The sequence below is a fragment of the Lampetra fluviatilis genome, chromosome 50 (genome assembly GCF_964198595.1).
Source record: "Lampetra fluviatilis chromosome 50, kcLamFluv1.1, whole genome shotgun sequence".
Taxonomy (NCBI): Eukaryota; Metazoa; Chordata; class Hyperoartia; order Petromyzontiformes; family Petromyzontidae; genus Lampetra; species Lampetra fluviatilis.
In genome coordinates this window covers 6,146,898-6,218,986 of record NC_136324.1, presented here as the reverse complement: position 1 = coordinate 6,218,986, position 72,089 = coordinate 6,146,898, and the positions used below count along the sequence as shown (strand labels likewise).

The following is a 72,089-nucleotide window of genomic DNA, read 5'->3' as shown; positions in this document are numbered from 1 at the left end:
CTATACGGGGGACCTTTGTCTGGGTGTCTGCATTGAGGTGCGTCTGTGTGTGTTCGTGCGCTGTGACTTCACTAGCTCGGGGCTGATGCAGGCGTGGGTGTCTCTGTGGGTGTGCGTGTGTGTCGAGGAGTGTGTTTGAGATTGTGTGCGGTGTGTGTGTGTGAGTGGGGAGCGGTAGATGTAGGGGTGAGCGCTATGCTGCGCTACGAACCCGGCGACTCGGGTTCGATTCCCGCTCGTAGCCAACACCGGTGACGATTATCTGAACCGGTCCCGGGCGTCCAATAGGTCGACTCAGCCTCAAATGATTGCCTGGTGCGGTGTGTAAACATTGACACTAGGGAGACAAAGGCGGTCAGGCGTGGTGCTGGCCACTCACCCCCTCGTGTACCGTTCCGGCCTTCATAGGTGCTCGCTAACAGCACTTGCTACCACAGTCTGTTAAGGCTATACGGGGGGTTTTTGTCTTTGTGGTGTGTGTGTGTGTGTTTGGTTCAGTCTTTGTGTGAGGACTTTTGGAGCAGTGGTTAGCAGTGATTAGGAGTGGCTCGCAGTGGCTCGCAGTGGCTAGCAGTGGTTAGCGCGTTGCGCTGCGAACCCGTTGACCCGAGTTTATTTCCCCGCTCACGGTGACGAACACCAGTGATGATTATCTGAATCGCTGCTGGGCCTCCCCTATGTCGACTCAGCCTCAAATGAGCACCTGGTGCTATGTGTAAATATCGCTACTGGGGAGATAAAGGCGGCCGGGCGTAGTGTTGGCAACCCAAGCCCCTCGTGTGCCGTTTCGGCCTTCACAGCACTTGCCCCAAAAGTCTGCTGAAGGCTATAGGGAGGATCTTTGTCTTTGCCTTGCATGGGTGTGTTGTTGTTGTGCGTTTGTGTTTGATTCCTGGCTTGCTCCAGGCAAAGTACGCGCGTGTGCATCTGTGAATGTGTGTGTGTTGGAGTTTGTCTGTTTGAAAGTGTTTGAGGGGTTAGCACGCTGAGCAACGAAACCGACGACCCGTGTCCGATTCCCGCTCACGACGATTATTTGAACCGGTCCCGGGCTTCCCCTAGGTCGACTCAGCCTCAAACGAGTACCTGGTGCGGTGTGTAAACATCGTCACTAGGGAGACAAAGGCGGTCGGGCGTGGTGCTGGCCACCCATCCCCTCGTGTACCGTTCTGGCCTTCATAGGTGCTCGCTAACAGCACTTGCCCCTACAGTCTGTTTAGGCTATATGAGGGTTCTTTGTCTTTGGAGCGGTAGTGCAGCGGTGAGCGCGCTGCGCTACGAACCCGGCGACCCGCGTCCGATTCCCGCTCACGGCCAACACCAGAGAAGATTATCTGAACCGGTCCTGGGCCTCCCCTAGGTCGACTCAGCCTCAAATGAGTACCTGGTGCGGTGCGCAAACATCGCCACTAGGGGAGACAAAGGCGGCCGGGCGCGGTGCTCGCCATGTCAAACCCTCAAGCGCCACGTCGGTCTGGCTAGGTGCTCGCTAACAGCACTTTCCCCAACATTCTATGGAGGCTATACGGGGCGATCTTTGCCTGTGTGTCTTCGTGTCGGTGCGTTGCTCCAGGCTAAGGTAGAGATGCGTGGTGCGCTACGCGATGTGTGTTGTGTCTACGAGTTGCGTAACAATAAAATGCCCTTCAAGCCCCTTTCTGCTGGGTGAATGCCTCCGTCGCAATCCCTTGTCCGTCGTGGGGTTTGTTTGAGCAGACTTCACCGCGCTGGTCAGTTCGCAAGTTCGCGACCTGAGAATTGGTCCAAGATATCGTGATTCTTGGACCAATGGAACTGTCGGGCGGCGAGCTGAAAGCGCTCACCGCTGCGCCTCCACTCCACGCCACGCGTCTCTTTGTGCGTTTGCAAATATTCAATCGTAATGGGTTTTGACTGCGGTAAATCACGACGCGTGTGTGTTTGCATTGAGGTGTGTACGTGTGTGTACGTGTATGTCGACTCAGCCTCAAACGAGCACCTGGTGCGGTGTGTAGTCATCGCTGCTAGGGAGACAAAGGCGGCCGGGGAACAGTGCTGGCCACCCACCCCCTCGTGTGTCGCTAACAGCACAAAAGTGCCGCTAACAGCACAAAGGCACCAGGAAAGTCTGCTAAGGCCACACGGGGGATGTTTGTATCTCTGTGTGTGAATGGGACGGAGCCCTTTACGAACCCAGTGTCACGAGTTCGATTCCCGGCCGCGGCTAACGCGTTAGCGAGATGTTAACTACCTCGCTTGGTGTGCAGGAGCCCGTGGGTTAGATCCCGACCCTGACGCCTGCTGCTGTATATTTGGGGTTTGCGCATTCTCCCTGTGGTCGCGTGGATTTGTATCCGGGTCCGCCGGGTTTTGCCTCCATATATATAAACACGCGTTTAGAGTATTTTGTCTGCTCTATATTTCCACATGATGATTATAATCCACTTTTTCGAGCTATAATGTGTGACCAGGTCGCATCTGAAAATGAGCTATGCAGCTCAGTGAGACGTAAATGGTCAAATAAAATAGTAATAATAGTCACAACATAGAGAACCAAACAGTCGCCTAGACACTCATACTTACATATGAAACAACAATCTTACACAGAGAACAATATACTGACACAGAGGTTCATAGACTCCATGAAGTCACATAGAGACCCATAGATTCACATGGCGCTCAGCGGGCCTTATCTGGTCACACAAAATAAACAAAGAAAGCTTCGATTTAAAGCTTTCGTGACTGCAGGGATTCATCTTCTTGGTTCTTTCGGTAAAGTCACGTAGAAGGAAAATAATAAAATAATACAAATAAAACATAATAAAATAATTCTCACGACGTTTCGGCCACAACGCAAGCAGCAAGTTCGGTCGCAAGTAATATATGAAGCGTTCCTGTTCAGCCTCGAATGAGAGTCTGGTACGGGGTGAATTAATCAGCACTGGGGAAACAAATGCGGTCGGGCGTGTTCCTGACCAACCACTCCACTTTCCCCAAAACGATATGTGAAAGGCTATACGGGGGATCTTTGTCTTTGTTGGTGAGGGGGGTGGGGGCAGAGGAGGTGGGAGTGGAGGGGGGTGGTCAGATGTTCAGCTGTTGCTGTAGCCTTGGTACGGAATCGAACTCGTCCTGGGGCGAGGGGTGCAGCAGAGCACGGGACGTTCATCGCAGCGCTGCGGCGCGCGCCGATCTGAGTGTGAATGTTTGTGGAGCGCGAACAGAGGGCATCTTGCCACGTTTCAAGTCGGACCCCAAGGCTTCTTGCTGAAGGGTGGCTTTTTTTGTTGGGTGGTGGTGGGGTTAGATCGGTGTAAATACAAACGAGTCGTGAACCCGCGACGGCCAACCCGACACAGCCAATTTGCGAGCTTCGTAGCGTAAACAAACAAACACAAAAAAACGTGCCAATTCGTAACTGATCTTTTTGTTTTTTTCGGTAAAGTCACGTAGAATGGAAATAATTAAATAATAAAAATAAAACAATAAAATAATTCTCAAGACGTTTCGGCCGCAACGCAAGCAGCGTTGTGGCCGAAACGACTCTGTCTTCTCGACAGACATGTTCTCCACCTGAGGACGGCTGCTTGCGTTGTGGCCGAAACGTCGTGAGAATAATTTTATTATGTTTAATTTTTATTATTTTATTATTTCCATTCTACGTGACTTTACCGAAAGAACCAAGAAGATGAATCCCTGCAGTCACGAAAGCTTTAAATCGAAATTAGTAACTCGTTCAGCGCATCGCTTGTGAGTTGGAGAGCAAACCCGCGGCGTGCGCAATCATCGCTGGTGATTGCAACCAACTTCGTCAGGCGATTGACGGGGAGAGGTTGCACACTGCGTTGGTGTACGGTGTTTTTTTTCTGCAATATTTTGTTGTCTTTTCTTGGATTTTCTGTTTGCACTCAGTCACATATTCACTTTAAGATGTTTTCTTGTTCGTGTTTTTGTTTGTTGTTTGTTGCAGTTGCACCCGATTCAAGAGCCGAATGGCTCACAGGGCTATACCTAATAAATGAACTTGAACTAGAAGTGCAGCGGTTAGCTCGCTGCGGTAACCCTAACCCGGCGAACCGAGGTTCGATTCCCGCACATGGCCACCAACGCCAGTGGCGATTATTTGAACCGGTCCCGGCGCTCCTCTAGATCGACTCAGCCTCAAATGAGTACATGTGTAAATGGAGACAAAGGCGGCCGGGTGTGGTGCTGCCATAGGTGCTCGCTAACAGCCCTCGGCTCCAACCGTCTTTAATAGATATATATTAATTTTGGAGCTTTCGTGACTGCAGGAATTATTCTTTGGTTCTTTCGGTAAAGTCACGTATGAAGATAAAATAATATTATTTAATTTATTATTTTATCTTTATACGTGACTTTACCGAAAGAACCAAAGAATAGATATATATTTTTTGTGCCACTGTGTGTGTACGTGTGTGGTTCATATTGGCTGCGATATACACAGAGGTGTGTACGTAGTAGGTGTGTAATGTGTATGTGTGTGCGTATGCATAACTCACACCTGTGTATTAGTCCATTATAAAGTGTTCACGTGTGTCGGAAATGCGTGTGTATGTGTGTGCACATGTGTATGTGTGTGCACATGTGTATGTGTGTGTCTCTTAATATATTCATGAGGACGCCACGACCTTAAACCGTGTGAAAAATGCCACACACACACAGACATACACAACAACAAAGATCCCCCGTATAGTCTTAACAGACTGTTGGGGCAAGTGCTGATAGCGGGCACCTATTAAAGCCAAGCCCGGCCGCCTTTGCCTCTAGTGGCGACGTTTACACACCAAACTAGCTACTCATTTGAGGCCGAGTTGACGTAGAGGAGGTCCGCAACCGGTTCAGATATTATCCGTGAGTGGGGATCGCGGGAATCGAGCTCGGGTAGCCGTGATCGTAGCGCAGCGTGCTACCCACTGCTATCCATACAAAGACAAAGACCAAGATCCCCCGTGTAGCCTTAACAGGCTGTTGGGGCAAGTGCTGTTAGCGAGCATCTATGAAGGCCGGCACGGCACGCGAGGGGGTGGGTGGGTGGCCAACACCACACCCGACCGCCTTTGTCTCCCCAGTGGCGATGTTTTTACACACCGAAACCAGGTGCTCATTTGAGGCTGAGTCGACCTAGGGGAGGCCCAGGACCGAACTCGCGTCGCCTGGTTCGTGGCGCAGCGTACTAACCGCAGCGCAACGCTGCTCCCCGCACACACACGCAACATCGCAATAGCCCTAATCAACCTGGCAACAGACAAGGGGAGTCCCAGAACGGGTTCAGATGTTCGCCATCGATGTTGTCCGTCAGCCCTTGATGGAACTCGGTTCAGGGCGCACGTGTTACTGGGCATGGTCAGTGGTGCAGGCGGTGGGGAAGGGGGGGAGGGCATAGGCAGCCTTGAGGCGCACAGAAGTACAATACAACTAATTGATGCTGCAGTACTGCCGGCATCTGATTCCCTCGAGATCACTGTGGTGAATTCCGTTCATCGACAGCAGCAGTCGTCGCAACAGGAGGCACGTAGAGAGTGAAAGGAATTTCAATCTATATACCAACGCCCCTGATACGTCCGCGCATACATGCATGCATGCATCAAATCGTGCGTCTTAAAATAGATCAATGCCGATGCAAATGACATGCTAATAAAACCATGAGGCTAATAGAAAGACACGTGAGGGACAGTCCGTCCATACGAGGCAGACCGTACAGGCGGGACAGAACATACGAGACGGACAATGCGGACAAGACGGATGGTACAAACGAGAAAATTTGGACCACCCTCCCACCTCCGTATCCCGCCATTCAGAATCAGAATCTTGAGTATTTCTCCTGGAGACGGAATCTGATGGAGCTCTGAAGAAGCTCTCCTTCACAGACGTAGAGGGCGGAGATGTCAACAAGTTGCATCAACAAACAATATTATAATAATTATTTTTTTCATAAAAAAGCATGGAAGTACGTAAATCCCTGCAGTTTGGTCAACACACAAAGTTCAAGCTCGGGGCAAGGCAGCAACACAACAACAACAACAGGCCCAGACCACAGCAAGACAGCATAGGATCGATCAGCACGTTTGGCTACGTACGGTGCGAAAGAAGTTCAACACACACACACCTACAGATCGGTTACCCACGAATGCACACACGCATGGCTGGCACACCTGCTGTCTAGATTTGAAGCTTTCGTGACTGCAAGGATTCATACTCTTAGTTCTTTCGGTAAAGTCACGTAGGTAAAAAATGAAATTAAAATTAATAAAAAATATTAAAATTAAAATTAATAAAAAAATAAAAACAATAAAATGACGACGTTTCAGAGGCAACACACGCTTCCGTCTTCAGGTGAAACTGTCACAGCAAAAAATCTGTATCAAGTGATACAGATTGATACTGATTTTTTGCTGTGACAGTTTCACCTGAAGACGGAAGCTTGTGTTGCCTCCGAAACGTCGTCATTTTATTGTTTTTATTTTTTTATTAATTTTAATTTCATTTTTTACCTACGTGACTTTACCGAAAGAACTAAGAGTACGAGTACAACTGCGGTCGTCACCGGCCGAGTGATGCTGATGATTCTGATGTCCGTGATTCGATTCCCCTGCCGCGATGTGAACTTTCGACCTTGATCTCGCGAGTCACGTGCCCTTCGTGAAACCCCCCACAGCCCCCCCCCCCCACAGCCCCCCCCCCACCCCCCCCCCCAGCAGAGCATTTAGCTCACCACCTTCCAGTTTTGTGCTCACGCTCAGCACCAAGCTAAGCAGCAAGACCGCTGACTCGTGGCTTCCTACAGAGGCACCCCCCCCCTGTACCCCCCCCCTCGTCCCCCCCCCTCGTCCCCCAATCGCCTCTATCGGAGCCGGCCCGGGCGAGCGCTGTTCGCGAGCGAGCACCACCTGAACGAAGGACAACACGGCCACGGGCACACGCCCCGGCCACCTTTGTCTCCCCAATTGGCGATATTCTACGCATCACACCTGGTACTCATTTAGAGATCGAGTCGACCTAGAGGAGGCCCATACGGGCTCGGATAATCTGTAGCCGTGGGCGGGAATCGTAGTGCGCTATCTGCTACGCTGCGGCTCCCCAAACGCACACACACGCACAACCGCACATCCGCACACACAATTCACACGCGCACACACACGCACTCATACGCGCCCATGCACATAGGTACACACTAACAGTCTGAAACGCTCACGCACAAGCACACACGGACACGCACGGACACACATAGCACACTCCGACACAGGAACGCGCACACACACAACCACCCACACGCGGATACAGAATACCAATATCGATTCATCCTGGAAGAATCCGATGAGCTTTGAAGCTCATTTTCACAGATGTCCAGCAGACACACATAGCGCACTCTGCACAGGGACGTACACACGCAACAACAACAACAACCGCCATTCGCCACTAAGTTACAGTGACGTCACCACGAAGCTTGTACCAGGCTAGGTGCACGTTGAGGCCACGTGACGTGTCGAACGCCCGCTGGCAGGAGGTCACGGGGCAGACCCAGGTGCCACGGGTCGACTGGCTGAGATGACTGGCTGATGCACCACCTGTGCCCCCTACTGTGCCAACTGGCTGTGCTTTAGCCACCCGGCGCTCCGCTCGTTGTTGTGAGCGTCGCTCCTCCCCCCTCCGTTGTTGCTGGAGGGCGACTGCCTCCAACTGCCCAGTAGCGTCCTTCACGAGCCTCCTCAACAGAGGCCGATCTTGACACCGCTGGTACCAGTCATCGGCAAGTCCACTCAGCTCCACGTCCTCGTGTACCACATCACTCCATCTCTTCTCTAGCCCGTGCCGCACCCGTTTAGACCCCTCAATCCCGCCGAACAAAAGCTGTTTAGGCATGCTGTGGCTGGGCATGCGGGCTACATGACCCAGCCAACGCAGCCTTGCCTGCCGGAGGAGCGCACCGATGGGACTTTGTCCAGATCTTTCAAGGATATATGAGCTCCTCACACAATCCAGCCTACTTAAACCCAAGATGGATCGTAGGCAGGCCAGCCTAAATCTTTCTTACCGGCGAAGATGTTCCATTAGGGGGGTCCACGTTTCGCAAGCGTAGAGAAGGAAGGGAATGACTGTGGCCGAGGAGATCTGAAGCTTCGTTCGAAGCGACAGACCAGGCAGCTTCCGCACAGCGTTACGCAACCGATGCAAAGATAATGCCGCTCGACTGATTCGGAGAGAGACCTCTGCTGTCAAACCGGAGCTGGTCATGAGCACACAAGTATGGGAAACTCTCCATTCTCTCCACAACTGCCCTATCACCAATTGGGAGTTCTGGGGGTGGAATGTCCGATGTTACAAAATACCCAGGCAGTTGCTTAGTTTTGGTGGGGCTGATGGCTAGTTCCTACTTCTTAGTGGCAAGCTCTAGGTTCAGCAGCAGCGCCTCCAACTCCTCCTCTGAGTAAGCAGCAATTACCAGATCATCGGCATACATAACATGGTTGAGCAATAGGGAGCCTTCCCTTGACTGCACCCGGGCATCAATCAGCCTCCCATTGTATCTGTACCAGATAGAAACTCCTCCGGAACAGCTATTGAACGCTTCACGAACTACGTGGTCGAAATAGATGTTAAATAATGTGGGGGCCAGAGGACATCCCTTACGCACCCCAAAGTGAACAGGGAATGGCTCCGACTCCTGGTCACGTAGTTTTACCCGGGCCCGCTCACCATCGTGAAGGTCCTTAATGATCATGAGCAGTGGGTCAGGGACTCCGAAAGCACGACGAACAACCCAGAGCCCAGGCCTACTGATGGTATCATAGGCCTTCACCAGGTCAATAAAGCTGTGATGCAGGTCTTGTTGGAATTCCCTATACCTCTGCTGTAGCAGACGGACAGAAAATATGGCATCTGTGCAGGACCGCCCTTTCCTGAAACCACATTAGGGCTCCGCAAGCCTCTCCTCAGCGTGCCTGGCAAGGCGATGTTGAATAATCCTTTCCAGGACCTTTCCTGGCACACTGAGGAGTGAGATGTCCCTGTAGTTGTTACAGTCTGTGCGGTCCCCCTTCTTAGGGAGGGGAACCACCAGGGCTCCTTCAAATCCTGTGGAACCCGTCCAGTGGTCCAGACTGTTGTTATGATGTCATGTAGGGCAGTCTGTGCACAAATGCCACCCTCCCTCAGCATTTCACTTGAGAGATCATCTCTGCCCGGTGCCTTTCCTGGTCTCAGGCTCTGGATCGCCCTCAGTACTTCCTCAACAGATGGCACCTCAGCCAGCCACTCACAGGGGGTGACTTGTTCTTCCAATATTTGAGGCACCGCAGCCTCAGCAGGGTCATCCCCACTTTGTCCCACGATGTTTTCCAGGCTAAAGGAATTTCCCCTCCCCCAGGACCCCTCAAAAATGCTCAGCAAATCTGCAAACCTGTTCCTGGGGGTCGGAGATTGGATCACCGTTCTTTCCACTAATGAAGGCAATATGTGTAGCGCTACAGGTTACTTTTTGATGGAATTAAAGAGCGATTTGTGATCGCGGGCCAGCAACCCACGACCACCAACCATCCGTGCAGCACCTCACAGCTCTCCGAACCTCCGAGCGAAGGCTGTGGTAATCCTCCTCATTCTCTGACGTGGGATGCTGTAGACGATGATAGTGGGCCTGTCGCTTTTTCTCAGCCAGCCTGAACACCTCTGGCAGCCAGGATCTCTGGGGAGGTCTGGACCGTGTACCAAAAGCAGCCATTGCAGCTGCATGAGCCACAGTCCTAAACCTCGCACATTTCCCCTCGACATCAGGAGGAGTGGGGGACGATGCCAACCCCAGCCGCAAGCGATGATTAAATTCTTGCTTGCAACTTTCATCAGCTAGCTGAGGCCATGCCACTATTGGTTTGAATGGGGTCCTGGGTGTACACCCACCACATGAGTGGAAGAATGGCAGGCGCATCTTACAGATCATCTCCACGGTAGGTCCTGGTGTCAAGCACATGGGCCCGCATCCACTGTTCCATCACTATGGAGTCCAGCAGATGTTATTGCTTGGACCCGGTATGCATCCATGATGTTTTGTGAATGCGCCGATGCCGGAACAGCGTGTTTGTAATTACAAGCCCATGAGCTGCACAAAAATCTAGCAGCCTCCGACCGTTGTTATTAAGCTAATCTGGCCCATGTCTTCCAATCACTCCAGACCAGGTGCTAGCATCATGACCAACTCGGTCATTGAAGTCACCCAACAAGATGACTCGATCCCGTGGGGCCACTTTAGCCAGCACCTGTGACAGGAGGTCATAGAAAGCATCTGACTCATCGGCCTTGCCTGCATCCCTCCACGGTGGGGGCATAAGTAACCACGACCACCACTCCTCGCCTCTGGATGATGCGAAGGCAAGCCCAAAGTAGCCAGGTGCTTACAGCTTCCCACACCTCACCGCCATGCTCCCATGTCCCCTTCATTATTTTGTTCAGAAGAAGAGCCACTCCTTGTTGTTTGGCAGTCTCCTGCCCCGAGTAGAGGACTGTCCATCCCTCATGGTGGCAGGAGCTAGAGCCGGTCCACCGGACCTCCTGAATACCACAGAGATCCAGGCAGTACTGGTCCAGCTCCCAACAGAGGAGTGGAAGCTTCTCCTCCGCAGTGAGCGTTCGAACATTCCACTTGGCCATCCAAAGTGACTTTTTTTGTTATTTCTAGAAGAGCTCCGAGGGTGAGTATTCAGACTCCTGGCTCTGCCAAATGGGGTTTGGCCAGGAGACGTCATAGACGCCTGTCCCCCCGGGGCCTCCAGCACACGCTTAACACGTTTTTTCCATCGTAATTTAGTGGTAGTTAGTTGAAGGTGGAGGGGTTACCAGCCCCTCGCACCCATCTAGAGCCCCCATTTGGCCGCTGTGGTGGTTTTAAACGCCATGAAAGGAAAGGCCAATCTAAATTGGCCCTCCCCCCACGGCACTGCCCACCACAGCATTGCCGTCCGGCACCACAAGGAGGTAGAGGTTGTTTTGCCGGACACGCACACGCACAACCAAAGACAAAGACACCCACACACAATGACCTTGCCATGGAGTGGTGAAACATTCCCTCTGCCCCCTATGGTTTCACACCCGCCATGAAAATGTGGAATTTCCACCCCTGGCTCATGGGTTACCACGGAAGACGATTACTGGTGCAAATTTCTGTTGAATCAGATCGACGATTTGGAAACACACGTCGTGGACGCGAGTTAGCGATGGAAATTCCACATTCCCATGACGAGGACCCGTCTAGTAGTACCCCAACGTGGTAATTATTGCATTGATTTTTGGAAGAATCATCATGATGATGACGATAGGCAGAGGAATCTAATCATCTAAAGAGCCGGGCGTGGTGACACACGCCTGCAATCAGCGCTTTGGAGGCGAGAATTGTAGGATGACGAAGAGATTTGTAAAACTGCCAAAGCTGCTAGGAGTCTTTAACCACCACCTCACCAGCCGCCTATTTTTGACGTTTACCCTGCAGGCTTCAATTTATGTCCTACTTTCCATGCACGGCACGCATTTGGATCAATGAATGAAATCCGCCTGATAAATGTCAAAAATAATTATTATTAGTTTCAACTATTTTTTTAGAGGTAAAGTCCACTGAGCTTAAAAGCTGAAAAATTTTCAGAAGCGACCTGGCCATAAATGATCGCCCAACGAAGTGTCTCATCATCATCGCGTGGAAATGCATCGCAGCCAAAAACTACTCAACGGGTGATGTTGATTCTAACGTGGAGCAGGGTGGAAAAAAAACGGAAGACCCGGGGAAAAATCCACGCGACCACGGTGAAAGAGACAGGGGGACACGCAAACTCCAAATATACATCAGGCATCGCCAGGGGCTGGTATCGAACCCACGACCTCCTGTATACCAGGCGAGGTAGTCAACATCTTGGAGGACCCGGAGAAAAATCCACGCGACCACGGTGAGAGGGACAGGGGGACACGCAAACTCCAAATATACATCAGGCATCGCCAGGGGCTGGTATCGAATCCACGACCCATCCTGTATACCAGGCGAGGTAATTAACATCTCGCCACCGATGACAGCAGGAACAAGTCGGCTGGGGAACCCGTTCTGTGCGAAACCGCGAGAGTTATTGCCCCCTCGGATTCGTGACGGGTGTTCTCCGGTGGTCCCTAGCTCCCTCCTCCACATTGCAATGCCAACCCCACATTCGCGGATAGACTGAGCGTCCATTCTGGTTGGGGCAGGGCCCTGCTGGAAAACGCCCACCAACGACTTGAACTATCGACTAACTTTGGATATAAATTGCAAGAGTGTATGAATGTTGTGTTGTGATTATATACTGCTTTCCTCTTCGCGCCCTGGTGGGTGAATAAATCAATATCGTAATCCGCTCTCTCCAGGGGAATTACAACCATTTGTTGATATTTACTTCATTCACCCCCCCCCTTCACCTCCCCCCACACCCCCTCCCCCCCTTCACCCCCCCCCCCCCACACCTCCTCCCCCCTCCTCGTAGCCTCGTGCGGCCATGAAACGAAGAGGTTTCCATTCGGGACGTATCACGGCTGGCTAGCGGCGTTCCACCTCGCGTTGGATGAGAGATCGGCGCCGGAAGATGATGTCGCAGAACTACTGCCGAAAACACGCGACTCGACGTGTCCTGCAAAGAGCGTTCATTGCTCAGAGAGTTTACAGAAATGTTATAATATTTCTGTAATTATCTCTCAGACGTGTAATTTAGACATATTAATTCAAAGCATGTAATTGTAATGTTTTTCTTGTTGTTGTTGTTGTGCAGTCACAACAATCATCAAACTCGCTACGCTTACAGAATCCGCTTTTATTCACGTTTGGACGGCTAACACGTGGATTCGAACTGAGGGAGAGAAGGCGCTAGTTCTGCATCTCTTATATGGCCATTATGGACCCAATTAGCCACCGACATTTCTGCTGTGACACTCCACCAACACAACCGCAACTTTGGATGTTTCGTATTCATTGTTAGGCGGAAAGTGACCGTGACCCGTGCCGAGTTATTTCCACTGGCATATCCGAGCCGTGCCAGGGCCGTGCCGAGCATCAAACCGTCGCGGGTCAGAATGCGTGGGTTTTTTTTTTATTGCAGAAGCAGAACCGTGCCGTTAACGTTGCACGCAATGAGCGTCACGGTGGCGAGATGTTAACTACCTCGCCTGGTATACAGGAAGTCGTTGGTTCGATGCCAACCCTGACGATGCCTGCTGCTGTATATTTTGAGTTTGCGTGTCTCTTTCTCTCCCCGTGATCGGGTGGATTTTTCTCCGCGTCCTCTGGTTTTTCCCTCCACAGTCAGAATCACGATAAGCCGCTTCGTTGAACTATCATTTGTGGCCAGGTCGCTCCGGGAAAAGAGCTACGTAGCTCAGTGGGGGCCTTACCTGATGAAATAAAAACAATTGATGAGTTTTCAAAGTTTGTATGTGCGACGTCGAAACGCATGTAGTGGACGCGGGCACGATGCGCTGTTGTTATTCATCCTCCTCACGGAGTACTGACTGACGTCACCATCAACGGAGGCGTCATTGTCCCCGCGCCTTGCCCTGTTTGACCCTCGGGCTAGATTCAGATGTCTCATGGGACCGGCGTAGCATGGTTCGGCAGTAAAAAAAACTGTACCGTGTTAGCCCCGTGCTGGCTCGGCTCGGATGTGCCAGTGGGAAAAAATAGGCGTACTGTACAACACGAGATATCGAGTTTCCCATTGGGACGAGCCAACTCGAGCGGGAAGAGGTCAGGAGAGGGCGCCGCTGAGACGGCGCCTTGAGTTCGAACCTGGGTGATGTGGGTGATGTGGGTGATGTAGGTGATGTGGGTGATGTGAGTGATGTGGCTGATGTGGCTGATGTGGCTCAAAGGCACGCCAGGAGGGGTTTGGGTGATGAAGATTCGGCTTGTGGTGTCGCTATGCTCAGAGCGCGCCACTCACATCATCATCGCTACCACCACATCATCATCATCATCATCGCTACCACCACATCATCATCATCGCCACCAACACCATCTTCTTCTTCAATCATCATCGATCGACAATCAATCATCATCGATCAATTATCATCACTCATCATGAATCGATCATGATTATAATTAATCACCAATATTATCAATAATCATCTTCACCATCCTCATTAATCGTCAATAACTATCTTCAAGAATTTTCGTCAATAATCATCATCAAGCATCATCCATCATGGTCATCACTACCATCCTCATTCATCATCAATATTCTTCAAGCAGTGTCATCAGTGATAATGAAACATCATCAGCGATCATCATCATCGTCGTAATCAAGCATCATCAAATACTGATATCGCTTCATGGCCATCAATTAGATTCGCACCACTCTGGTGACATCGACATTGCACGTGCTATGTTCGTACTGGACCCGCCATGGGAATATGGAATATCCACCATGAGCTGAGGGCCGCTAACAGAGAGCTGAACACAGCCCAGTGGCTGCGTTCGGAGGTGGATGCCACGAGACTGGTCCCGTGTAGGCGCCACGGTGGCTAGGAGATGTTAACTACCTCGCTTGGTGTGCAGGAGGTCGTGGGTTCGATCCCGACCCTGACGTCTGCTGCTGTATATTTGGAGTTTGCGTGTTTCTCTCTCTCTCTCATCATCATCACGGTGGCTAGGAGATGTTAACTACCTCGCTTGGTGTGCAGGAGGTCGTGGGTTCGATCCCGACCCTGACGTCTGCTGCTGTATATTTGGAGTTTGCGTGTCTCTCTCTCTCATCATCATCACGGTGGCTAGGAGATGTTAACTACCTCGCTTGGTGTGCAGGAGGTCGTGGGTTCGATCCCGACCCTGACGTCTGCTGCTGTATATTTGGAGTTTGCGTGTCTCTCTCTCTCTCATCATCATCACGGTGGCTAGGAGATGTTAACTACCTCGCCTGGTATGCAGGAGGTCGTGGGTTCGATCCCGACCCTGACGCCTGCTGCTGTATATTTGGAGTCTGCGCATTCTCCCCGTGGTCGCGTGGATTTTCACACGATTTCGGCTGCTGTAAATGTCCACATGATATCGTTTGTGGCCAGGTCGCTTCTGAAAAAGAGCAATACATCTCAGTGGGCCTTACCTGGTACAATAAAAAAAATAGTTGAGTTTTAGTGTAACCTCCCAGAGAGGTCGGGGTCACGCGAGTCTCTGCGTAATAATAATCGCGATGTCCATTCACCCTTGGTCCTTCATCCACTGTTGGATGACGAATGCCCCCCCTTGGCGCAGGAGTTGTATGTGGGAGAAGGGTTTGTAGTGTGTGGTGTGTGTAGGCCTGTAATGTGTGTGTGTGCATCTGTCTTTGTAGCCTTGTGTGGGAGTAACAGACACTCACTCACCCAGAGACTCACTAATACGTAGATTCACACACACAGACATTCACTCACCCAGGGACTCACTCACCCAGACACTCACTCATACGTGGATTCACATACAGACACTCACTCACCCGGAGACTCACTCACACGTGGATTCACACACACAGATATTCACTCACCCAGGGACTCACTCACTCACTCACCCAGAGACTCACTCACGAGTTGACTCACACACCCACGTACAATTCTATGGAGGGAAAAACCGGAGGACCCGGAGAAAAATACACGCGACCACGGCTGCACTACCCCGAACCCGATGACACGCGTTCGATTCCCGCTCACGGCCACCAACAGCAGTGACGATTGTCTGAACCGTTCATGGGCCTCCCCTAGGTCGACTCAGCCTCAAAATGAGTACCTGGTGTAGTGTGCAAACATCGCCACTGGGGATACAAAGGCGGTCGGGTGTGGTGCTGGCAACCCGCCCCCTCGTGTACCGTGCCGGCCTTCATAGGTGATCGCTAACAGCACTTGCCCCAACCGTCTGCTAAGGCTATACGGGTGAGCTGTGTCTCTTGTGCGCGTGCAGATCGCGCTGTAATTGTTATTTGATGATTTGAGACGCGACTCCTCGCGGTGACAGGACGCCTCACGCGGCGTCACAAGCGAGCCTACTGCTACACCCACAGCGACTCGCTCACCCGGAGCCTCACTCACACGTGGATTCACACCCACAGCGACTCACTCACCCAGAGACTCACTCACACTTGGATTCACACACACAGATACTCACTCACCCAGAGACTCACTCACACGTGGATTCACACCCACAGCGACTCGCTCACCCAGAGACTCACTCACACGTGGATTCACACCCACAGCGACTCGCTCACCCAGAGACTCACTCACACGTGGATTCACACACACAGACACTCACTCACCCAGAGACTCACTCACACCCACAGAGACTCACTCACCCAGAGACTCACTCACACCCACAGAGACTCACTCACTCACACCCACAGCGACTCGCTCACCCAGACACTCACTCACACGTGGATTCACACACACAGACACTCACTCACCCAGAGACTCACTAACACGTGGATTCACACACACAGACACTCACTAACCCAGAGACTCACTCACACGTGGATTCACACACACAGACACTCACTCACCCAGAGACTCACTCACACCCACAGCGACTCACTCACCCGGAGCCTCACTCACACCCACAGAGACTCACTCACCCAGAGACTCACTCACACGTGGATTCACACACACAGAGACTCGCTCACCCAGAGACTCACTCACACGTGGATTCACACACACAGACACTCACTCACCCAGAGACTCACTCACACCCACAGAGACTCGCTCACCCAGAGACTCACTCACACGTGGATTCACACACACAGACACTCACTCACCCAGAGACTCACTCACACCCACAGACACTCACTCACCCAGAGACTCACTCACACGTGGATTCACACACACAGAGACTCACTCACCCAGAGACTCACTCACACGTGGATTCACACACACAAACACTCACTCACCCAGAGACTCACTCACACTTGGATTCACACCCACAGCGACTCGCTCACCCAGAGACTCACTCACACGTGGATTCACAACCACAGAGACTCGCTCACCCAGAGACTCACTCACACGTGGATTCACACCCACAGCGACTCGCTCACCCAGAGACTCACTCACACTTGGATTCACACACACAGATACTCACTCACCCAGAGACTCACTCACACGTGGATTCACAACCACAGAGACTCACTCACCCAGAGACTCACTAACACGTGGATTCACACACACAGACACTCACTAACCCAGAGACTCACTAACACGTGGATTCACACACACAGACACTCACTCACCCAGAGACTCACTCACACGTGGATTCACACACAGAAACTCAATCACCCAGGTACTCACTCACACGCAGTTTCACACACAGACACTCACTTAGTCAGAGACTCACTCACACAGACACTCACTAACCCAGAGACTCACTAACACGTGGATTCACACACACAGACACTCACTCACCCAGAGACTCACTCACACGTGGATTCACACACAGAAACTCAATCACCCAGGTACTCACTCACACGCAGTTTCACACACAGACACTCACTTAGTCAGAGACTCACTCACACAGACACTCACTCACCCAGAGACTCACTCACTCATGGATTCACACACACAGACACTCACTCACCCAGAGACTCACTCACACACACAGACACTCATTCACCCAGAGCCTCACTCACACGTGTATTCACACACACAGCCACTCTCTCAGCCAGAGACTTACTCACTCACCCAGAGACTCACTCACTAGTGGACTCACACACCCACATACATGTTCTATGGAGGGAAAACCCGGAGGACCCGGAGAAAAATCCAAGCGACCACGAGGAGAACACGCAAACTCCAAATATACAGCAGCAGCAGGCGTCAGGGTCGGAATCGAACCCACGACCTCCTGTATACCAGGCGAGGCAGTTAACATCTCCTAGGCACCGCGTCACCGCCGCGCCCTAATCCTCTAGTCCACACATTCACCAGACAGAAGCAGCCGCTTACTAAAGTGGCGGTGACGTCACCGTAGCGCCTGTGCCAGGCTATGTGCACAGTGCGGAATGTGTGTAAAGTGTGAAGGTCGCGGAACGGGCGCCAGGTGTTATGGGTTAACTGAATAAGATGACTAACGCCCCATTCATAGACAAAGATCACCCGTATAGCCTTTATCAACACATCTGTTCACGTGCGTAGTAAGATGATACGTACGCTAATGTATGTATGTATGCATGGCGTGCATATACACAACGACAAAGATCTCCCGCATCGCCTTCATAGACATTTGTGGCGAATGTTGTCAGTGAGTAGCGCCTATGAAGGCCGATACAGCACACGAGGGGGTAGGTGCCTAGCACCACGCCCGGCCGCCTTTGTTTCCCAAGTGGTGATGTTTACACACTCAATTGTACTCAATTGAGGCTGAGTCGAACTAGGGGAGGCCCAGGTCCGGTTCAGATAATCGTCACCGATGTTGGTGACCGTGAAAGTTAATCGAACTCGGGTCGCCGGGTTTCGTATCGCAGCGTTACCGCTCTCCACACACACACATACAAACACGCGTACATTCATACACTCTCATAGGCATCTGACTTTTCATTCAGAACCAAGTTCCGACTCGATCATCCTCATTCGCAACCACTCCGGAAATTCCACATTCCCATGGCGGGGACGGCCACGGCAGACATCAGTGGCGAGTGTTGTTACCAGGAGCGTTCCTGGGTCTCCCCGCTTAACCAACTCGCTGTGACCAGCGTGGTGAAGTATGGTCAAACCAAACCCCTTGTGAGTGGCACGGGGGGGGTGGGGGGGGATGGCGTGCGTGGCTCATAATAACCAACGTTCCTTTTGTTGAAGGCTGATACTGTCACGTGCTCTTTCACATCCCGTGGTCTTTAACGTCACTGCTGCTCAGTGAGCGCTCACTGATCGCGAGGTATCGAACTCGCAGCACTTCGACGCGTCGCCTGCGAGCCAGCGGTGGGCTTCTCCACGTTCCTGTGACGGGGGGGGGGAGCGGATCTTGTCACTCCTTTCTGATACCCAACTTTAGCGACCTCGGAGGAATTCAAACTAATGAGTGACGATGACGGGCTTAGAACTCACTCCAGGCCGCGATTCGGTGATGGTTCAGTCCTGAATTGACTGAAGTAGCTCACGTCACCACAGGGAAAGTTGTAGATGGGGGGGGGGGGGGGGGGGTGATGGAGTGTGGGGATGATTAGTTGTCCATTGTTAGCATGCCGCGCCCGGAGGTTGGCATTTGTGACGAGTGGCATCACCGTTTATATATGTACTCGTGATACACGCAACGATCATAGTTTACACAACGCTCACCAAAACCGTCGCTCGGACATGTATCGTTCTTTAAGCAAGACGGCACTCACAAATGACACTCATACATAACGCTCGCAAATAACACGCAACACTCATTAACAGCACATCACCCATACATTACACTCGTCAATAGCATTCGAAGTCAACTCAACACTCCCAAATTACACAACACTCATAAACAACACAACATTGTGTGGTGATGAAACGTAAAGCCATCGGTACATTACTTAAATGTCGTGTGTGTGCATGCATCTACGTATATGTGTATATGTATGTATGTATGCGTGCATGTACACATGTGTGTTCACGTGTGTGTACATGTATGTGTGTGTGGGGACAGAGACAACGTGGGGAGTGGTGGTGTAGTGGTTAGCGCGTTGTCCCACGATCTCGGCCACCCGAGTTCGATTCACGCTCATGGCCAACACTGCCGATTATTTGAACCGGTCCTGGCGCTCCCCTAGGTCGACTCAGCCTCAAACGAGTACCCGGTGCTGTGTGTAAACATCGCTACTCGGGATACAAAGGCGGCCGGGCGTTGCGCTGCCCAATCACCCCCTGGTGTGCCATGTCGACATGCATAGGTGCTCGCAAACAGCGATGGCCCAACAAGTCTATGGGTGATATTTGTACGTCTTTGTATATGTATGTACGGGGACGGCGCGAGCCACTCACCCCCTCGTCTGTGAAAGGCTATACGGGGAAACCTTTGTCTTTCAAGTGTGAGTGTGCGTGCATTACAAACACAGAGACACACGGACGCTTCGTGAAATAAATAAATACACTATTCACAAACACATTCGTACGCATACGCTGAACACACTCACAAAATACACACATGCTATACACAATCACTATGCATCACACACACACACTACGTTACTCACACATTCACGTGACATGAAGCACATACAATAACAAAGACCCCCCGTGTAGCATGCATAGACTGTTGGGGCAAGTGCTGTTAGCGAGCAGCACTTAAGAAGACCAACACGGCACACTGAGCGGGTGGGTGGGCCACCCAGTGATGATATTTACACAGCCAAGTACCCATTCAAGGCCGAACTGATCTAAAGGAGGCCCACCCAGGACTGGATTTAGATATTCGCGACTGAGTCGGAATCGAAATCGGGTCGCCGAGTTCGTAGCGATGCGCTAAGCCACTGCACGGCTGCTTAACACGTGCACAAACACACACACACAAAATACAAAGATCCCCCGTATAGACTTAACAGACTGTTGTGGCAAGTGCTGTTAGCGAGCACCTGTGAAGGCCGGCACGGCACACAAGGGGGTGGGTGACCAGCACCACGCCCGGCCGCCTTTGTCTCCCGAGTGGCGATGTTTCCACATCACACCAGGTACTCATTTGAGGCTGAGTTGACCTAGCGGAGGCCCGGGACCGGTTCAGACAATCGTTAATGGGTGTTGGTCGCCGTGAGGCTGGAATCGGAACTCGGCTTGCTGGATGTAGTAGCGCAGTGCGCTAACCACTGCGCCACCGCTCCCCCCACACACTGAGTCCCGAACGACGCCAAACACCCATTGATGAAATCCATGCGTGGGGGTGGAAGCCGTCCCAATCGATGGAGCAACATCCTCACCGAATCCGTGTCCCGAGACTCAAGTGAGGCCTACCTCGACAAACACGATTGCCATCCGTGTTGTAATGAACATCAAATATACACACACGCGCGCGCAGGCACACATACACACGACCCGTTGCACACACGCACTCTTGCGCGCGTGTGCGTGCGTGCACGTGCGTGCGTGCACGTGTGTGCGCGTGCGTGCGCGTGTGTCGGTGGGTGCGGTGGTCACTGTTTGTGGAGCGGTTTGGCAGCCGCGCCGCGATCCCGGCGACCCGAGTTCGACTCCCGCTCGCGACCCACCATCACCGGTGACGATGATCTGAACCGGTCACGTGGCCTGAGTACGCTGGTTCGGTGTGTAAACACGGCCACTGGGGAAGACAAAGGCGGTCGGGCGTGGTGCTCACCACCCACCCCCCTCGTGGTGCGCCGTGCCGGCCTTCACAGGTGCTCGCTAACAGCACTTGCCCCTGCAGTCTGTTCAGGCTAGACGGGGGATCTTTATCTTTGTGACGAGCACGTGCGCATCCTGAGTTGTGTGGCGCTGCTGTGCTCTCACTTCGACTGCGGTGCCGCCTTCGTGGTAAAGTATGGTCAAGTTTAAACACCCCGCGACACGCGCGGCGTGAGCGTGGGAGGCGGGGGGGGGTCATCCAGCAGTGGATTGCCAGGGGGGGGCCTGGCACAATGACACGTACTGTACAGTCAAGTAAATCGTACAAAAATAGACTTGTGACACACACACACACACATCCCTGAGCTATTCGTACATTGTAAACCCACATCCGTTATTCTACACAAAGACAATCCCATTGACGTGAGTGAATTTATCTCATTTCACGAACTGAGATTCATTCATTCACTCCGCCACCACACCACCATCATCACCACCACCCCTCCCGTTGACGTTATTAACACGAGACATCAAGAACAACAACAATACAAATGTTAATTGTTACTGTGCGTGAAGTTTGCAATATATAGAAGGAGGAGTGGGGTGACTATAAAATATGTCATTCGCGAAGAGAACGAGGGTTTTGCAGTGGCGCTGCTGCTGCTGCTCTGTTAACAGTGGTGCATAAACAACAACATCAACAACAACGCGTACGTCAACAACAACAACACCGGCTCCACTGTGGCCTTAAAGTCTAGGGGATCCGGCAGCCGGCATCTCCGGAGCCGCGTGCGGCTCTTTAAAGGGCCGCTCCGAGACAATTTATTGATTAAAGGAGCCAAACACGACCACGTCGTCATCCCCACGTGGCACAGCGGCGGCTCGTGACATATTTGAGGGGTGTTTGCGTTTTTTGTTACCGAATTCGAATAATAATTAAAAGTCTCTTGTTGTTGTTGCTGTTGTTTTGTTGACATTTCGTTTGCCGACCCCCCCCCCGAACCCCCGCCTTAAACACACACAGTAAACGACGTTTCGGGCGATGGACCTTCTCATGGTTTCTCCTATGCGGAAGGGTCATTGCCTGGAACGTCCCATAGTATTTTTTTTTCCATCGTTTAGAACGATTTGGAACGTCACGGGGTCGGGTGGGGGGGGGGGTCTTTAACGTCGTTGTATAGACGGCGCGCTTTGGTAAAGCCCTCGACGCCCGTTGCGAATTACCCGGGAGGGGAAGAGGTGGAGGGGTGTAAAGGGGGGGGGGGGACATTGGACATGAGTCGAACTGTGGTTTCAAAACGCCGCGGCTCAAGTTGCGTGAGTGTGGGGTTTACGCGTGCGCGCGTGCGTACGTGCACGTGCGCGCGTGCGTACGTGCACGCACGCGCACAGCTGCGGTGTAGCGTGTACGTGTGGCGGAGAGCGAGGGAGCGGTGGCGCAGGAGTTAGCGCGCCGCGCGGCGCAACCTGTGGAACCGAGTTCGACTCCGCGCTCACGGCCACCGGCGCCGGTGACGATCATCTGAGAACCGGACCCGAGCCTCGCCCTAGGTCGACTCAGCCTCAAATGAGTACGTCACCAGTCGGCAGACAAAGGCGGTCGGGCGTGGTGCCGGCATTCATAGGTGCTGCTCGCCAACAGCACTTGCCCCGGGAGTATGTTGTGAGGCTACACGGGGGTCCCCTGTCTTTGTGTAAACGTGTATGCAAATGAATATGTGCATTTCAACACTCGCCCACCCCATCTGTGCCGTGACCCCACTTTGCCCCACGTACCTTCACGGTGCACCTAGCCTGGCTGTGCTGACGTCACTGCCAATTAGTGGCGAATAGCCGCTGCTGTTGTGAATGTGCATGCGTCTCTAAATGTTCGTGTACGTGCCCCTGTACACTTGTGTGTAGCGGTTAACGCGCCGCGCTGCGAACCCGGCAGACCCGAGTTCGATTCCCGCTCACGGCCAACACCGGCGACGATTCATCCGAACCGGTCCTGGGCTTCCCCTAGGTCGACTCAGCCTCAAATTAATACCTGGTGCTGTGTTGTAAACATCGCCACTAGGGAGACAAAGGCGGCCGGGCGTGGTGCTGGCCACCCACCCCATCGCGTGCCGTGCCGGCATTCATAGGTGCTGCTCGCTAACTGCACTTGACCCAAAAAGTATGTTAAGGCTATACGGGGGATCTTTGTCTATATATTATACACACACGCGCGCGTGTCTAGAATATGTGTAAATATCACTTTAAAATTTGAATAATTCTTGTGCACAAAGACACCCCCCCATATAGCCTTAACAGACTGTTGGGAAATATATAAACACGTAGACATATATACACTTATATAATGTCCTTCCCCCGCACCTCCGATTGGTACGGTTGGCTACATACAGTGCGAAAGAAGTTCAACAAATATATACAAAGACAAAGATCCCCCGTATAGCCTTAACAGACTGTTGGGGCAAGTGCTGTTAGCGAGCACCTATGAAGGCCACACGTCACACGAGGGGTGGGTGGCCAGCACCAAGCCCGGCTCTCTTTTTGTCTCCCTAGCGGCGATGTTTACACACCGCACCAGGTACTCATTTGAGGCTGAGTCGACCTAGGGGAGGCCCAGGACCGGTTCAAAATAATCGTCGCCGGCTGTGAGCGGGAATCGAACTCGGGTCGCCGGGTTCGTAGCGCAGCGCGCTAACCGCTACGCCACCGCTCCCCAAATATATACACAGACATGTGTACACACATGAGTGTATAGCTATACACGTGCGTGCGTGTGTATTGATATCCTTACATATTTCTGGGTATTCTACGTTAGTGTTTTACATGGCTGTGTACACCTATATGCCTGCGTATGCATGTACCATAACGTATTATATTACATTAATGATTGCAAATTTACTTAAATGTATATGTATATTATGCATTTATCATGTACAAGCATATACAGGTACGTATACATACACGTATATGTTTGCATATAATATTCAGTCGACTACACGCACTAATTTTTCACGTAGATTTAGAACGTTGTACACACGCACACATAATCTGTTATTTCTACACCTCGCTCTGCATGAATATTACATCTTAGAAACTTTCAAATGCGTTGCTCGCTTGCTAAGGTTTTAAATAATAATAATAACACGTTCTTATAAATATTGAGAACTTTGTTAGCACAGTCGCCCTGCTGCACGAACGCTTATCCACGCCTTGAACGCGGGCGCGGGGGTTGATTCAGCATACTTCACCACGGCTGGTCAATACGGGGTCGGTGAACGATCGGATAGATGGGTATAGCTCAAGTGAGCGGTGCGCTAACCGCTGCACCACCGCTCCAACAACAAGCCACGTCGTAGGTGGACAGATTCGGTCCAAAACTAAAGACGTGTCTCTCTGCTCATACCAGAATCCGAATATTTATACCGGAGGAATCCGATGAGCTATCAAGCTCTTCTCCACACATGTCTAACAGGGGCGGCTAAGAACGTTTCAACAACAAACAATACAAAGACACGACATTAAGTACAAACACATGATAGCTGTGGACGCTACACGTTCCCATGACGGGGAACGGTTCATCCGGAGATGACGGTGACTGGTTGAATCGACCCACGATCGGGAGTTGAACTCAAATTACCCCGTGTTTACGACCGCGCATAACAATGCTCTGTATTGAATCTGCGTACATACGTTGTGTGTGTGTGTATGTGCACCTCCGATTAACACGGTTGGCTACGTAACGGTGCGAAAGAAGTTCAACATACACATTCATTATTAAGCGTTCCTGCGGGGGGGGGGGGGGCAGTACGCAGGTCAACGCACTGCGCTACGAACCCGGCGACCCGAGTTTGAATCCAGCACACGGGAAAAATCTCAGCCGATCCGATGCCTTCCCCAGGTCGACTCAGCCTTAAATGAGCGTTGTCAAGCATCAGCACTGGGGAGACAAAGGCGACCGGGCGTGATTTCGGCCACCCACCATTTATCGTGTGCCGTGCCAGACTTTCAAAGGCGCTCGCTAACAGCAGTCGCCCCAACAGCTTTTTAAAAAGGCTATACGGGGGATCTTTGTCTCGCGGTTTGTATGATTGCACAAAGTACTCCTTACGTGTGTGTGTGTATGTATGCATATGCATCTGTGGGATTAACACCACTCGGACTACAAAGGCGTTCGGGCGTGGTGCTGGCCACCCACCCACCCACCCACTCGTGTGCCGTACGCAATGGCCTGTTAATGCTATAGTGGTGGGGGGGGGGGGAGAGAATCTTTGTCTTTTTGCATTCAGCTCGCGTGTGCTGGGTGATACATTGCGCGTGTGCATGCAGGGTACACGCCGTACGACATTGCCACGTGTTCACAAAATGATGTTTTTTTTCTTTTCTAAACCCCAAAGAGAAGCACGTGGGACTGGAGAACACGCGCGAAGCAGAGACGTCGTATCGATCTTCATCCAGAAGTTGATAGATCATGCCGATGATAAGAACACTGAGACAGAGAGTGAGTGAGGCGCGTGCTTTAAATGGCACTTGCGAAACACTCAGAGAGAGAGAGAGAGACGTTCACGCATCACAGCCACGATCTATCCACTGTCGTATGAAGCCTTCATCAGAATCGTCACCGCCTCTCTCTCTGCGACGACACAACGAATCGTCCAGCGCACACACGCGCGCCCAATGCACAAAAAATAAAGATCCCTACCCCCCCCCATAGCCTTAACAGACTGTTGGGCCAAGGGGTTGTTAGCGAGTAGCACTTACGAAGGCCAACACGACACACGAAGGGGGTGTTGTGGATGGGTGGTGTGTGGGGGGGGGGGCCGCAACACGCCTGGCCGCCTTGGTAGCGAGTTAGACAGATCGCGATGGCTGTTGAGAGAAGTTGATTGGGACTCGGGGTATAGCGACCCGTCATTTGTGGCCTGCGGTCGAGACTAAGGATGTTCGTGAGTGGCAACCGAGAGAGAGAAAGAGAGAGATAGATAGAGGGAGAGAGAGAGAGGAACGTCCCACCGTGGAGACGGAGCGATGAGGATCACTTATTTTTTTATTTTGCTGCTGCTGCTGGATTAAGAAGCGTCGATGTACCGTCGTGCAGCGAGCGGCAGTGCCCGGTTCTGTCCCGCGAGACGCGGGGGCGTTCAGACGCCGAGTGCCGAGTGCGCGTGCCGGGCGGAGCGGTGGTGCAGCGGTTAGCGGCGGCTGCGCTCCGAAATCCGAGAGCCCCCGGGGTTCGATTTCCGCACACGACCACCCCAGCACCGGTGACGATTGTGTGAAGCGGGTCGTGGGCCTCCCCCCCCTAGGTCGACTCAGCCTAGAATGAGTAACCAGTGCGATGTGTAAATGTGGTGAATAGGCAGACAAAGGCGGCCGGGCGTGGTATTTTGCCACCCCACTTCTTAGGTGCTCGCGAACAGCACTTGCCCTAATAGTGTGTTGAGTCTATAGGGTGGGGGGGGGGGGGTAGAATCTTTGTGCATTCAAATCGTGTGTGCCGGGTGAGCGTCAAAGAGATGGCGACGACTCGGGAGAAGCCTTCATCCAGCAGTGGATGAAGGCCTTCGGCTGATCATGAGGTGCGCACGCAGGATGCACGCGTGCGCACCGACAACCCTTGATCACTGTGTGCCAAACGGAGCCGCGCGCACACGGATTCAAAAACTTTTCACGCAACTCATATTACCGTGTTGTCGATGGTGGTGTGTGGTTGTGTGTGGTAGTTGCGGTAGTGGTGGTCAATCGTGGTGGTGGTGATTAAAATGCATTTTCAAGTATGAATACACTAATTATAAAACAGGTACTTACATGGATAGACTGACCCCGCCACGGGAACGTGGAATTTCCACTGGGCCCAGGAAACCGCCAATTTGAATGAGCACTGCTCCAATGCCCGTCTCAGCAGTGATACTATTCGTCAATTATCTTTCATTGTAAGTAAAATGTTCGAGGAATGAGCTCTCACCTGTTGGAAAATAAGGGACATCAATCATCTTACAAATAAAGTAACCGCGCGTGAAGTAACCGGTTTGGAGCGGTGGCGCAGCGATTAGCGCTCTCCACTGTGAACCTCGCACGCTGAGTTCGATCCCCGGCTACGGTATGGCCCCCCTCCCCCCCCCCGCCGACACCGCCATCCACCCGAGCCGACCAGCGTGGTGAAGTATAGGCAGACCACCCCCCCCCCCCCTCATCCAGCAGTAGATTTGAAAGGACATTTATATCCGCCACTTTTTTTCATCTTATTGGTTCTTTCGGTAAAGTAAACGTAGAAGAGAAATAATAAAATTAAAAAAATTAAACATAATAAAATAATATTATTATGTTTTATTTTTATTATATTATTATCATCCCTTCTACGTGACTTTACCGAAAGAACCAAGAAGATGAATCCCTGCAGTCACGAAAGCTTTAAATCGAAACTTATCCGCCACTTGTTTTCTCGGGCACGCCTCGTGTTGTTAGCGAGCACCTATTAAGCACAGACGCACGCGCAGCCGCCTTTGTCTCACTCGTATCGCTGATGTTATTGACTCACACCACTCTACTACGTTGAAAACTGATAGTAATTTAAGCCTGAGTCGACCTACGGGAGGCCCAGACGCTGGTAATATGTAAATAAATATTACTGCAACACATGAAGATAAAGATCCCCCCTATAGCCTTAACATGCTGTTGGGCAAGTGCTGTTAGCGAGCAGTACCTATGAAGGCCGGCACGGCACATGAGGGGGTGGGTGGCCAGCACCACAAACGGCCGCCTTTGTCTCCCCAAGAGCGATGTTTACACATCGCAACAGGTACTCATTTGAGTCGAACTATGGGGAGGCTTAGAACCGGTTCGGACAATCGTCACTGGTAGTGTTGGCCGTGAGCGGGAATCGAACTCGGGTCGCCGAGTTTGTAGCGCAGCGCGCTGCAACTCGCACACACACACACACGACACACACACACGACACACACACACGACACACACACACGACACACACACACGACACACACACACGACACACACACACGACACACACACACACGACACACACACGACACACACACACACACGACACACACGACTCACACACACGACACACACACACGACACACACACGACACACACACACACGACACACACACGATACAGACACGACACACACCGACACAGACACGACACACACACACACGGCACACACACGGCACACACACACACACACGGTACACACACACGATACACACACGATACACACACGACACACACACGATACACACACTACACACACACGGCACACACACACACGGCACACACACACGACACAAAGACACACACGGCACACACACACGACACACACACGACACACAGACACACGGAACACATACACATGACACACACACGGCACACACACACGGCACACACACACACGGCACACACACACACACGGCACACACACAACACACACACACACACGGCACACACACACAGCACACACACGACACACACACACGGCACACACGGCACACACGACACACACACACGACACACATACACACGGCACACACACACACGGCACACACACGGCACACACACACACGACACACACACACGACACACACACACGGCACACACACACACGGCACACACACACGGCACACACACACACGACACACACACACGACACACACACACGGCACACACACACACACGGCACACACACACACGACACACACACACGACACACACACACGGCACACACACACACGGCACACACGGCACACACGACACACACACACGACACACACACACGGCACACACACACACGGCACACACACACGACACACACGACACACACACGATACAGACACGACACACACCGACACAGACACGACACACACACACGGCACACACACGGCACACACACGGCACACACACACGGCACACACACACACGGCACACACACACACGACACACACACACGACACACACGGCACACACACACACGGCACACACACACGACACACACGACACACACACGATACAGACACGACACACACCGACACAGACACGACACACACACACGGCACACACACGGCACACACACACACGGCACACACGGCACACACAGCACACACACGACACACACACACGGCACACACGACACACACGACACACACACACGACACACACACACGGCACACACGACACACACACACGACACACACACACGTCACACACACACGGCACACACGACACACGACACAAATGCACAACGTAAAGACAAAGACACCCACACATGCAAACGCATGCGTTCATATGCGCACACGCACACGTAAACATGAACGCAATACACAAACGCTAAACATCCCCATTTGACCTCTCAGACTGATGGGGTTCGTCTTGTTAGCGAGCACCTATTAAGGCGCACAACACGACGCAGTGGTGTGGCCAGCATCACGCCCGGTCGCCTTTGTGTCACTGGACTTTGAGTTCACACACCGCAGGAGCCACCCATTGATGAAACCGCTTGGCGATGTGAAAGCTGTGCCCGTGAACAGAACATGTGCTCTTACACACACACAAACCGCACAAACATCCTCACACAAGCATCACCCTACGCGCGCGCACAAATAAAATATACAAATACACTTTCACAAACAACAACCCCACACACACGCACATTCGTAAACACACACACATAAGCCCACAACAAAGACAAAAGAAACCCGTGTAGCCTTAACAGGCTGTTTGGCAAGTGCTGTTAGCGAGTAGCACCGATGAAGGCTGGAAAATACCACGTGACGAGGTGTGGGGTCCAACACCACGCCCGGCCGCCTTTGTCTCCCCAGTGCTGATGTTTTACGCACCACGCCACGTACGACCCAGGGCAAGCGATCAAACTCGGCCCTCCGGGTTTGTAGCGCCACCGCTCCACACTCTCTCTCACACACACACAGGTGAACTCATATAGAGTGTCAGACAGACGTACACACATACACCCCTTCATCAGCAAACCTTGAACTGGTAATCGTTCGACTGTGAAAGTTACTATAATCATTCACAGCCCATTGTCAATCGACTGATGTATGAAGGCCTAAGCCACATCCGTGTTGGTCAATGGGGGTTGTTTGACCATACTTCACCACTTTCGTCGGTCTGGGCATGGTAAAGCAGGAGCCCTCCAGCAAGCTCGCCACTGATGTTAACCGTCGGAATTGAACTTAGGTGGTGGGGGTTTCTCAGGGCAGTGCGCTAACCCCTGCGCCACCGCTCCACGGAAGTTGATTTAGAGTGTGCGTGTGTCCAGCCAATGTGTGTCTTTGTGTATGTCTGTGCATACAGGGTGCTTGGACATATCACACGCAAACACATGGACACAAACGTAGACACACAGAGGTACACGCATACAGTACGTGAACACAAGTTACAAAGATACCCCGTATAGACATGCAGGCTCTTGAGACAAGTGCTGTTGGCCACCGCCTTGCCCGGCCGCCTTTGTCTCTCCCCATTGATATACACCACCACGACCAGGAAGGATTCTCATTTAAGGCCGAGTCGACCTAGAGGTCGAGTCCAGTGACCGGTTCAGAGATCACTCGCCGCGGATATCAGCACGCACACGGACAAGACAAAGATTCCCCCCGTATCGCAGACGGTTGGGGTTGATGTGGCCAACGCCGCCTTTGTCTTCCCAGTGCTAATGTGTGTTTTTGTTGTTCTACACACCAGGTACTCTTTTAAGGCTGAGTCGACCTAGGGGCAGACCCGGGGACCGGTGCAGATATTCGCTAACGTCCTTCGTCGTGAGGGGCGGGGATCGAACTCGGGTCTCTGGCGGGGTTCGAGGCGCAGAGCGCGCTAACCGCTGCGCCACCGCTCCCCACTACACACCGCACACACCGCACACAACACACCGCACACACAAAACACACACAGCACACACACACCACACAGACACCGCACACACACCGCAAACACACACACCACACACACACACCGCACACACACCGCGCACACACACCGCACACACACATCACACACAAAACACACACACCGCACACACACCGCACACACAAAACACACACACCGCACACACACCCCGCAAACACACCACACACACACACCGCACACACACCACAAACACACACCGCACACACACACACCACACACACACCGCACACACACCGCACACACAAAACACACACACACCGCACACACACCCCGCAAACACACCACACACACACCGCACACACACCACAAACACACACCGCACACACACACCGCAAACACACCACACACACCGCACACCCACACACCGCACACACACCCAACACACGCGCGCGCCGCCATAAAGAATCATCCACGCATTCGCCTTCATTCTCCTAACAAATTTATTAATAATAAAAATAAATAGAGCAAAGGCCACAGGTATATAATAATAATATTCAAAAATTCCCTGGGTCACGTCATAATTCCAATCGGTTGTGTACATGTACATATATACTTTACAAACACAATTGTATATCTTATGTCCATCGATGCCTCATGTTCCAACTAGACACGAAAATTTATATCGACGAGAATTTATGATCATTTTTTTTACTTGTTTGTATCATTACACGATTCGTACGCCCCTCCGCACCCCCCCAAAAAAAATAACTCCGCGCACTTTAAAGTCACTGACACACACACACACGGCTACCTACCGTATTCTCCCGATTATAAGACGCACACCCACCCACCCTCGCGCTGTATCGAAACAGCGTAAAGTTGTGGTGGGTCGGTAGGAGACGGTGTGTGAGCGGATTTGTCAAAACTTAGACACCGGGAAAACAAATTAGATTTTCTTTGGGGGCGGGGGGCGGAGGGGGGGGGGGCTTAGGGGGTGCGTCTTACTTTCCGGAGCATTTGGGCGAGTGTTTTGGGAGTCGTTGTGCGTTGGGAGTGCGAGTGTGCTTGCACGTGTTGCGTCTCACCCCCCACCCTCTCTCTCTCTCTTTGTAAAGTTTGCGCCGTATAATCCCAAGTTGGGAGTGCTGTAATTTCTTCAAAACAAAATATTACGTAACCGGTAAAGTCACGCTGGGCTTGTGTAATTGTGTATGGGGTGGTATGTGTGTGTGTGCCAGCATGTGTATACGTGTAGGTATGCGCATGTGTAAAGAGTGCGTTTGTGTGCGCTCGCTAACAGCACTTGCCCCAACAGTCTGTTAAGGCTATATGGGGGATATTTGTATTTGTATATGAATGGGCGTGTAATTCGAATATATGCGCGCATGAGTGTAGGACTGTAGGTATATGTGTGTGTGCGTGCGTGGTGGGTAGGTGCGTTCATGAGTAACATATGTGTAAGGGTATGTGTGTGTGTATATGTTTGTGCATCAGGGTATGTGTTGCCCGTGTACACGCATACCATTAAAAAGCGCGTGTCACGTGTATGTGTTCTATATATACACACATATACAAAGATTCCCCGTATAACCTCAATACACTTTGGGGGCAAGTGCTGTTAGCGAGCACCTGTGAATGCCGACACACGAGGGGGTGGTGTGGCCAATACCACACCGGGCCCGGCCGCCTTTGTCTCCCCAGTGCGAATGCTTATAACAACACCGCAGCATGTACTCATTCAAGGCTGAGTTGATCTAGGGGGAAACCCGGGACCGGTTAAGATAATCGCCACTGCTATTGGTCGTGGGCGGGAATCGAACTTGGGTAGCAATGTTCGTAGCGCGGTGTGCTAACCACTACACTACCGCTCCCCATGTACACACAGACACATATAACACACACACGCGCACACAGATGCACTGTGTTGAACGTCAGATGCATTTAACACGTGCAAAAGTTGTTGTGAGACGTTTTTTTTTTTGACAATTAATCTTAACGGGCAAACTTTTTCACATCGCTGTCGAAAAATATCACGTTCAAGTTATTTATACAACGCGTCCAATATTTTTTTTAACTCTGATGTAGATTGTGTTCCAACGCACACAATTCCACGTTTTAGCAAGGAAATAATAACGCGACTCAATTTTTTTTTGCGTGTACTTTTGAAATATTTCTGAGATATGTTACCGACTTATTTAAAACTACCCTCTTTATTATAAGTCGCAATGACCCGGACGGTGAAGTATGGTCAAACGGACACCCTTCATCCAGCAGTGGATTGGTAGCGGAGCTGTAAATTATCACAATTATCACCGTGATGATAACATTATTTCCACTGATAATGTCGTTGTGTGTTTTTATATCTCGAGAAACTCCGTCAAATTCGAGGGAGGCTTTGGAAGTTTTCGCCGCACGCGAGAAACATTTTAATTTTACCCGATTTAACAATGATATCATTACGTTTAGCGAAATGTACTCTGCTGCTGTATACACGTAAAAAACGCGCACAAGCACACACACACACGTACACGTGTAACGTCGATGACGCGTCCGTTTGTGTGTACATAACCGTGTAAACATATGCATGAATACATAATGCGTGTACTGTATAAGATACATACGTGTGTACATGTGCGTGTACGTACGTATGACAATGATAACGATGCATACATATGTACACTCGCATACATACATACATATACAAAGACATATACACACACAGCCACGCGCACTATTGGACACACTAATCCCTCTATTTAAACTTACATTTCAAATTCACGTAACATCTCGACAGCCACATGAATTAAAAAAGTTAAACTTTATCATTTTGCGATTTTTTTTTTTACATACTAAAACTCTGTAGCACTTTCACTTGTGTGTGTGTGTGTGTTTGTGTGCGCGTGTGTGCGTGTGTGTATGCCCGTGTGCTGGCCACCCACCCCCTCGTGTACCGTTCCGGCCTTCATCGGCGCTTGCCCCAACAGTCTGTTAAGGCTATACGGGGGATCTTTGTCTTTGTGTGCCCATGTGTGTGTAGATGTGTGTGCGTGCGCGAGCGCGTGACAACAATATAATTATCTCTTAATTTGCAGTGTATCATAATTAAACCAAATTTATTTAATAAACTTATTTTTAACATTTCTCGCGTTATTCATGTAAGAATATTTAACCACCCACTCACTATCTTTAGTCTAGGAAATGTGTGTGTGTGTGTGCGCGCGTGTGAACGCATTCAATGTTACATTGAGTTGGCACGATATAAATTCTACATGGAAGCTGTAAAATATAAATTCATTTAAAAAAAAAACGAACGATTCTAAAGCACATTTAAACAATTAGGAATTTACATTTTACGTAAATATACAAGGCTCGTCAAAATGTCCCCTCTTTAACAATACAACGCATTTGAGATAGATATATACCACAATGAATTAGGTCATATACTTTAAATAATAATAGTTGGTTATTTTATACAGCACTGAGAGTTGGTCAAAATAAATAAATTACCGATCTCAATCTTTCGTTTAAAAAAAGAAAAAATCCATCCCAAAAATAAAATACTCAGTTAATTGAATAACCGCGGTAATAACGCTGCTGTTGTTATTACCATAATTGTTACGTATAAAGCGCGGCTCCGCAATGTGGCAAAACGTTTTGGCTCGTATCAGGGAGGAACGATACTCGGGGGGGGGGGGGGTGGAATTTAAGATTTGAGATATGTTCAAGAATTGTACTCACATTTGACTCAACATAAGCAGTCAATGGATCCCAACAACAGACCTTTGCAGTGTCCCCATTCTTAATGTCACACTCCTTTAAAGAAACAACACGCACACGCGCGCGCTCGCACAGAGACCAAAACCACAAAATCCAAAGCATTGTTAAAAGCCGCGTGATTAAGACACTCGTGTGTGCGTGTGTCTGCGGGTGTATCGGCGTGTGTGTGTATATCTGTCGGTGTGTGTGTCAGTATGTGTGTCAGTGTGCAATTGTGTCCGCGCGTGTGTGTATCTGTCGGTGTGTGCGTCATTGTGTCCGCGCGTGTGTCAGTGTGTCATTGTGTCCGCGCGTGTGTGTATCTGTCGGTGTGTGCGTCATTGTGTCCGCGCGTGTGTGTCAGTGTGTCATTGTGTCCGCGCGTGTGTGTATCTGTCGGTGTGTGCGTCATTGTGTCCGCGCGCGTGCGTGTGTCAGTGTGTCATTTGTGTCTGTGCGTGTGTGGCCGGATCGGTGTGTGTCTTTGTTTCGTCTGTATCGGTGCGTGTGTGACTGTCGGTGTGTGTGTGTACCATTGTGTTTGTATCTATATGTCGTCTTTCGTGTGTGTGTGTGTCATCGTGTGTCTCTGTGTATATGTCTGTACCTGTGTATTTTTTCTTTTTGGTATATGCGTGTACATCCGTTTCTGTATATATTTATGCATGCATACGGTGCGTAATTAGTTAAGTATGCACATTTGTATAATTGTGTATTTGTGCGTGTGCAAGCCATCGTGTGGTGTGTGTACGCGTATAGCAATATGCAATGTATTCAATTATGTACGGTCACGTATGCATATTACATGCGTGTACATCCGTCCACGTATGTGAAACAGGACATATCCAAGTGTACATGCATGCATATGTGTGTATGCGCATATGGTTACATGTGCTCCCACGTGCACCCACAGATGCATATGCCGTTGTAATAAGCGTATGTGAGAACGCTTGCTAAATGTGTATGTGTTCATAACGTAGCATTTTAATTATTTGACATCCCGCTAAGGTGTATCCTAATATGCGCACACACACACACACATGTAGTCGTACACACACACACATATCTCACACATACATGTACATTGCATGTGTGTACATGCATATGTAATCACGAACACGTTCGCGTGTATTGTATGCACCGCATGCATGCACAGTATATACCATGTGTACGGACACACCATGCATGCATACACAAGCAGCATTTGTACATAGAGAGTAGTGTGTACATAGACACATTTTAATTCCACTGTGTATTTGCACATATACACGATGTGCGCACATGGACACATTTTGTCTCTATGTACAAATACACAAAGCGTTACCGATGCTAATTGCAGGTACACATACATGTAATAGTACAGTGCACGTGTGCGTATTGCCTATGAACATACATACACGCATTGAGTACACGTGTGTGTGAGTGTGTGCATAACACAATGGATATAGCGTGTACATACACAACACACACACGTATAGCCCACCGCGTGATGAACATCGGACGCTGTGCCATCGTATTACAATGCACTGGGGCCTTTGTAAATCCACTGCTGATTGAAGACCCCCCCGACCCACCCCATTCGGAGCCATATCGGCGATCGTGATTTTTGTTGTTCGCCGCACACACCACCACGATTGTGAGTGCCGATCTTTCAAGGCGAAACGCTCCCCCAAAAGACGCGCTCACGAATTCACTTCGCCACCGATGCTATCCCGTGACCGGGAATGAAACTCGGATTTTTTTTGGGTGTCGTGTTAACGGCACTGCAACACCGCCTCCCATGTCGCGCACGTGAACGCGTGGACATACACACACACACACATCTACAGTATTACACTGTGCCACGTACACACAGACACACATTACACAACACACAGGCCCTGACTATTACTACTACACACACACACGCGCGTCTATTATGTGTACGTATGCACCTTTATAGAACGGCGGGATGTCAAATATTCCACTCGGCATAGACACACACACACACAAAAGCTGCCACCCCAAAATAATTATGCAAATAAGGAGCTAAAAAAATCATTTTATGACATAATTGTGCCCCGACTTTGATCGTGTCTCAAAGCATGGGGATGCGGTAGTGAGTGGCTGTGCTGTGGTGGTGTGCCGTGCGATTTTGTTTGTGCCGGTTGTGTCAACGTGTGTGTGTGTGTGTGTTGGTGTCGTGGTTGTGTTCATGTGGTGTTGGCGGCAATGTGTTGCGGCTGTCGCTGTTGTTGTTGTTGTGTTCGTGTCGGACGCTGGCGGTGGGTTTCGTGGTCGTGTTATGGCCGTTGTCCGTGTCACACGCGTGGTTCCGTGTTGTTATTACGTGTGCGTGTGTTACGTCGGTGATGTTGTCCACGTCGGAGTTGCTACTCGTGGTGTTGTTGTGTGCTGTTCACAGCGACAACAGAGTAACGACAACGATGGCGTTATTGGTGGTGGTGGTGATCATGTTGGTGATGTTGACGCGTGATGGTAAAGATTGAAGTTACCGCTGCTCTACGCGTTGACAGCTGGTGTAAAGTGATCGCGGTCGTCTGATGATGCTGCTGATGATGATATCGATGGCTGCTGCTGCTGCCGATGGGTGTTCTCCAATGCTGTTGGCACGTACAGCAGCTACGACTCGGCTTGCGATGATTGCTGGGAGCGTCGCAAAGCGACCATCAACAACAACCACGTCGCCATCAAGTCACACAAGTCTCCTCTCGCTGCTATCCACACGGATATCTCCCCCCCCCCCCCCCTTGCTATCCACCACAGATATCGTAAAGGGTTTCTTAAGCGGAGACTCCCTCTCCCATGCACTTCGCCGCGTCAAATCAACGCCCGCAGTCAGCTTGGTCGCTCGGTCCGCCTGCGCGCTGGAGGTTTGCGGACGCGTGTAAATTTTTTTCTCGGATTCGTAATTTTCTCACTCGCGTTGAGATGTTGCTGCTGCTGTTGTTGCTGACAATGGTACGGATGATGCCAATGCTGTTGATGATGCCGATTTTGGTAGTCGTGGTGATGAAGATGATGATTGCGGTGCTGCTCTTTATGATGATGATGATAATGGTTGGTCAGGATGATGAGCACCCTAGCGCTGCCGCTGATGATGATGATGATGCCGATAATTGAACCGAAGGTTACGATTACGGTGCTGCAGCTGCTGTTGACAATGAAGGTGCTGCTGCTGCTGCTGCTGCTGATCATGTGGCTGCTGATGATGCTGCTGCTGATGATGACAAAGAAGATGTCGCCCTCACCAATGAAGCCGACGATGCTGATGATGAAATCCAACTGATGCTATCGCAGCAGCATTGAAAGCCGTGGTGGTTGTGGTGGTGCTCGGCGTGATGTTTGGTGGCGAATTTTCCAATCGTAGTGGTGGTGGTGAAGGTGGTGGTTTTTGATGTCGGTAGTGGTGGAGAATTTGACGATGGCGTTGGTGATGAATCTGCCTGCAATGTTGGTGTTTCTGCAGCTGGTGGTGGTGGTGCTGACGGTGTGGGGTGACGGTGCTGCTGATGGTGTTGCTGGTGAGAGTGGCAGTACTGGCGGTGATGGTGGTGGTGCTGGTGGCGGTGGTAGTTTCTACTGATGGTGCTGATGACGATGATGCGACAGTCACAGCCGCGTGTCCCCTTCTCTCCGTCGCGTCTCCTCGAACGCACGCACGAGTCCCACGCTCTGCCACGGATCCTCACACACCAAGAGAGAGAGAGACGGGGGGGGATGGGGGGGGTGTCCCACTGCCCCCCCCTCCTCCTCTACACTCCCTGCACGGATCCCACATCACAGCACGTGGTGGGCATGATGGCTCGGACTGTTGCACCCTCCAGCCATGGAGCCTTGCAAACCCTGATCATCGGGCCCTCCTACTCCCTGCACGGTCATACGCTTCTCCTTTTGACGCCGGTTGCAGAACCACACGCGCACCACCTCCTTCTCGAGCTGCAGCGCTTCGGCTATGGCCGTGATCTCCTGCGCCGAGGGCTTGGGGCTCTGCAGGAAGTGCTTCTCCAGGGCCCCCTTCACCGCCACCTCGATCGACGTCCTCTTCTTGCGCTTGCGACCCTGCGCTGCCATCTTATCGAGGCCGCAGGCACCGCCCGCGCAGCCGTTGGCCGAGTCGGCCTCCTCCAGCCACTTGCTGAGCAGCGGCTTGAGCTTGCACATGTTCTTGAAGCTCAGCTGCAGCGCCTCGAAGCGGCAGATGGTCGTCTGCGAGAACACGTTGCCGTACAGGGTGCCCAGCGCGAGACCCACGTCGGCCTGCGTGAAGCCCAGCTTGATCCGCCTCTGCTTGAACTCCTTCGCGAACTGCTCCAGGTCGTCCGATGTGGGCGGCGCAGGCTCTTCGAGCTCCGTGTCCGAGATGCTGCCTCCTCCACCTCCTCCACCGCCACCACCGGGGCCGTCCTGCCCAGGCTGTGGAGACCCCCCGTGTAGCGGGGAGAGCCCCAGGGGCAGGAGACCCGATGCGCCCGCGTGCCCGTAGGGCGGCGGCGAGTAGGCGAGCGCGCTCTGGTGATGGTGGTGATGGTGGTGGTGCTGCTGGTGATGATGTGGCTGCTGGCCCGGCGGTGACTGCAAGAGGGTGGCCGCCGTTGGGTTGGGACCCCACACGCCGTGCGGGGAGTGCCGCTGCTGATCCTGCTGCTGCTGTTGCTGATGCTGCTGCTGCTGATGATGATTCTGCTGCTGTTGCTGCTGCATGTCTTCCACTTTCGGCGTGTCCTGGTGGGCGAGCGGACTGCCGCCGGCCCACGAGTGATGCGAAGAGCCGACCCCCTGCGACGGAGGTTGGTGGTGGTGATGGTGGTGGTGATGGTGGCCCATGCTCTCCGAGGCCGCGTGGTGCTGCAGGGCCGTGAGCCACTGCGGGCTGAAGGGGGGCAAGTGGCCGTTCGTGCCCAGGTACTCGGCGGCGGGCAGGAGTTTGGCGTGCTCGCGGTAGGCGGGGTGCGTCTGCTCGGCTCCCGACATAACGCCACCACCTCCGGAGCTACCGCCGGGGAGGTACGGGTTACTGGCAGTGGCTGCCATCAATCACCCTTCCACACTTGGTGGTGGTGGTGTTTGCTGCGGCTGTTGCGTCGGCCGCTGCTGCTGTTGTTGTTGTTGGAGATGATGATGATGATGTTGTTGTTGATGATGATGCTGCGCTCTCTTCTGTCGGTGTCACTTTGACGCACACGCAGCACACAACAACAACAACGACGGGCATGCCCTTAGGTGAGGGGTAACACAAAAAAATATCCGTGCCCCGTGGCCAAGTGAGAGAGAGAGAGACACGCACAGACACAAAGCGATACAGCGGCAGTTACTGCGGTCGTGGTGTGTAGCAGTGTGGGGTGGTTGGTTGGTAGTAGTGGCGAGCCGCTGTGCACACATATGTTGTCCCGACGCCACGGCTCGAGGCCTCGACCACTTACCTCTCCGGACGGTTGTAGACGATGCCACGGGGCGGATATTGGCCGTCGAAGATGGTTGTTGATAAAATCTTGTAACAAAAAAAAATATGAATTTTTTTTTTTTTAAACACAAAAAAAATACCGATAACGAATTAAGAGTTCCACGGGTGGTGCTGGCGGTCGTTGATCTTCGTACTATTCTCAGCCCCCGCTCACCTACCTCGCCCGCTCACCGCACTCCTCGCCCTCCCTACTCGCACGGCACCACACAAGGCGCGTGGGCCGCTACCACCACCGCCGTCGCCGCCGCCACGACAATGGCTCGTCTGCTACGACCGCGCAAATGGCTCTCGCGTCGAGAGCGGGGGAAGGTGGTACGTGCCTCCCTGACACCGCGAGCTACGCAACCCACCCCCTCCCCCTGCACTCCTCCTCCTCTAGCACCACGCACACTGCACGCGCGCTATTGTACGCGTCCCGAGCTAGAACTCCTCCGTGCTCTGTCGATGTCTCGCCGCCGTAGCCGCCGCCGCTACCCGCTGTGATTCCAGCTCCCTCCCAGCTCCCCTCTCTTTCTCGCTCTCTCCGCCCGACCGCCGGGGCTGCTACGCTCGTGCCCGCGGCTGCTGCGCCCGGACCCGAGCTCAGAGAGAGGGCGATAATAAAGCGCCCAGAGCGCGCTATCCGACGCTCTCTGATCGCCTGGGTCGTTCCCCCCTCGCGCCGCCGCTGCCGCCGCTGCCGCCGCCTACCCGCCCTGTGTGTGTGTGCGCGTAGCTACGAGGGCTACCCCGTGTGTGTGTGTGTGTGCAGCTGCGTGTCTGCCCGTGTGTGTGTGTGTGTGCAGCTGTGTGGCTACCCCGTGCTTGCGACCCAACCGCCGCTGCCGTTGGCTACTGTTGGCTTCGGCCCCCCCGTTGCTTGTGGCTACCGCGAGCGACCCCCGGGCTCTCTCCTCTCTCTCTCTCTCGCGCGCGCGCGCGGTTCGCGGTGCGCGCCTCCTCCGTTGTGTGCGCTCCGTCCCCCGCGCGCGCCGCCTCCACCTCGGAGCCCGCGGGGTGCCCCCATTGGTCCGCGTGCGCGCGCGCGCCCGCCCCAGCTCCGCCCTCCCCCCTCGTCCGCCCCCCCCTCCTCCGCCCCCCCCCCTCCTCCGCCCCCCCCCCTCCTCCGCCCCCCCCCTCCTTCCTTCTCCGCCCTCCCCCCTTGCCTCCGCCACGCGCAACGCCGCCCGCCTGTGATTGGCTGGAGCTTAATTGCAATTTTTTTTGTGTGTTGGGGATGTGGGTGGGGGTGGTGTGGATGTGGGTGGGGGGGGTAAGGGGGAGGAGAGTTGGGGGAGGGGGGTTGGGTGGGGGAGGTGGCGGTGGGGGTGGTGGTATGGGGGTGGGGTGGGAGGTGTGTGTGGGTGGGTGATAGTGTGTGTGTGTGTCTGCATGTGTGTGCACGTGTGTGTATGTACGTGCATGTGTGTGGCGTGGTGCTGGTCACCCACCCCCTCGTGTGTCGTTCCGGTGCTCGCTAACAGCACTTGCCCCAACATTCTGTTGGAGGCAATACGGGGGGTATTTATATTGTGTGTGTGTGGGGGGCGCTGGAGTAGCGGGTCGCGCTACACTGCACTACGATCCAGACCGACCCGAGTTCGATTCCCGCTCACGGCCAACACCCAGTGACGATTATCTGAACCCATTCTAGTCCTCCCCTAGGGTCGACTCAGTCTCAATCGAGTACCTGGTGCGGTGCGTAGTAAACATCGTCACTGGGGAGACAAAGGCGGTCGGGCGTGGTGCTGGCCACCGACCCCATCGTGTGCCGTGCCGGCCTTCATAAGTGCTCGCAAACAGCACTTGCCCCGACAGTCTGTAAAGGCTATACGGGGGAGCTTTGTCTTTTCATCGTGTGTGATGTGTACCGCACGCGCGGGGAGCACAACGTGTGTGGCTGAATGTGCGAAGGACGGGTGTGTCCTTGCTTGCTATTTTTTTTTGTTTTGTGTGTTCAAGAGAGTGCACTTCGCCTGGCACGACCGCCATGAATAGCCACCACCTCCTTGTTGTGTGTGCCACCCGTGTCTGTGTGTGTCTGTGTGTGTGTCGGTGTGTGTCCACCCGTGTGTCTGTGTGTGTGTGTCTGTGTGTGTCTGTGTATGTGTCTGTGTGTGTCCACACGTGTGTCTGCGTGTGTCACCCGTGTGTCTGTGTGTGTCCACACGTGTGTCTGTGTGTGTCACCCGTGTGTCTGCGTGTGTCTGTGTGTGTCTGTGTGTGTGCCACCCGTGTGTGTGTGTCTGTGTGTGCCACCCGTGTGTCTACGTGTGTCTGTGTGTGTGTCTGTGTGTGTCTGTGTGTGTGTCTGTGTGTGTCTGTGTGTGTGTCTGTATGTGTCTGTGTGTGTGTCTGTGTGTGTGTCACACGTGTGTCTGTGTGTGTCTGTGTGTGTCACACGTGTGTCACCCGTGTGTCTGTGTGTGTGCCACCCGTGTGTCTGTGTGTGTCTGTGTGTGTCTGTGTGTGTGTCACTCGTGTGTCTGTGTGTGTCACGCGTGTGTCTATGTGTGTCATCCGTGTGTCTGCGTGTGCGTGTCACTGAATAGGTGCTCGCTAACAGCGCTTGCCCCAACAATCAATAAGGTCATACGGGGGGATCTTTATATTTGTGGTACAAGTGCCGTGGTGACGTTACCACCGCTAAGTGGTGAACGGCGGTTGTTGTTGTTGTTGTGTACATGTGCAATGGTCAACCACCCCCTCGTGTGGCGTGCCGGCCTTCATTGGTGATCACTCAGAGCACTTTCCCCAACAGTCTGTTAAGGCTATACGGGGGATATTTGCCTTTGTATATGTGATTGTATTTGTGCGAGACAGTGTCTTTGTCTTTTTGTATAGATCACTAATTTCTGTGCGGTTCTTCCTTTGTCCTGTCTCTGCACAATGTGTGTGAATGTGTGTGTGTGTGGGGAGCGGTGGTGCAGCGGTTAGCGCGCTGCGTTTCGAACCTGGTGACCCGGGTTCGATTCCCGCTCACGGCCAACACCCGTTGACGACTATCTGAACCGGTCCTGGGCCTCCCCTAGGTCGACTCAGCCTCAAATGAGTACCTGGTGGGGGTGTGTAAACAACGTCACTGGGGAGACAAAGGCGGCCGGGCGTGGTGCTGGCCACCCACCCCATCGTGTGCCGTGCCGGCCTTTCATAGGTGCTCGCTAACAGCACTTGCCCCAACAGTCTGGGGGATCTTTGTATCTATCATAGTGTAAACGTTAGAACTGGGAAGACAAAGGCGGCCGGGCGTGGTGTGTCCACACCACACCGTCGTGCGCTGTGCCGGATTAATAGGTCTTCACCGACAGCACTTGCCCCGACAGCCTGCATAGCTATCGGGGTATCTTTGTCTTTGGGGTGTGTAAGAGTGTCAATGTCGTTGTGTGTGGTCTTGTGTGTGATGGTGTGTGTAGGTGTGAGAGTGGGCCCGTGTCATTGTGTGTGTGTCTTTGTCTTTGTTAGTGTGTATGTGAGTGTGTGTGTCTTTGTTAGTGTGTCTGTGTGTGTCTGTCACTATGTGTGTGTGGCTAACAGCACTTGCCCCTACAGTCTGTTCATGCTATACGGGGGATCTTTGTCTTTGTGTGTCTTTGTGGAGGGATCGGTAGTGCAGCGGTTAGCGCTATACTGCAACTACGAACCCAGCGATCCCGGTTCGATTCCCGCTCACGGCCAACACCGGTGACGATTATCTGAACCGGTCTTGTGCCTCCCCGAGGTTGCTAACAAATGATGTGTAAACATCGCCACTAGGGAGACAAAGGCGGCCGGGCGTGGTGTTGGCCACCCACCCCCTCGTGTGTCGTTCCGGTGCTCGCTAACAGCACTTGCCCCCAAAAGTCTGTTCGGCTATAGAGGGGATCTTTGTCTTTGTGTGGTGAGGGGGGGTAGGCGTTGTGTGTGGGTGTGTTTGGCTGTGTTCTGTTTGTGAGTGTAAAAAAGTGCCTGCTTTTGTCTTTATGTGTGCGTCAGCAAGTGTGCGTGTGTGATCAAAGATTGTGTGTGGGCGAGTGTGTGTTTGAGCAAGTGTGCTTGTGTGATCAAAGATTGTGTGTGGGCGAGTGTGTGTTTGAGCAAGTGTGCTTGTGTGATCAAAGATTGTGTGTGGGCTAGTGTGTGTTTGAGCAAGTGTGCGTGTGTGATCAAAGATTGTGTGTGGGCGAGTGTGTGTTTGAGCAAGTGTGTGTGTGTGATCAACGATTGTGTGTGGGCGAGTGTGTGTTTGAGCAAGTGTGTGTGTGTGATCAAAGATTGTGTGTGGGCGAGTGTGTGTTTGAGCAAGTGTGCTTGTGTGATCAAAGATTGTGTGTGGGCTAGTGTGTGTTTGAGCAAGTGTGCGTGTGTGATCAAAGATTGTGTGTGGGCGAGTGTGTGTTTGAGCAAGTGTGCTTGTGTGATCAAAGATTGTGTGTGGGCGAGTGTGTGTTTGAGCAAGTGTGTGTGTGTGTGTAAGTCGGTGTGATTGCATTTGTTGTGTTACTTGTGCGTATAAATGGGTGTGCCATTGTCTTTGTGTCTGCGTGTGATTCTGCGCCGCTGTGTGTGTTCGTGTGTGGTGCTGTCCCGAGACCTCCACCTGTCAGCGAGCCTTGGACACTTCACGTGGCCTCAAAGTGCACCTAGCCTGGCACGGGCACCGCGGTGACGTCACCGTCGCTTCGTGGCGAATGGCGCTTGTGTTGGTCGTGGTGGTGCTGACCACCCATCGCCTCGTGTGCCCTGCCGGCCTTCATAGGTGCGACTCGCTAACAGCACTTGCCCCAACTCTGTTAGGGCTACACGGGGAGATCTTTGTCTTTGTGTGTGTGGGAGCGGTGGTGCAGCGGTTAGCGCGCTGCGCTACGAAACCTGGTGACCCGGGTTCGATTCCCGCTCACGGCCAACACCCAATGACGATTATCTGATCCGGTCCTGGTCCTCCCCTAGGTCGACTCGGCCTCAAATGGTGCGATGTGTAAACATCGCCACTGGGGAGACAAAGGCGGCCGGGCGTGGTGTTGGCCACCCACCCCCTCGTGTGCCGTCTCGGCCTTCATAGATTATCGCTAACAGCACTTGCCCCAGCAGTCTGTTAAGGCTACACGGGGGGGGGGGGATCTTTGTCTTTGTGTGTGGCCGTGAGTAGAGGACCCGAGTTCGTTCCCCGCTCACGGCCAACAACACCAGGTGGCGAATATTTTAGAGCGACACTGGGGGAGACAAAGGCGGCCCGGCGTGGTGTTAGCCACCACACCAACTCTCATGCCCGCCTTAACACGTGCTCTCTCACAGCATTTGAGAATGCATCTCTGCATCGTGCATGCAATGATCAGCAGCGCTGTGTTACCAACCTGGCCACCTGAGTTCGATTCCAGCTCGCGATCAACAACACCAGTGGCGATTATCTGAATGTGTCCTGGGACTCCCCTAAGTCGACTCAGCCGCAAATGAGTACCTGGTGTGGTGCTGGCCACCCACCCCCTCGTGTGCCCTGCCAGCGGCCTTAATAGACTCTCGCTGTGTATCCCCTGTGTGTGTGTGTATCGTGTGTGTGTGTGTATCGTGTGTGTGTACCCTGTGTGTGTGTGTATCGTGTGTGTGTATCGTGTGTGTATCGTGTGTGTGTACCCTGTGTGTGTGTGTATCGTGTGTGTGTGTGTATCGTGTGTGTGTATCGTGTGTGTGTGTGTATCGTGTGTGTGTATCGTGTGTGTGTACCCTGTGTGTGTGTGTATCGTGTGTGTGTGTATATCCCCTGTGTGTGTGTATATCCCCTGTGTGTGTGTATCGTATGTGTGCATCCCCTGTGTGTGTGTGTTCCCTGTGTGTGTGTGTTCCCTGTGTGTGTATACCCTGTGTGTGTATCCCCTGTGTGTGTGTGTCCCCTGTGTGCGTGTGTGCCCCCTGTGTGTGTGTGTATCCCCTGTGTGTGTGTCTCCTGTGTGTGTGTATCGTGTGTCTGTGTATCGTGTGTGTGTGTCGTGTGTGTGTATCTCCTGTGTGTGTGTGTGTATCCCCTGTGTGTGTGTGTGTCCCCTGTGTGTATGTATCCACCAGAGGTGGGACAAAGTCATTGTTATGCAAGTCCAAGTCGAGTCGCAAGTCATCAAATTCATGACTCGAGTCTGACTCGAGTCCAAGTCACATGACTCGAGTCCACATCTCATAGGTGGGACAAAGTCATTGTTATGCAAGTCCAAGTCGAGTCGCAAGTCATCAAATTCATGACTCGAGTCTGACTCGAGTCCAAGTCACATGACTCGAGTCCACACCTCTGGTATCCACTGTGTGTATGTATCCCCTGTGTGTATCCCTTCTATATGTGCATGTAAATTGCATGTGTGCCTGTACGTTGCATGTGTGCGTGTACATGGCATGTGTGCCTATACATTGTAGTCGTGTGTACTGTGCTCATTACCTGAGGGTAGCCGGTTCAATTCTCGCTAGAGGGATCGTATCAGAGACCATCATCACCACATACGCACAGGGGTCGAAAAAAACAGTACCACTTGGCTATATGCGAAATGACGGTTGTGGTGCTGTGGATGCCCTGGTCCTTGCCGTGGGAACGTATAGTTTCCATCGTGTTGTTATGTTCGGCCGCACAAGAACAAAAAAACACTGGAATACCTCCTGCCAAAATGTTTTGGTGGGTGGGAGCGGTGGCGCAGTGGTTAGCACACCGCGCTATGAACCATTGGTTCAGGGTATCTGTTGTCCGCTCAAGGCGAACTTCAGTGGCGAGTGGAATCTAAAGAGGCCTTGGGCCTTATCCGCCTTTGTTCAACGACTGCCGGACGAAGGCCTTCCACACACCGTGTCGATCCACGGGAGTTGTTTGACCATACTTCACCACTCTGGAAGTTGGTGAATGGGGATTCGAACTCGTCGTGATCAAGTAATGGATTCTTGAATCCATCCGTGCGCTAACCACTGCGCCACGACTCCCACCACCCCCCATGGCATTTTTAAGTTGGTCGACCCTCCCGCCTCCCACGACCACGGCTGCCTACGTACGGTGCTAAAGAAGTTCAACATACACACGCTCTCTCTCTATCTCTCTGTGCGGCACTCTCCAATCGGCGTTAGCGCACGGAGGGGAGGCGAATTACTCGGTTCACTGGCTCGGCTCGGATGTGCCAGTGGGGAAAGTGAAAGGGTGCTGGGGTATCAGACGCCGTGCTTTGTGCGTACGCGTCCATGCGTGAGCCTCAGAGCACACCCCCCCCCCCCTAGAGCCTGGCTAGCACTGCCCGCAAATGCCGCGTGTTTTAGGCTTGGCCAGCTAATGGATTCTTGAATCCATCCGTGCGGTAAAGTTGAATGTTATCCCAACCCATCCCGGCAACTTCCCCCTCGTAATGCAGAGCCACCGTTGGGGGTTGTCGCTGGACAGTCCCCAGCAAGGTAGGCCACGTGACCCTCCTTGCAAAGCCATGGCCAAGATGCGTCCCACCGTGGAAATGCCCCCCCCCCCTCTCTCCTGAAACTCCTTTTGGGTTCCTTTGCCCCGGGGGTAGGGGGGGAGGTGGGGGGTCGGTGGGAACACGAGGGAGGAATTGAGCACGTGGTACGCGCGTGAACGTGCACTGCGGCGGTTAGGTGCGTTGAGCACGTTTCGTGAGTGGTATGTGAGTGTACTCATTATAATCGTTTTTACCCTTCCTGGCGATGAAACAGGAGGTGGTGACGATGTCCAAACGCCAAGTAGAAACCCTCTTGCAAGGAAGCAAAGTTCTCAATAACCACAGCCGGTCACTTTTGTTGAGCATGCAAACGAGCACGCTCTGTTAATGTTTAATGCATTGTCTTTGAAACTGATTGGCCTGCTTCGAGAGACAGCAGGCTTCTTTGTGGGCCTAGTCTCACCGGTGTCAGAGCAGAGAGCCCCCAAAACGCGAGCAGTACAAAGACAATGCACGCGCCAGAGGATGTATCGTTCGTGGGTGAGCAGCTAGCAAAATATTGCCAGCAAGGTTAAATCCTCTACTTGATTTTTTTCATACATTGATACTGTAAAAAAAAAGTACCCATTTCGTATTTATGTATGCTGAACTTTTTTTCGCACCGTACGTATCCAACGGTAACTAATCGAAGGCGCGGGAGGGGATGGGAAGGACAAACGAACAGACGGGGGAAAAAAAAAAACAGTTCCAGTGAAACGACACAGAGATGCGTGGCGCAGTGGTTAGCCGTGCGCGCGGTCACGGCTACCATCAGTGACGAGTGTTATCTGACCCGCCGTTAATGCCAACCCGGGCTGACCAGTGTGGTGAAGTATGTCCACCTCCCCTACCGCCACCCCCCCCTGCCCCCCATGACCAACGTGTCGTGGGGAAGGGCGACTTCATCCAGCAGTGGATTTGCATAAGTGGTGTGAATGATTATTACTACAGCGGCATATGCGGGGACGAACATGCATTGTAAATTGTTATGAATTTGTTTGTGTTGTGTACGTATGTATAATGGCGTATGTTTGTACAATATGTATTCTCAAATGTATGTCGCCTTATGTATACATGACGATGCGTGTCTAACATAACGTTATGTGTGTGTTATGTATGTGGTGGGGGGAGCCGTGGCGCAGTGGTTATGTAAACCGGGCCATCCGAGTTCGATTCCCACTGACGGCCAACACCAGTGACGAGTATCTGAACCGGTACTGGGCCTCCCCTAGGTCGACTCAGCCTCAAATGAATACCTGGTGCGGTGTGTGAACATCGCCCACTGGGGAGACGAAGGCGGCCGGGTGTGGTGCTGGCCACCCACCCCCTCGTGTGCCGTGCCGGCCTTCACAGGCGCTCGCTAACAGCACTTGCCCCTACAGTCTGCTGAGGACCTTTGTCCGCGTAATCAGAAGCGGAGTTCGCCCCGCTCTTTGCCGGCTTCGGGGTCACACTCCGCGGAGGCGAATTCCTCGGTTCGCTGACAGGGGGGAACGGCACGGGCGCTGACTGGGCCCCAGGGTAGAGTCGCGCGGGCCTCAGCCAAACAGTCGCGCGGCCTTCCCGCAACCGGCTTTGTGGCTCAAATGAGAGGTCAAGATTTTTTTGTAAAAAAAAAAAATGATACGTTGAACTTTTGCACCTTCTAAGCATAGACTCGACTCAACGTAATCTCTGCAGCCCTTCTCTAACAGCAATGGGGTTTACGTAACTCGGCTCTCTCGTGCTTCTAGAACACCACTAGAAGTGACATCAGTTAATTTACTCTCTAGAACATCACTAGAAGTGCCATCAGTTAATTTACTCTCTAGAACATCACTAGAAGTGACATCAGTTACTTGACTGTCTAGAACATCACTAGAAGTCCCATCAGTTAATTTACTCTCTAGAACATCACTAGAAGTCCCATCAGTTACTTGACTCTTTAGAACATCACTAGAAGTGACATCAGTTGCTTGACTGTCTAGAACATCACTAGAAGTCCCATCAGTTAATTGGATATATAGCCCTGCTAGAACACCACTAGAAGTCACATCAGTTAATTGGATCTATAGCCCTGCTAGAACACCACTAGAAGTCACATCAGTTACTTGACTCTTTAGAACATCACTAGAAGTGACATCAGTTACTTGACTGTCTAGAACATCACTAGAAGTCCCATCAGTTAATTTGATCTATAGCCCTGCTAGAACACCACTGCAAGTCCCATCAGTAAATTGACTCTCTAGAACACCACTATAAGCCACATCTGTGATTATGATCTATAGCCCTTCTAGAACATCACTAGAAGTGCCATCAGTTAATTGTATCTGTAGCCCTTCTCGAACATCACTAGAAGTCCCATCAGTTACTTGACTCTTTAGAACATTACTAGAGGTGACATCAGTTACTTGACTGTCTAGAACATCACTAGAAGCCACATCTGTTAATTTGATCTATAGCTCTTCTAGAACACCACTAGACGTGACATCGGGTTATTGGATCTAGAGCCCTTCTAGACCATGACTAGAATTAACATTACTTAGTTCTCTAGCGCTTTCTAGAACATCACTAGAAGTTCTACCAGTTACTCTGCTATGTAGCCCTTCTAGAACTTCACGAGCATTTGCATCAGTCATTCAGCTCTCTAGCCCTTCTAAAACATCACTATAATTTAATTCAGCCGCGACGTTCTTAGCTGCGAGCGTGTTCAAGACACACAAGTTGAAGCGTCGTCATACCACGATCCAACAGTGGAAATTCCACGTACCTATGACGAGGACCGCTTTAGAAACGGGTCCTCTCTCTCTCTCTCCCACGCATTAACTCGTGGATTCAATAAATGTGCAAGATTCATTTGGCCTGATTCGGCAAGGGGGCTAGTGGAGGGGCGTGGGGGAGGAGAGGCGGGGGGGTGGTTCGTGAATCATGAATCAATACATTTAGGTGTTGCTGTCAACTTCATGAATATTTCATGGTGCGCGTGCATACATATATTCATAAATATGCGTGTGTTGTTTGTGTATACCCATTGTGGCAATCTTTATCGTTTCCATATACGCATGTATGTGTGTGTGTATCTTTAGTTTAGTCTTATCGGGAGCGGTGGCGCAGTGGTTTGCGCGAGCTGCACTACAATCCGTCCGCCCAAGTTTGATTCCCACTCACGCCCATCAACACCAGTGGCGATTATTTGAACCGGTCCTGGGCCTCCAAATAGCTTGACTCAGCCTCAAATGAGCACCTAGTGCCATGTATGAACATTGCCACTGGGGAGACAAAGGCGGCCGGGCGTGGTGTTGGCCAGTTGATCTGCCAGCCCAACAGTGTCATAAACGCTATACGGGGGACGTTTGCGTGTGTATGTGTATGCATGTACGTAGAAAGCATTTTTGCAAACGCATACGTGTGTGTGTATAATTGCTTATTTTGGTATTTTCTCAAGATCAGCCTCTGTGGAGGAGGCTCGTCAAGGACGCTGCTGCTGCTGCTGCTGGGGAGTTGAAGGCAGTCGCCCTCCAGCAACAGCGGAGGGCAGAGGAGCGACGCTCACAACAACGAGCGGAGCGCCGGGGCGGCTAAAACGCAGCGGGTTGGCGCAACGGGGACCACAGCTGCTGCATCTGCCAAGTCATCTCAGTCAGTCAACCCATGGCACCTGGATCTGTCCCGTGACCTCCTGTCGCAAGCGAGCCTTGGACACTTCACGTGGCCTCAAAGTGCGCCTCGCCTGGCACAAGCGCCGTGGTGACGTCACCGTTACTTTGGTGGGGAATCGTGGTTGTCAGCCTGTAGGTATAGGAGTGTCTGTGTGGCTTTACACGTGTACGTACGTACGTATATGTGTCGTTTAGGGGGAGCGGTGGCTCAAGCGGTTATCGCACGGCACTACGGATCCGGTGAGTTCGAATCCGATGACCAAAGTTCGAATACTGATCATGACCAACACCATTATCTGACCCAGTCCTGGGGCTTCCCCTAGGTCGACTCAGCCTCTCCATAGATGTATAAACATCGCCAGTAGGAAGACAAAGGCGGACGGCTGTGGTGCTGGCCACCCACCCCTTCTTATGCCATTCCACCCTTCATATATCCTCGATGCGAACACTTGCCCCAGTACTCTTTGGTTTTTTCGGTAAAGTCACGTAGAAGGGAAACAATGAAAGAAAAGAAATATAAAACAATAAAATGATCACGCTGTTTTGATTGCAACACAAGCAATCATCATCATCATCAGGTGTGCAAACCACAGCAAGAAAATTTGAAAACCGCCACTTTTTTCAAAATTTATTGCTGTGATTTTCACACCTGATGATGATTGCTTGTGTTGCAATCGAAACGTCGTGAGAATTGTATCGTTTTATATTTTTATTATTTTATTGTTTCCCTTCTACGTGACTTTACCGAAACAACCAAGAATATGAATGTGTCGTTAAACCCGCCACCACCCGACACAGCCAATTAGGAATGTTTGTCACGTAAAACACAGCATGCCAATTATTTACTAGTTCATCACACCGGTGTGTCGGAGAGTAAACTCGCAACATTTACAAAAAAATTAATGAAGAAACAACTAAATTAAATCACGACGTTTCGGGGGCAACACAAGCTTCCGTCTTCAGGTGGAACCGTCACAGCAAAATTACTGTATCGAGATTTGTTTTCACCTCCGTGACTTTAGCGAAGAAACGAAAGAGTATGAATCCTTGCAGTCACGAAAACTTCAAATCTAGAATGACTTGCCCCAGTAGTCTGTTGAGGCTATACGGGAGAGCTTCGTCTTTGTATTCACGCTAATCTGTGTGTCCTGTTTACCAATTAGTCATTCACACCCAATTGTCAATCCAATGTCGTGAGGTTTTGTTTAGCCATACTTCACCACGCTGGTTAATTGAGGTGGACACTGCAACGGTCGAGATTAAACTCGCCTGGAATCGAACTCAGGCGACCGGATTCACGGCGCAGAACGCTCACCGCTGTCCCACCACTCCAACTGTACTGATGTTATTATAATTCCTTGTTAACACATTCCTGCGGAGGGAGCTGGTAGGAACGTTGGGTTGCTCAGTCAATGGTCAGGGTCAATGGCGGCGTGGTGCATTCCGCAAATATGCCCGACTGTGAGGGCGGGCACAAGCCGGCGTGAGTAGGTTAAACGTTGAGTTTTATAAGGGCACCACGGGGTGACCAGCCCCACCCCTCCCACCCCCCACCCAGTCCCACCCAGCCCCACCCTCCCCACCCAGCCACACCCAGCCCCACCCTCCCTACCCTCCCCACGCAGCCCGTCCCCACCCTCCCCACCCAGCCCCTCCCCACCCAACCCCTCCCCACCCTCCCCACCCCACCCAGCCCCTCCCTCCCCACCCAGCCCCTCCCTCCACGACGGACGGACACAATAATCCCCTGTGGGCTGCTGTAACCAGGAGGTGCCTACCAGTGTTATTTTTTATTCATAAATCATCTTTACCATCTATATTATCATGATAATTAGCGCTCTTTCCAATAAAGTTAGCCCCCATATATTGCTCATACGTAAGAAATAACACTGTCCGGAACGCATCCCCATACATGCAATGCTACAATAGCCCCTCTTAGCGCTGATTCGACGAGCGCTCACTTTTCCAGGAACGCAACTTGAGCTCGAAGCGAGGTCTGCTGGTCAGTGCAGGTTGGTGAAAAGAGGGCAGGACCGGTTCTGATTTTATTCGCCGCTGATGTTAGCCGTGGTCGAGAAGCAACATCAGGTGGCTTATGGAGCGGTAATTGTGTAGTGATAACTGCTGTGCTATTTCGCCAAATAGTTAGGGGTGATCGCTAACAGCACTTGCCCTCTGACACGTTCACACAAAGACAAAGACAAAGATCCCCCGTGTAGCCTTAACAGACTGTTGGGGAAAGTGCTGTTAGCGAGCACCTATGAAGGCCGGCACACGAGGCGGTGGGTTGCCAGCAACCACGCCCGGCCACCTTTGTCTCCCCAGTAGCGATGTTTACACACCGCACCAGGTACTCATTTGAGGCTGAGTCGACCTAGGGGAGGCCCACGACCGGTTCAGATAGCCGTCACTGGTGTTGGCCGTGAGCGGGAATCGAACCCGGGTCGCCGGGTTCGTAGCGCAACGCGCTAACCGGTACACCACCGCTCCCCACACACACACACTGACACACACACTGACATACACACACTGACACGCACACTGACACACACATACTGACACACACACTGACACGCACACTGACACACACACTGACACACACACTGACACGCACACTGACACGCACACTGACACACACACTGACACGCACACTCACACGCACACTGACACGCACACTGACACGCACACTGACACACACACTGACACACACACTCACACCCTACCCATAAACCCCCCAGGCTGTAAAAACCATGAAAGACTCCCCCCTCCCCCCTCCCTGAAGAATAGAAGCGGCTGGGCCCCTCCCCCCTGGGCCCCTCCCCCTGGGCCCCTCCCCCCTGGGCTGCCGCCTTGAAGAATCTGGGAGAGAAACTCTGAGATTCCAGCTCAGCCCTGAGCCACCACCACAACAACCACCACCACCACCACCACAACAACCACCACCACCACAACAACAACCACCACCGCACTACAGACACCACGGACATCACAAACACCACCACTATCACACCAACCATAACCACCACCACCATGTTACAAACAGCATAACAACAACAACCACCACCACTACAGACACCACCACACTACAGACACCACCACCACTACAGACACCACCACCAATACAGACACCACCACCACTACAGACACCACCACCACTACAGACACCACCACCACAACAACCACCACCACCACTACAGACACCACCACCACTACCACTACAGACACCACCACCACAACTACAGACACCACCACCACTACAGACACCACCACACTACAGACACCACGACACTACAGACACCACCACCACAACAACCACCACCACTACAGACACCACCACCACTACAGACACCACCACCACAACAACCACCACCACTACAGACACCACCACCACTACAGACACCACCACCACTACAGACACCACCACCACACTACAGACACCACCACCACTACAGACACCACCACACTACAGACACCACCACCACAACAACCACCACCACTACAGACACCACCACGCTACAGACACCACCACTACAGACACCACCACCACAACAACCACCACCACTACAGACACCACCACACTACAGACACCACCACCACAACAACCACCACCACTACAGACACCACCACTACAGACACCACCACCACAACAACCACCACCACTACAGACACCACCACACTACAGACACCACCACCACTACAGACACCACCACACTACAAACACCACCACTACAGACACCACCACCACTACAGACACCACCACACTACAGACACCACCACTACAGACACCACCACCACAACAACCACCACCACTACAGACACCACCACCACTACAGACACCACCACTACAGACACCACCACACTACAGACACCACCACCACAACAACCACCACCACCACTACAGACACCACCACTACAGACACCACCACCACTACAGACACCACCACACTACAGACACCACCACCACAACAACCACCACCACTACAGACACCACCACCACTACAGACACCACCACTACAGACACCACCACTACAGACACCACCACACTACAGACACCACGACACTACAGACACCACCACCACAACAACCACCACCACTACAGACACCACCACCACACTACAGACACCACCACCACACTACAGACACCACCACTACAGACACCACCACTACAGACACCACCACCACACTACAGACACCACCACTACAGACACCACCACCACACTACAGACACCACCACAACAACAACAACCACCACCACCACAACCACCACCACAGACACCACCACTACAGACACCACCAAAAGATGTTTCATCTGAAACATCATTTTGTTCCAGATCATAATCATAACATTCAGCAGCATCGTCGTCATAACAATCAGTCCTCGACAATCATCACCATCATCACTTTGCATAAACAATCATCGTAACCATCACCCGGTTTATCATTATCATCAGTCCCTTCACTGCGATCATCATCAGCAGCATCAGTTCCTTTACGATAATCATCACCATCATCACTGTTGCGAATACATGAATCTCCGTAATCATCATCGTCATCAACATCATCAGTCCCTTTACTGCAATCATCAGCAGCATCCGTTCCTTTACGAGAATGATCACCAGCATCACTTTTGCGTATACATTCATCTCCGTAATCATCATCAGCAGCAACATCATCAGTCCCTTCACTGCAATCATCATCAGCAGCATCAGTTCCTTTACGATAATCATCACCAGCATCACTTTTGCGAACACATTCATCTCCGTAATCATCATCAGCAGCAGCATCATCAGTCCCTTCACTGCAATCATCATCAGCAGCATCAGTTCCTTTACGATAATCATCACCAGCATCACTTTTGCGAACACATTCATCTTCGTAATCATCATCAGCAGCAGCATCATCAGTCCCTTCACTGCAATCATCATCAGCAGCATCAGTCCCTTTACGATAATCATGACCATCATCACTTTTGCGAACACATTCATCTTCGTAATCATCATCAGCAGCAACATCATCAGTCCCTTCACTGCAATCATCATCAGCAGCATCAGTCCCTTTACGATAATCATCACCATCATCACTTTTGCGAACACATTCATCTTCGTAATCATCATCAGCAGCAACATCATCAGTCCCTTCACTGCAATCATCATCAGCAGCATCAGTCCCTTTACGATAATCATCACCATCATCACTGTTGTGTATACATTCATCTTCGTAATCATCATCAGCAGCAACATCATCAGTCCCTTCACTGCAATGATCATCATCATCAGCAGCAACATCACCCATTGCCAGCGGAGACCGAATCAGAATCTTTTAACATCCTGGAAAAATCCGATGACCTACAAATCTCTGTGTTTTTTTTTCCCACAGACGCCCAGCCTTGCGAGCGAGCGAGTGAGAACCACGAATATTGTGTGAGTTGGTTCCACGGCCATACTTCACCACGCTGGTCATCTCAGGTTGAGTGAATGGTGGGGAGCAGGGTTAGGCGCGGGTGGGAGGAGAGGAGGGGGGAGGGTGGAGTTGATGGGGAGGGGTTGGTGGTATGAGATCACCGCATTTGACGTCGTGATCAACAATAACAATCGTGATTGAATGCGCGCGCGCGCCCCACTGGTTTGGAAGCAGCCTGCGGCGTCGAACAATGGGCAGGTGAGACCCGTAATACAGGTAAGGTGGTGTGTACGCAACGCGTCGTGCTCCCCACCCCCCTCTCTCTCTGTGTGTGAGTGTCATGGGGTGCATTACCTGGCTAACAAGCGCCATGACCTCGCCAACTTCGCCTGTGCTCAGGCGAAGTTGGCGGTGTTACAGAACGAGAAAACAGATGCTGGAAGGTGACCCTGACGGCTGCTCTGTGCTTCCAGTGTTCAGGGGCCTGCTTAAGGCGCGGCTCCGGCTGGAGCACGCGTACCACACGCATGTTGGTGATGTGCATGTCTTCTTCGAACGCTGGGGAGCCAGACAAGCCCCTCTCTGTACCAGCGTGGACGGCACCCTCGTGTTCACCTTTTGAAACGCTCGCTCATCACCGTGGCGTGCGCGATGACCACCACCACCACCACCACGTGACTTTTCTTTCGTGTTGTGCGCGGTGCTTTCAGCTGCCACAGCGCGTCGATTTGTAGCGTTTATTTTCATTTGTTCGCTGGTGACTTTGTGTGTTTCATATCGAAATCGCCTCCATTGCTGTTGCTGCTGGAGGCAAAACAAGTTGTTTAAAAGTCAAAAGTCTCTCTGTGCGAGTGTCTCTCGCTCCCGCACGCGCGCAAGGCTCAAATTGGCCGCGGGCCGAGGCGTCGACATCAAGCGGCACAAAGTTTTCGGCTTTCGGGGGCTCAAGCACCTTGGGCCGTGCACTCTCGTGGCGCGGTGTGTCTGTCTTTGGCTCTGAACGTCATCGGTCACCGTGGGAATGAACGTCATCGGAAGAAATCGGGATCTATCCACCGCTGGTTGAAAGCCAGGCAACCAGCCCGTGGGCCTTCTCTCGCGGACTCGAGAATGTCATTGCTATCGCCTCGATGCTGCGCGTCGTTCGATATAGTAGTAGGTTTTTACCCTTTCAACTGGTACAAAAACTGACACCTTTATACAAGGCATCATGTTTGTGTAATGTAGTAACTCGGCGGGAGACGACTTCACGGGTAACACACTCTTTATTTTATCAAACTCGTTTACAGGTGACTAACACCTACTTTGTATCTCGGGTGACAAACACCCACTTAGCTACTTGGCGACTAACGCCCACTGAGCTACTCGGATGACCAACATCCACTTAGTACTCGGGTGACAAACACCCACTTAGCTACTTGGCGACTAACGCCCACTGAGCTACTCGGATGACCAACATCCACTTAGCTACTCGGCGACTAACGCCACTGAGCTACTCGGATGACCAACATCCACTTAGTACTCGGGTGACAACCACCCACTTAGCTACTTGGCGACTAACGCCCACTGAGCTACTCGGATGACCAACATCCACTTAGCTACTCGGCGACTAATGCCACTGAGCTACTCGGATGACCAACATCCACTTAGCTACTCGGCGACTAACGCCACTGAGCTACTCGGATGACCAACATCCACTTAGCTACTCGGCGACTAACGCCACTGAGCTACTCGGATGACTAAGTCTTCAGCTCCGTCTTCGGGTCTTCAACTGGGTAACTCTCCCCGAGTGCTCTCGCGCGTCCCCCTTTATACCCCACCTGCGGACGTCGCTGCGAGCACCCACTTATTCGACCAATCGCCGGGCGCTGGCTACGATCCTCTTTTCCCACATCTCATCGTGCCTCACCACTCACGCCGCGCCGCCCCGTCATCTGTCACTCCCGGCGCGCGCGTCCACACCACGCCCACAACGCGTGCCCAACCCCGCACCCCGCGCCGCCCCGTGATCCATCACTGTCACAGTCGGCGCACGTCAATACCACCACTACATCACCCCCTACCACATAGCTCGCAGCCGCCCCGGCTGCTATAAAAATATACAAACCCCCCTGTGTGCCCCGTAACACAACACAACAACAAGAACAACAACTAACCTAACAACACAACACGACGCGAACACTACCATCCGCAACCCTCAACCAATGCCACCGCGACAATAGAACAATATATACAAACCGGCGAGTGACAATAGCAATGTGTATGCAAAAAAGAAAATAAATGGAACATTTTTTTTTTCTTTCGACTCGTGCAGTGTCCCCTTTTTCTTCCGAGCGTCCCTACAACGGGACATTACCCCGGCAGAGGGGAACACCGGGCGAGCTCGGTGTAGAGAAAAAAACGTCTTCATGAAAATTGTTGAGCCCTAGCCCGAGTCCGCCTTGCCGGTCCGTCGTACGGCACCAGACGCGGTTGAACGTCCGGTGGTGCCGGCGGTTCAGGAAGACATCGGCCAGGCATCGAGGACCCGTGCGTGCCCCGGGGTTCAGGCTCCCGACGGTTAGCAGCCGTCAAGCCCGAGGCACCTGGGGGTGGGTCAGGTGGAAACACGTGAGGAGCAGCCTGCGACACCTCCCTCCCCGAGTCGACGGTCACATCACACGCCCGGTCGTTACGGCACAGAACGGGGTCACACGGTGCCGTATAGGGCTTCAGTCGGGAGGGGTGCACGTACCAACGGCGTTTTTCCCATTTAATCTGTATACTCTGGGGTCGTGCAACCCGCACAATTTCCACCGGTCCCCTCCAAGGTCTCAACAACTTGGGGGACGTAGCCAACGGTGCATGTGGACAATGCAGCCAGGCCTTATCGCCTGGTTTCCAATCATGCGTATGCACCCTCCGCTCATGCAATCTCTCGTTCGCAATTTGCCGCGACCGCGAATTCAACCTCGCCGCCTCCCGTGCTTCAGTCAATTTTGCGATATTAAATTTGATGTGGTCTGCCAATTTAGATTTTGCACGTGGCTGGGAAATCCCCAGTTGGACGTCCATGGCCGGATCGGCCTCCCGCCCATACATAAGAAAAAATGGGGAAAACCCCGTCGCCGCATGAGGGGCCATTCGATAGGCCGCGAGTACCCCCGGCACCTGTAAGTCCCAATCAACCTGATCGTCGCAGACCTGTTGGCACAACATAGACGTAATCGTCCTGTTCAGACGCTCAACCATCCCGTCAGTCTGCGGGTGGTAGGGGGAAGTACGCACTTTCATTGTACCCAACAGGTCGCACACCTCGCGCAACAAACCGCTCGAAAAATTATTTCCTTGATCCGTCAGCAAGCGTTCGGGGGCGCCCTTGTCCAAAACATAACCCTGGACGAAGGCGTCCGCCACCGCTGCAGCCGACTGGTTGGCGAGTGGCCATGCCATGGGCCATCGGGTGAAGTATTCTACGCCAACCAGCAGGAACCTATTTCCCCTCGGTGTAGCAGGAAAGGGCCCCAAGATGTCCAACGCAACCAATTCGTTTGTGCGCGAAACTTGAATGGATTGCAGCAGTGGATTAGCTGCCAATGGTGGCGGTTTTCTTTCGGCGCACCCTACGCATCCTTTAAGAATGTTCGCCACGTCGTTACCCATCCCCGGCCAATAATAGTCTCGCTGGATTAGGGCGAGCGTTTTTTGAAAACCCAGATGCATGAGCCGTTCATGAGCTGCCAGAACGACCTTACCCCGCATAGCAACAGGCACAACGAGCACGTGACCCCGGGACATGTTGTCCCACTTCATCAAAAGGCCCTGTCTGCACACCCAGGAACCGACCCGCGCATCCCCTACCTCGGGAGCGCCAACTTTTCGACGTAGCGTAAGTAGGGAGCTGTCGGACATTTGGAGACGGCCCCACTCAATGAGGGGCAATGACAACAGCGAATCCCTCCCCGTGGGAGCGTCGACTCCCAATTGCACTTTGGACAAGTTAGCAGAACCGGCACACAACGAGTCCAACCACTCTGTCCCCTCATCACTTGGAGGATGCGACTCGACAGTGAAATCCGCTTGAGACACGAGCCGTTCCTCAACGGGTAGCGGCGCGGCGTGAGCCAGCACCGTTCCCTGCGCAATTTCGGCCGGCCGCGACCCCGTATTCAGGACCCTTACGAACGGCTCACTGTCCCCTCTCACCATGGTTTGAGCAACCGCTAAGTCGAGGCCCCTTCTGGCCCTGTTAGACGGCCCCAACGGCCCCCCCTGTGCCACCGCGCCCACCTCGAGTGGCTTCCTCAACCGACGGGGTACCAACATTTTCGATCCCGGGGGCACCCTTACAGTCTGAGTTGGCAGCGCCTGCACCGTCGCACAAACCGTGCGTATTTTGGTAGGGCTCGTCAAGAACGCAAGCCGCCGACCTGACGGAAGCTCAATGCAGGCCTGATCTATGAGAATTGTGATGGGCATTTTGGACAAAAAGTCCGTACCTAGCAAACAGGGAACGGCCAGCGATGATGATACAAAAATAGGGCCCGCCAATTTGATGTCACCAATGCAAATAGTCGCCCGAATCTGGCCGATGATCCCCAGGGATCCCCCATTCGCCGCATTAAATGGCACGTCTACTGGCAGAAGGGGTCTACTTTGAACGGGAAGAATGTTATAAATAAGGTCCGAGATGATGGTGGCCGACGCACCCGTGTCAACAAGCACCCGGACCTCAACCCCGTCAATGAAGCCCGTTACCACGGACGACCCGGCCGACGCAGCCACGATCCTGTGGGCCAATTCGGACCACTCGACTGCTTGCGGGCCGCGTACGGACCCCCCTCGCCGAAATGAACCCCCGGCACCCAGCCGCGAACCCCCCACCGCGAAGCGGCGACCCGAATGTGCCGTGTTTGTGGACCGAACGTGTGAGGTGCCGCGACTTGCCGGGTTTTGTTGGGATGACTTGTGGCCCTGGTCGTCGTCCCGACGTGGTCCTGTGGCGCGCTGACGCGGGGCCCGGCACCCGGCTGCGACGTGACCCCGAAGGCCGCAGTTGTAGCAGACGACGGACGTCGTAGGTTTCGGTTGCTCCAGCTTGCGGGGCGAACGTGTGGGCGAACGACCTCCCGTTCTCCACTCCCCCGGACGCGATGCAGCGAAGGCCTGCTCCTGCACCGCAGCTGGCTGAGGTTCGGCGATCGTGGCTGCCAGTACCGCGTTCCCCGCCAAATTGCAGACGCCCCCCGGCCTGCGTTTGAGGACCTCGTACGCGTGAATGCTCGTGGCGATCGCCAGGGAGCAGATATCCATCTCGTCCGCCACATTGATGGGGACCCCCAACTCGTGGGCCAACACCAGCAGCTGCTCCGTCACCATGGCGTCCTTCCCCTCTTTATCCATGCGGGGAAAAGCTGCGTCCGCCAAGGCGAGTAGTGCCGTGCGATAGGCGAGCGTCGTTTCTCCAGCCACCTTCCGCCGATCGTAGAACTGGTGGCGACACGTGGAGGGCGGCCCGAACACCTTCGCCATCAGGTGTAGTGCGGCCTGGAGCGTAGAGCGGGACGACCTTGCAGCAGATGTGAAGGCTGCAAGCGCGTCGTCGTCAAGCATCGCTGGCAACGCACGCAGGGCAGTGGTGTCGGACCACCCCGACATCTCCTGATGAGCGAGGAACCTTCGTTGGAAGGCTCCCCAGTCGCCCCCATCCGCCTTGAACGCCGACAGCGCGGGCAATCTTTGCTGGAGGACCCGATCGTCGTCGACGTCGGAGAGATTTTCCCGCGCTCCGCTGTAGTTGTCTAAAATGTCGGCTCGGTTGTCAGGCGCAAAATGGAGAGCTCCGGCGCGCGCTGATGACGTGGGCTGCGCTGCGCGGAGGTGTCCGGCCACGTGGCGTCCGTGTTTCCCGCCAATCAATGGCGGCCCCTCAAAAACGGCGGGAACTTCCAGACTTTTGGCGCGAAGCGCCTTTTGGCGGGATCCCGCCAGCCTCGCTCCTTCCTCCAACCCCGCAGCCGTTTTCCCGCCCGCTGGAACGGAGATCTCGGCCAAGATTGCAGCGGCGGCGAGCAGCAACTCCGCCAACCGGGAGTGTGCGTCTTGGAGGCTGGTGTCGGAGGCAAGCAGAGCGTCGGCCATCACCGCGAGGTGCTGCATCGGCGGCCACTCTTCGTCCTCTCCTCCCGAGGTCGGTGTCCCCGGTACGCCGTCGTCATCCCGACCTCGGTCGTGGGTACGGGTAGTCTTCCTTGTGTCCATACTTCTTGAAGACAGGTTTACTTCTGACGCCAGTTGTAATGTAGTAACTCGGCGGGAGACGACTTCACGGGTAACACACTCTTTATTTTATCAAACTCGTTTACAGGTGACTAACACCTACTTTGTATCTCGGGTGACAAACACCCACTTAGCTACTTGGCGACTAACGCCCACTGAGCTACTCGGATGACCAACATCCACTTAGTACTCGGGTGACAAACACCCACTTAGCTACTTGGCGACTAACGCCCACTGAGCTACTCGGATGACCAACATCCACTTAGCTACTCGGCGACTAACGCCACTGAGCTACTCGGATGACCAACATCCACTTAGTACTCGGGTGACAACCACCCACTTAGCTACTTGGCGACTAACGCCCACTGAGCTACTCGGATGACCAACATCCACTTAGCTACTCGGCGACTAACGCCACTGAGCTACTCGGATGACCAACATCCACTTAGCTACTCGGCGACTAACGCCACTGAGCTACTCGGATGACCAACATCCACTTAGCTACTCGGCGACTAACGCCACTGAGCTACTCGGATGACTAAGTCTTCAGCTCCGTCTTCGGGTCTTCAACTGGGTAACTCTCCCCGAGTGCTCTCGCGCGTCCCCCTTTATACCCCACCTGCGGACGTCGCTGCGAGCACCCACTTATTCGACCAATCGCCGGGCGCTGGCTACGATCCTCTTTTCCCACATCTCATCGTGCCTCACCACTCACGCCGCGCCGCCCCGTCATCTGTCACTCCCGGCGCGCGCGTCCACACCACGCCCACAACGCGTGCCCAACCCCGCACCCCGCGCCGCCCCGTGATCCATCACTGTCACAGTCGGCGCACGTCAATACCACCACTACATTTGCAATAACCACAACACAAGCAGTCAAAATGCAAAGAAAAAGAAACAACTCTGATGATGATGATAATGTATGTGCACTGTCCTTGAAGTTGATTGGTCCACACCCGAGACAGCTTTTCTTAGAGCCTAGTCTCCATTGGTGTTGGACCAGATGACGCCAAAAGGCGTACAACTCAAAGACAGTGCACTATCAGAGTATTGAGAGCTCGGGGTAAGCATTTACACTATGAGACCTCCTTTACCAGTGGCAAAATATAGTAGTAGGTTTTTACCCTTTCAACTGGTACAAAAACTGACACCTTTATACAAGGCATCATGTTTGCAATAACCACAACACAAGCAGTCAAAATGCAAAGAAAAAGAAACAACTCTGATGATGATAATGATATGCACTGTCCTTGAAGTTGATTGGTCCACACCCGAGACAGCTTTTCTGAGAGCTTAGTCTCCATTGGTGTATAGGCTAGGCTCTAAGAAAAGCTGTCTCGGGTGTGGACCAATCAACTTCAAGGACAGTGCATATCATTATCATCATCAGAGTTGTTTCTTTTCGTTTGCATTTTAACTGCTTGTGTTGTTGTTATTGCAAACATGATGCCTTGTATAAAGGTGTCAGTTTTTTGTATCAGTATAAAGGGTAAAAACCTATTACTATATTTTGCCACTGGTAAAGGAGGTATCATAGTGTGGTCCGATATGTTCACGCTCTATCAATATAAACATCTTGACTCGATGTCGTGGTTGCGTCCATCCTGCTGGATTCACGAACTTCAACCCCCCTTATAAGTGGGTCAGGCGAGTTACCCCCCCCCCCCGCCCCCTTGCCTGACCCAACACGGTTCTGAGAAACAAATGTAGGAATTCTAGATTTGAAGCTTTCGTGACTGCAAGGATTCATACTTTTAGGCTTTTTCGGTAAAGTCACGTAGGTAAAAAATAAAAATAATAATAGAAATAAAATAATAAATCACATTTTATATATATTATTCTATTATTAATTTTATTTTTTACCTACGTGACTTTACCGAAAAAGCCTAAATGTAGGAATGATGAGCGTTAGCGTTTGAGCCAATTGTTCGTTTTGTGAGGTTATCCTCGCTGGCTCGTAACTGCAAGCGAAATAAAAAAACAAATGTCAACGGACACCTCTGCACAGGTGATGGAGTTCGTGCTCGATGGTTTCTCTTGTAAACCAAATTGTTTATAATCAATGAGATTAGTTTGTGATCTTAGTTTTTTCGGTAAAGTCACGTAGGTAAAAAATGAAATTAAAAAGATTTTTATTATTTTATTTTTTATTAATTTTAATTTCATTTTTTACCTACGTGACTTTACCGAAAAAAAATAAGAGTATGAATCCTTGCAGTCACGAAAGCTTCAAATCTAGAATTTAGTTTGTGAGTTTCTTAGTTTGTGAGTTTCTTAGTAAGTTAGTTTGTGAGTTTATTAGTTTGTGAGTTTGTTAGATACGTTGTTAGTTACTTTGTGAGTTGGTTGAGTTGGTTGAGCAAGCTGGCCACGATTGGACAAAACTGAGCCCCACTTTTCCACCAGGCAACTGGAGAGCATCCCAGACGAGCTGATTGTTACTAACCTGACACTAAAACTCACAAAACCATATTTAAAAATCGCAGTTCAGAGACAAGCATCATTATATATACTATTAAAAATTTAATTTGTTTTTAAGTTCAAATCTCACGAATGGTGCTCAAGCCATCCGGGAGGACACTCTCGTTCCAGCGGTCAAACCGGGCTGCTATTGTTTGATTTGATTTAAAACAACGCGAGCCACAGAGGAAAATGTTTGCAGTTAAAAACAAAAATCAGTTCGGTGACTTGAACGTCATCGATCTGGGCGATGTGGTTTACGATCTTCCTCTGTTGACACCAGCGGTGATTCCGATCTCCACGGCTGGTGATCACGCCGACAGACATCAGCTGATTGCTAAAACTGATGTCATTTTTATGCTGCTGCTGCTGCTGCTTTTTGCAAGAACCTTCGCCACCTTGATTATCTCGGTTCGCCTGAAATTAGTAACCGTCTCTGTCAACGCGGATTCATAACGACCCTGCCGCATACACTCTGAGCCAGCGCTGCTGAGGTCATGGGTTCAAGCCCTGGGTCTGGGTGTCTGTCTCTCACATGGGCTTCATAACGGCCGTGTCAGGGACACACGGAGCCAGCACAGCTGAGGTCCTGGGTTCAAGCCCGAGGTCTGGGTGTCTGTGTCTCACACGGGGTTCATGATGGCCGTGTCAGACACTTTGAGCCAGCAAAGCTGAGAGCCTGAGTTTGAGCCCTTGGTCTGGGTGTCTGTGTCTCACATGGGGTTCATAACGGCCGTGTCAGAGACACACGGAGCCAGCACAGCTGAGGTCCTGGGTGTGAACCCGGCTTGTAGGCGCCCGTGACGAACCCAGGTGGCCGCGTGTCGTGAGTTCGACGTTTCGGCCCCGTCACCAACGACTGCACGGAACGAGAACCACCGTCGCGCACCTCGAGGCGGCTTCTCGCCGAGTTCAGCCGAGCGCGACTCTGGGCGCTGAGATTGAGGAACGAGTCGGAGGAGGAGGAGAGACGCGCGGGGAACCGCTCCTCGGAGAGCGTGGAGGGCGTGGGGTGGCCGAGGAGGAGGAGGTGGTGGAGGAGATGGAGGACGTCGTGAAGAAGGAGGAGGTGGAGGAGGATTGTGGAAGGAGTAAGAGCAGCAGGAGAAGGTGGAGGAGCGTGGAGGGTGGAGGGGTGGAGGGGGGAGGCGCCCCCTCTCGTGCTGGGTGAGAGAGGCGACTGAAGGATGAGGAAGAGGAGAAGCGACTTCTATTGCTGAATAGAGGAGACGGGATGAGCGTGAACAGACGGGAGCGGTGCCCGTGGCGCTGCGCGGGAAAGGGGGCTGGGTTCCTCGCCCGGGCAGCGCGAGAGCGGCAGCGCCTGGCGCGAGAACGCTTGGGGCATGCGGAGGGTGCTGGGGAAATGAGTGGAGGAGGGATAGGGTAGGCGACTTGGAGGTAGTGATGGGTGGGACTCGTGTGTAGGGTGCAGGAGGATAGGGTAGGCGACTTGGAGGTAGTGATGGGTGGGACTCGTGTGTAGGGTGCAGGAGGATAGGGTAGGCGACTTGGAGGTAGTGATGGGTGGGACTCGTGTGTGGGGTTGAGGAGGATAGGGTAGGCAACTTAGAGGTAGTGATGGGTGGGACTCGTGTGTGGGGTTGAGGAGGATAGGGTAGGCAACTTAGAGGTAGTGATGGGTGGGACTCGTGTGTGGGGTTGAGGAGGATAGGGTAGGCAACTTGGAGGTAGTGATGGGTGGGACTCGTGTGTAGGGTGCAGGAGGATAGGGTAGGCGACTTGGAGGTAGTGATGGGTGGGACTCGTGTGTGGGGTTGAGGAGGATAGGGTAGGCAACTTGGAGGTAGTTATGGGTGGGACTCGTGTGTAGGGTGCAGGAGGATAAGGTAGGCAACTTGGAGGTAGAGATGGGTGGGACTCGTGTGTGGGGTTGAGGAGGATAAGGTAGGCAACTTGGAGGTAGAGATGGGTGGGACTCGTGTGTGGGGTTGAGGAGGATAGGGTAGGCGACTTGGAGGTAGTGATGGGTGGGACTCGTGTGTGGGGTTGAGGAGGATAGGGTAGGCATCATGGAGGTAGATATGGGTGTTTGGCCGACTCTAGTGACATTTCCACAGCTGTTCTTGTTGTTGTTGTCTTCACAATGTGAATAGGAAATTAAATGGACCAATTGAGACCCTGGATCACATCATGAACAAAACAGGTGAGTGAGATGAGAGGGTAGAGGTAGGAGAGTGCGTGGAGCGGAGTGGAGTGAGATGAGAGGTAGGAGAGTGCGTGGAGCGGAGTGGAGTGAGATGAGAGGGGAGAGGTAGGAGAGGAGAGTGCGTGGAGGGGATTGGAGTGAGATGAGAGGGGAGAAGTAGGAGAGTGCGTTGAGCAGAGTGGAGTGAGATGAGAGGGGAGAGGTTGGAGAGTGCGTGGAGGGGAGTGGAGTGAGGTGAGCCTGGTGCTGACTCATCTCCGCTGAGACGTGACTCGAACTCCGAGCCGCTGGTCATGCGGAAAGAGATGAACACAACAACAACAACCGCCGTTCACCACTCAGTGGCGGTGACTTCACCCAGGAGCTTCTGCCACTGTGCACACTTTGTTAGCGTTTTATCCACCCGGGGTTCCGCTCGTAGTTGTGAGCGTCGCTCCTCCGCCCTCCGCTGTTGTTGGAGGGCGACTGCCTCCAACTGCCCAGCAGCAGCGGCGTCCTTCACGAGCCTCCTCCTCCACAGAGGCCGATCTTGACACCGCTGGTAGCGGTCATCGGCAAGTCCACTCAGCTCCACATCCTCCTGAACCAAATGTCGTCTCTCTCTTCTTCAGCCCGTGCCGCGCGCGTGTTTAGCCCCCCCCTCTATCCGACCCAAAAACAAAAGCTGTTTATTTATGCGGTGGCCGGGCATGCGGGCTACATGACCCGGCAAACTCAGCCTCGCAAGTCTGACACGCGCACAGACGCAAGGGGCCGTCCATAAATGACGTCACGCACCTAGGGGGGGGGGGGGTGGTCAGACAATTGTGACGATGTGTGACGAAAAATGTGACGTCACATCAAAATGCGCAACTTTAAATAAATATGGACAACACGTTCTACTTAATTCAATAGACTTTCATAAATGTTTTCTCCTACAACATCAGAGTGCAGCGGCACATTAAATACGCACTACAATGACAATAGTTTATAGCGATTTGAAGCATGTTTTATTTGGGGGGGGGGGGGCAGAGCTTTGTGACGTCATATTTGAGGGGGGGTCTGACTTTTTGTGACGCCGTGTGACGACGGGGGGGGGGGTCAAAATCGTCCAAAATCGCGTGACGTCATTTATGGACAACAGCCCCCAAAGGTCGCCATATATCCCTTTACATCGCGTTGGGGCAGGTGCTTGTTAGCGAGCACCTATTAAGGCCGGCACGGCACACTCCGGGGTGAGTGGCCAGCACCACGCCCAGCCGCTTTATCTCCCCAGTGGCTGATGTGCTACATACCGCACCAGGTACGAATTGACGGCCGTGTCGACCCAGTACCGGTTCAGATGTTCATCAATGATGGCTGGCCGTGAGCGGGAATCGAAATCGGATTTGCTGGGCTCGTAGCTGAGTGTGCTCACCACTACGCCACCGCTCCCCGCGTGACAATCTGTGTACACTGCGTGGTCTGCATTCAACCCACACTATAAACAACAGTCACCCCATAGACACATTTAGCTACGTAGAAATGCGCACATGCCTACAGAGAAACGCAGAGACTCGTAGAGATGCACAGCGAATCATCGTGACGCATCGAAACCCACGGCGGGGCATCAGGAATCGTATCGATGCGTTCCAGACGCAGGAGTGCAACTGCGACCATGCAACCAAAACCACGATTTAAAGCTTTCGTGACTGCAGGGATTCATCTTCTTGGTTCTCTCGGTAAAGTCACGTAGGTAAAAAATTAAAATTAATAAAAGTAAAATAAAAAATAAAATAAAAATCACGACGTTTTGTAGGCAACACAAGCTTCCGTCTTCAGGTGGAACCGTCACAGCGCGGTTCGACCACCTTAATCATCCGCTGCCCTTAACAGGGGCTCGCAAACAGCGCTCGCTCAACAGCGTCAAACCACACGACCACGTCAACAACAACAACAACAACAAAACACACACGGCCTCTGTGCGTTGTGCAAAAAAAAACATCAGCAGTTGCTGAAGAACTATCCGGTGGCTATCTCGTCTTAGGTCATCATCAAAGTACATTTTTTTTTGGGGGGGGGGGGGCGCAAATGTGGTCGGTCCCGCGAGTGGGGGTGATGTGGGTGATGAACAGATCCATCCTCGCAGGGACTCGTCAGCACAGCATCGTCACAAACTGCTCGCTGTTAAATTTCGATTTAAAGCTTTCGTGACTGCAGGGATTCATCTTCTTGGTTCTTTGGGTAAAGTCACGTAGAAGGAAAAAAAAAACATAATAAAATAATTCTCACGACGTTTCGGCCACAACGCAAGCAGCCGTCATCAGGTGAAAACCAAGTCTGTTTTTTATTATTATTTTATTACTTCCCTTCTACGTGACTTTACCGAACGAACCAAGAAGATGGAACCAAAACCACGTCAACCCACGTGCGGCCTGAGCTCCTTCAACAGAACGGGAGACGAGGAGGAGGAGGGGGGGAAGCAGAGCTACAGGAACTCTCTCGCCGCTGAAGCCCTCTCGTCGTGGCCGGCAATAGCAAATAAGTAAAAAATTAAAATTAATAAAAGTAAATAAAAATAAAAACAAAATGTGTGTTGCCTCCGAAACGTCGTGATTTTTATTTTATTTTTATTTAACTTTTATTAATTTTAATTTTTATTTTTTACCTACGTGACTTTACCGAAAAAACCTAATATGAATTATTGCAGTCACGAAAGCTTCAAATCTAGAATTAATAGCAAAAAAAAGCAGCAGCAAGCAGCAGGAAGCAGCAGAAAGTCGTAGGAAGCGGCAGCAGCAAGCAGCAGGAAGCAGCAGCAGTAGGAAGGAGCAGCAGGAAGTATCAGCAAGTCGCAGGAAGCAGCAGCAGCAAGCAGCAGGAAGTATCAGCAAGTCGCAGGAAGCAGCAGCAGCAGCAACTTTCAAGTAGGGGTCGGCACGGTTTGAACCGACTCAAACTGGTTTCAAATTGAGCAATCCAAACCAAACCAGCGACGACTGAACCAAACCAAACCAAAACCAAACCAAACTAAGCTAAACCAAACCTCTTAAGTTGGCTTGAACCAAACTAGTTTGAGCCGGTTCCACCCTGTCCGAGCCAAACCGAGTCGGTTTTCGTAGCCCCAAACCAAACCGAACCAGTTCAAACAGAGCCAAACCAAACCGATTTGGTTCGGTTCAAACCGCGGTTTGGTGGTTTGAGCCAAACCGTGCCGACCCCTAGCAGCAAGCAGCAGGAAGCAACAGCAGTAGGAAGCAGCAACGGAAGCAGCAGCAGGAAGTATCAGCAAGCAGCAGGAAGCAGCAGCAGTAGGAAGCAGCAATAGGAAGCAGCAACGGAAGCAGCAGCAGGAAGCATCAGCAAGTCGCAGGAAGCAGCAGCAGCAGCAAGCAGCAGGACATTCACATTGAGCATCGAGCTCCCGAACAACAACAGCAACAACGACGCTGCTGCTGCTGCTGCTGCCAACATAACTCGCGCAAGAGGAAGGGGCATCGAGTTTGCGCTCGCTACAATTCATTGCCAGCGCCACGGGTTAAACATTAATCGGGACCCCGCAAAGGGGGGGTTGAGGGGGGGGTCACACTGTACACGAGGGGACATTCCACCTCGTGTGGAACTTCCCCAGCGAGCCGAACCCGGCTCCCCACAATCACCTCCTCGGTCGCACTCAACGAAATCGATGACCACCCCGTGCCGTGAAGAAAGGGCCACTGCCCGAACCGTCGACTATTGTACACGTGTGTTTTGTTGTTGTTGTTGTTGTTGTTGTCGTTAAGACCACGGTGTTATTGACGTGTGCGTTGAGGGTTCGGACGTGATGTGGATTCGACTCTTGCACGTGACCCTCCGTGGTAGAGACGGTCCCGCGGAAGAGAACATCACAGAGCTACCGCTGAGATCATTTCAACGAGCCTACTACGGTGGCGGCGAGTCGAGAATTCTCACCCGCGTTGCCACGCAAAAGACAAAGATCCCCCGTATAGCCTTAACAGACTGTTGGGGCAAGTGCTGTTAGCGAGGACCTGTGAAGGTCGGAGTGGCACGCGCGGGGGTGGGTGGCCAGAACCAATGGCGATGTTTACACACCACACCAGGTACTCATTTGAGGCTGAGTCGACCTAGGGGAGGCTCGGAACTGGTTCAGGTAATCGTCACCGGTGTTGGGCCGTGAGCGGGAATCGAACTCGGGTGTCCGTGTTCGTAGCGCGGTGCGCTAACCACTGCGCCACCGCTCTCGTGACACACACACACACACAGGTACTCGACACGTGATGTACCGACACGTGATGTACACACCGATATTTAAATTCTCAGAGCTCGAATTTCGCCAAATTAAGTGCGGAAACAAATTTTAATTAACGAGGTTTTTTTGTTTGCGTGTGCACTCATTGATGACCGCGCTGATATCGTCAACGCGGTACCCCTGGGAGCCCGGTTTCAACCACGAC

At 52.3% G+C, this 72,089-nt stretch overlaps 1 protein-coding gene across 1 annotated transcript; it reads right to left on the bottom strand.

Moving 5' to 3' along the window:
- Nucleotides 1-33,287: 33,287 nt before the first annotated feature.
- LOC144948667 (uncharacterized) lies at nt 33,288-41,294 on the bottom strand. The gene is made up of 2 exons (XM_078878316.1): nt 40,308-41,294; nt 33,288-40,056 (listed from the first exon to the last, which is right to left on the bottom strand). Exon 2 carries the CDS (start codon nt 39,916-39,918, stop codon nt 38,665-38,667), a length of 1,254 nt encoding a protein of 417 aa, XP_078734442.1. The 5' UTR covers nt 39,919-40,056; nt 40,308-41,294; the 3' UTR covers nt 33,288-38,664.
- Between the last annotated feature and the right edge of the window lie 30,795 nt (nt 41,295-72,089).

Coding starts and splice junctions, on each gene's coding strand:
- LOC144948667 (XM_078878316.1), bottom strand. CDS start 39,918: ATGGCAGCCACTGCCAGTAACCCGTACCTCCCCGGCGGTAGCTCCGGA.